This window comes from Macaca thibetana, chromosome 19 (genome assembly GCF_024542745.1).
Source record: "Macaca thibetana thibetana isolate TM-01 chromosome 19, ASM2454274v1, whole genome shotgun sequence".
In the NCBI taxonomy this organism is placed as follows: Eukaryota; Metazoa; Chordata; class Mammalia; order Primates; family Cercopithecidae; genus Macaca; species Macaca thibetana.
Genome location: NC_065596.1, coordinates 4,098,241 through 4,170,329, shown reverse-complemented (window position 1 = coordinate 4,170,329; position 72,089 = coordinate 4,098,241). Strand labels below are relative to the sequence as shown.

General features: G+C 39.3%; 1 protein-coding gene across 1 annotated transcript; it reads left to right on the top strand.

Moving 5' to 3' along the window:
- Window positions 1-22,300: 22,300 nt before the first annotated feature.
- On the top strand, window positions 22,301-49,173 carry LOC126942255 (putative zinc finger protein 66). The gene is given in 5 exon segments (XM_050769627.1): window positions 22,301-22,453; window positions 30,893-31,019; window positions 32,311-32,406; window positions 43,818-45,474; window positions 45,476-49,173. Coding segments are annotated over 5 exon segments (1,998 nt in total). The 5' UTR covers window positions 22,301-22,450; the 3' UTR covers window positions 45,591-49,173.
- Window positions 49,174-72,089: the final 22,916 nt, after the last annotated feature.

The following is a 72,089-nucleotide window of genomic DNA, read 5'->3' as shown; positions in this document are numbered from 1 at the left end:
AATTTTGAAAAAAAAGAGAACACTCCAAGAGACAAAAAAACTGACCCCAGTGTGGTGGCATAAAAACTTACAAAGTGAAATGCACCTGGGGCTCTCACTGGGGCATAGCGCACTATCTCCTGGGAGGGTGGTTACTGAGCATGTAAGTGAACAGGATGGGATAGGTAATTGGATGTGTACCTTGAAAAGATTTGTTCACTTATTTTGACCTTCGGTATTTATTTATTTATTAGACAGTCTCCCTCTGTTGCACAGGCTGTAATTCAATGGCTCGATCTCAGATCACTGCAGCCTCCGCCTCCTGGGTTCAAGTGATTCTCATGCCTCAGCCTCCCAAGTAGCTAGTTCTATAGGTGAGCACCATTGCACCTGGCTAGTTTTTGTATTTTTAGTAGAGATGGACCAGGCTGATCCCAAACTTAGGGTTTTAAGTGATCCACCTGACTTGGCCACCCAAAGTGCTGGGATTACAGGCATGAGCCACTGCACCCAGCTGCATCAATTGTTTTTTTTACTGTTATTTGCATTTTATTAGTAGGGCTTAAAAGGTAAGAAAATATTTACAAAGGACATAAAAGAGATGAGTTTCAAAAAATTGGTATTTAATAATATATTCCATTTGTTAATAATTCTCATTTGCCTTTTTCTTTCCCAGAGTAAGCTTAGGAATTTTTTCAGGTGTGTTTTTTATGGTTGAGTTATTTCAAACAAAATTCCTTAAAGCCTTACCTTTAAGAATGTTAGCTACTGACTGAGCGTGGTGTCTCATGCCTGTAATCCCAGCACTTTGGGAGGATGAGGCGAGCAGATCACGAGGTCAGCAGTTCAAGACCAGCCTGTCCGAGATGGTGAAACCCTGTCTCTACTAAAAATACAAAAATTAGCCAGGCGTGGTGGCAGGCGCCTGTAATCCCATCTACTCTGGAGCCTGAGGCAAAGAATTGCTTGAACCTGGGAGGCAGAGGTTGCAGTGAGCCAAGATCATGCCACTGCACTCCAGCCTGGGTGACAGAGCAAGACTCCATCCTCCATCTCGAAAAAAAAAAAAAAAAAAAAAAAAAAAAAAAAAAAAAGAAAAGAAAAAAAATTTAGAGAAAATCTCTCTTTCATTTTGACTGTGGACAATGAACATATTTCCACAGGAAAATGTGGTAGATAATTTATGGGTTACATAGATTCATCAAAACATCAGTTCCTCTTTTTGCAGGGTAAATTTGTGACAGTGAATATCTTGGTTCTATATCATGTTGTCTTGATTTCTTAGTTTAATGCTAAATTATATGTGATGAAACTTATGTACCTTCTACAAGTGTTCCCATATGACTAATTTTTTACTACATTATTTTTAATAGAAATAATAAAATAATACATATATTTTCTGAAAGAAGTAGACATATTTGCTTTTCTTATGGAGATACAAAATGCAAGCACCTTAGCCATTTTCAGTGGCTCATGCCTACAATCCCGGCACTTTGGGAGGCCAAGGCAGGTTGATCACTTGAGGTCAGGAGTTCGAGACCAGGCTGCCCAACATGGAGAAACCCCGTCTCTACTAGAAATGCAAAAATTAGCCGGGTGCTGTGGCACATGCCTGTAGTCCCAGCTATTTGGGAGGCTGAGGGAAGAGAATGGCTAGAACCTGGGTGGCAGAGGTTGCAGTGAGCTGAGATTGTGCCATTGCACTCCAGCCTGGGTGACAGACTCCATCTCAAAAAAATAAAATAAAATAAAATAAATGTAAGCACCTTAAAATTTCCTTCCCTTATGTAAACACTTTGAGTAATTTCACTGGATTTTTCAAGCAGTTAGTTTCAAAATCAAGTGAGGAACTCTGACATGGAAATTAAAGCTTTAACCTAGTGACTTGAACTTAAGGCTAATATTAAGCCTGCAACAGAAGGTTATTAAAGGCAGAGTTAGATTTTTTTTTTTTTTTTTTTTTGAGACGGAGTCTCACACAGTTGCCTAGGCTGGAGTGCACTGCCAGGATCTTGGCTCACTGCAACCTCTGCCTCCTGGGTTCAAGAGATTATCCTGTCTCAGCCTTTCGAGTAGCTGGGATTACAGGTCCCCGCTACCATGCCTGGCTAATTTTTAGTAGAGACAGGGTTTCACTATGTTACAGGCCAGGCTGGTTGCAAATGCCTGACAACGTGATTCACCCGCCTCAACCTCCCAAAGTGTTGGGATTACAGTCGTGAGCCACTGCGCCCGGCCAAAGGCCCAGTTACTTTTTTCTGGAAAGACTCCCCTGAAGATGTTTCAGCCTGCTCACCCCAGCCATTGAAGGAGCCGTTATTCTGAGAGAAGCTACAGAGCCCTGGAAAGCTGGGGTCCCACAGGCAGATGTGGTTGAGGCTAAGATGAAGGGAAACTGGGAGAGTCTTACTGATCATGAAGTTGTTATTGTTTTGAGGCACTTTCTAGATTTTGTAAAATAAAAACGTTATATTTATGTAAGAAAAATAAATTCCAAAAAATTATTGCAACAGGAGAAAGCAACAACCAACTATAAGATGTTTATGGCTTGCAAAAATGTAGGCAGAAAAGGACTTTTTTCCCTATGGAGGAGCACACAAGATTAGAAAGGAGGTGGGAGGGGAATGGCAAATGGAGGGTGAAAAAGTCAGATTTTAGATCAGAGAATGTCTTACCCTGAAATCAGCATGTTCTTAGGAGGGATGTAAAATAAGTTTCTATGTTGACTCAGGCTGAGGGTAGCTCAAAGTTCAGGAGCCTGAGGGAGTGAGAATACCCTAAGTAAAGTCTGATTTAAAAATATTTTTTTTTAAGCCGGGTGTGGTGGTTCACACCTGTAATCCCACCACTTTGGGTGGCCGAGGCAGGCGGATCACCTGAGGTCAGGAGTTTGAGACCAGCCTGGCCAACATGGTGAAAACCTGTGTCTACTAAAAATACAAAAATTAGCCAGGCATCCTGGTGGGCACCCGTAATTCCAGCTACTTGGGAGGCTAAGGCAGGAAAATTGCTTCAACCTGGGAGAAGGATGTTGCAGTGAGCCGAGACTGTGCCACTGCACTCCAGCCTGGATGACAGAGCGAGACTCCATCTCAAAAAATATATATATTTTGACCAGTGAAGACAAATTCAACTGATTTTTCTTAATGAGAAAATGGAGAAACTGTGCAGACTGTGTGTCTGGCTGTGTGATATGTAAGAAAAAGTCATAACAGAAAGAGTGTTTCTTTCCATAAACTGTTCCTGGAGCACACAAAGGATGGAGAATTTTATTAATCACAAATACTTTCCAGGATTATCTATGTGTTTCATCTTTCCCCATCTCTTTTCTTTGTTTTACACATTTCTTCCATTTGGCTTTTCCTGGGCTGCCTCTTATATATGAAACTGGTAAACATAACTACAGTGTTTGCTCAGTTCTGTGAGTAGCTCTAAGAAATTATTGAACTTCAGGGAGGTTATGAAAGTCCCCAATTTTTAAACAGTAGCTCAGAAGCATAGATGGGCCCATGGAGTTTGTGACTGGCATCTGCAGTGAGAACAATGTTGTGGGACTGAGTCGTGAATCACGGTCTGTGCTGACTTTGGGTGCTGTCAGAATTCAAATGTTTCACACTGAGTTGGTGTTGGAGAATTGTTTGATGTTCAGAAAACTCTACAGAGTTGGAGTCAGAAAAAAAAATATCATGAAGGCCTGGCCTGGAATAAAACTCTGGGTATTTGGGAATGGGAGGCTCTGCTCTCCTGTACACAGGCTGTCACACTGCCCATTGTCTTGTGATTCCAGGTCTTCTCCCAGGGTGACAGAAGACTGAAAACTTAGAGGAAAGAGCTCTGATGACAGACCCCCTTTTCTTGCAGCTGCCACCACAGGATTCCCACCCACTCACAAACACACACACTAGACATTGACGTGTCCACACTCCTCCCAGGACTAGGCACCATTCTCAGAAACTTCACCACGGCATTTTTGATCCAAGTGTTTCTTGCCAAAAACCACAAGTGTCTACAGGTCTCCTTGAATATCCCCATCCCTGGACACCGAATCTGCAGCAGCAACCTGTTTACTCCACCAGCCTAGGGTTCTGGCCCTCCTGTTCATAATCTCATCTGCCTGCATGCACACAGAAATGAATCAGAGTACAGCCCCACCTGGGCTACTATCTGTAGCAAAAAATTATTCCTTTCACCGACATTGCACTCTCTCCCATCCAGGGATTTTTTTTTTTTCTTTTAGCTTTTATTTTTTGTTCACGGTACACATGTGGGCTTGTTAACACAGCTAAAATTATGTCCTGGGGGTTTGGTGAGCAGATTATTTTGTCACTGAGTTACTAAGCATAGCACCAAACAGGTATATTTTCTGATCCTCTGAGTCCTCCCACCCTATTGCAGGATCTGGCCAGCAGTCCACAATGCAACGGGGCTCTCTCTTTGCTCCCAGGTGGATCTGCAGGCCGAGAAATAATAGACACGCACAAGATAGTGAAAACGGCATCCAGGGGGGTCACCGCCTTCTGGTCCCGCGGTGCCAACAATGCACTGGATATGCCAGCATTTATTATTAAGTTTAGTGAGGGCGGGGGTAGGTTAGTGAGGGATTTAGGGCCATTTGATTATGAGGTGAGATGGTCACATGGGAATGAAGTAATTCTTTAACATAACTTCTGTATGCAGAAGTACAGTATACAGAGATAAGAAATGACAATATAGTGTGCATCAGTAATTGCTAACAGAGCTTTAAAAGAGGAACACAGTCTTTCCATAACCTATGATTAGCAAGATATTAATCAGCAGTAACAGTTGCAGCAAAAGCTGGTTACAAACAATTCATAGAAACAGGACGTGAAGTTAGACAACTGGTTAGACCAGAAATTCTCAGAAGGGAGTATGCCTTAACCCTAAAGAGGCCTAGAAGAGCCGCGGCAAGATGAGGGTGTTTATAGCCCTATCTTGTCCATATGGACAGGCGCCCCCCATGCATCCGTTTATAGGCTTTCCACGAGGGTCGTGTTCCATTCCCAGAGCTATGAACATCTGCTCTTCTGGGATAGGAATCTTGGTGATGTGAAACCTCCCTGACTGCACGTCCATTCATAGGCTCTCTGCAGGGGGAAGCACATCACACGCTGTTGGCTTATTCTGGCAGTCCAACCTGGCATTGTCTTTACACAGTCCTGCATGCAATTTTGTATTTACAATAATCAGGAGCATTTCATCTTTTATTCCATAGCCATAGTTTCAGGAGGTCTCCCTACGCCACCCTCCACCCTCAACTAGGCACCTGTCGTTCTCCTCTTTGTGTTCACGTGTTCTTATAACTTAGCTCTTACTTAAAAATAATAACATGCATTTGGTTTTGTTTCTGCAGTAGTTTTCTTTTTTTGTTGTTTTTTTGTTTTGCTTTGTTTTGTTTTTGAGTAGGAGTTTTGCTCTCGTTGCCCAGGCTGGAGTGCAATGGTATGATCTCGGTTCACTGCTACCTTAGTGTTCTGGGTTCAGGCTAGTCCACTGCCTCAACCTCCCAAGTAGCTGGGATTACAGGTGGGCGACACCGTGTGTGGCTAATTTTGTATCTTTAGTAGAGACGGGGTTTCTCCATGTTGATCAGGCTGGTCTCAAACTCCCAACCTCAGGTGATCCACCAACCTCGGCCTCCCAAATTGCTGGGATTACAGGCATTGAGCCACAGCGCCCGGCCTCTGCATTAGTTTTCTAAGCATAATGGTCTCCAGCTTCATCCATATTATTGCAAAGGACATGATCATTTTTTTTTTAATGGCCACAGAGTATTCCATGATGTTTATGTACCACATTTTGTTTTTATTAAATCTTTTATTCTACTTTATTTTTGGAGACAGGCTTATTGCCCAGGCTAGAGTGCTATGGCATGACATTTGCTTACTTTAGTCTCAACTTCCCAGGCTCAAGCAATTCCGTCGTCCTCATCCTTCCAAGTAACTGGGACTACATGTGTGCATTACCATGCCTGGCCAATTTTTCTTTATGTATTTTTCATGGAGACAGAGTTTGCCATGTTGCCCAGGCTGGTCTCAAACTTCTAAGCTCAGGCAATCCACCTGCCTCGGCCTCCCAAAGTGCTGAGATTACAAGCATGAGCCACCGCATCTGACCATACCATATTTTCTTTATCCAGTCTACCATTGATAGGCATTTAGGGCCTGTCCATGTCTTTGCTATTGTGAATAGTGCTGCAATGAACATGCATGTGGATGTGTCTCTATAATATAATAATTTATATTTCTTTGGCTATATACCCAATTATGAGGTTCCAGGTCAAATGATAATTCCATTTTTAGTTCTTTGAGGAATCACCACACTGCTTTTTATAGTTGTTGAACTAATTTACACTCCCACCAGCAGACTATAAGCATTCCCTTATCTCTGCAAATTTGCCAGGATCTGTTATTTTTTGACTTTTAAAAAATAGCCATCCTGATGGGTATGTAGTGTTCTCACAAGTGTGATGTGACATTTCATTGTGGTTTCCCTTTTAATTTCTCTAATGATTAGCGATGAGCATTTTTTTTAATATGCTTATTAGGCACATGTATGTCTTCTTTTGAAGAGCATCTGTTCATATTTTTTCCCTCTTTTTAATGAGATTTTTTTCTTGTAAACTTGTTTAAGTTCTTAATAAATTTTGATTATTAGACCTTTGTCAGAGCCAAAGTTTGCAAACATTTTCTTTTATTCTGTAGGATGTTTACTCTGTTGATAGTTTCCTTTGCTGTAAAGAAGCTCTTTAGTTTAAATAGGTCCCATTTGTCAATTTTTGCTTTTGTGGCAATTACTTTTGGTATCTTCATCATGAAGTCTTTGCCAGTTTCTATGTTTAGACTGGTATTTCCTAGGTTATCTTGCGGGGTTTCTTATAATTTTAAGTTTTTCATTTAAGTCTTTAATTTATCTTGAGTTGATTTGTGTATATGGTTTAATGAAGGGGTCCAGTTTCTGTCTTCTACATAATGCTAAGTAGTTCTTCCAGCCCCACTTATTGAAGAGAGAATTCTTCCCACATTCCTCTTGTCAGCTTTGTCAAAAATCTGATGGGTGTAGGAGGGCGGCATTATTTCTGGGCTCTCTATTCTGTTGCGTTGGTCTTGGGCACTTGTGGATTTTTTATAACATCTTTGTCTCTTCTGCTTTTTCCCCCATAAACATTCTTTCAAGTGCATATAGTGTGCAAAATTCAGATGTTCAAGAGTTCAAAAACTCTTTAAAAAGTTCCAAAATTTTTTTTGCTATTCCCTCTTTTCTTAAGGGAATTAGATTATTTGTAGATGTTTTTCTCTGCTTTTTTGAAATACATGTAAATCATATTAACAGCTGAATAAGCCTTTTGTCATTTTCTCTGACTCCAGATTATGTTTATCTAGTACTTCAGATTTATTGCTTTGTTTTTACTTCCCAAAAAATTTTTTTTTCATTTTTAGTCCTCTAAAGTAGACACAGATTTGTTTAGATAAAAGCTAATTTTAAGAGCACGCAGAAGCTTAGCACAAAAATAGGAATAAATTTAGCAATATAGAATAATAAAGACTAAAAGACACTAAGTATCTTTGACAGAAACCTGATGATCCAAAGCAATTATGCAGTATTTGCAGGCTGAAGTACTTACACTGCAAAAGCAAGAACAGTTCAGTGTATAAACTGAACAGTGGAGTCTGTAGTTATACCTTGCTTTAATGTTTTTTTTTTTTTTTTTTTTTTTTTTTTTTTTTTTTTTGAGACGGAGTCTCGCTCTGTAGCCCGGGCTGGAGTGCAGTGGCCGGATCTCAGCTCACTGCAAGCTCCGCCTCCCAGGTTTACGCCATTCTCCTGCCTCAGCCTCCCGAGTAGCTGGGACTACAGGCGCCCGCCACCTCGCCCGGCTAGGTTTTTTGTATTTTTTTAGTAGAGACGGGGTTTCACGGTGTTAGCCAGGATGGTCTCGATCTCCTGACCTCGTGATCCGCCCGTCTCGGCCTCCCAAAGTGCTGGGATTACAGGCTTGAGCCACCGCGCCCGGCTAATGTTTTTTATTAATAAATAAAACAGACTTTATGTGTCTATGCAGAATATTCTCACTCTGAATGAAAATATTAGTAATTGGAAAACAAATTACCCTGTCTCCACCAAAAATACAAAAATTAGCTTGCTACAACCCAAGACCCAGTCTGCATTATTTTCCTTATTAGGGAATAGGTTACTTTCCTAGTTCCCCCATAATGGACCTCTGGTCTCTCTCTCTCTTACATCCCTTACGAGACTCCCTTTTCTAAAAAATTTGAAGTATTTAGCCAATCGGGACTAGTTTAGACTGTGTGGTCCAACCCTAACCAATAGGGGAAAGACACAGAAGTAGAAGCTGCATCAGAGAAAATAAAAACTCCAGCTTCCTTTGTTCTGTGTGCCCTTGCCATTGCTTAATATATGAGACGCAACATTTTATAGAAGTAAATTTGCCTTGCTGAGTGCTATTTCTTGTGCAGTACCAAAAATCTGTTTGTAACATGTGTTTGAGACTCATAGTCTGGACCAGTGCCTCCAAGATTTTTATTCTGTACAAGTGGCCAATGAGCACATGAAAAGATGCACAACATCTTTACTCATCAGAAAGATGCAAGTCAAAACCACAATGATATATCACTTCATACCTACTGATGCAGGTATATTTCAGAAGACAGATCAGTGTGGGTGAAGATGTGGAAAAATTGAAACCCTCATAGAGTGCTGGTGGAATGGTAGAATTAGGCAGCAGTTTTGGAAAACATTTTGGCAGGTCCTCCTGAGGTTAATATAGAGTTACCACATGTCTTAGCAATTCCACTTCTGAGTATATATTCAACTGAAATCAAAATAGGTCCACACAAAAACATGTATATGCATATCCATAGAAATATTATTCGTTATAGCCAAAAAGTGAAACCAGTGCAAATGCCTATCCATGGAGGACTAGATAGACAAATGGGATATAGTGTACAAGGCAATAGTATACTTCAGCCAGAAAGAGGAATGATGTACTAATATGGGACACAACATGGATACGTATTAAAGACATTATGCTTGATGGAAAAAGCTATACAAAAAGGGTCATGTACTTTATGAATCCATTTGTATAAAATTCCCAAAATAGGCAAATCCTTTGAAACAGAAAGTGGATTAATGGTTGCCAGAGGCTGGTGGGGAAAATAGAAAGTGGCCGCTTGATGGGTGTGGAGTTTCTTTTTTGGGTAATTATACTGTTCTAAAATTACCTAGTGGTAATGATTGTAAAGCATTGTGAATACACAAAAAGATACTGAAGTGCAAACCTGAAGATAATTAATACGTTGCATTTGATGTTATGTGAATTTTACCTCAATAAACATAATTTTATAAGCAAACTTCAAGCCACTGTTGCCAATGATAAAGACTAGATAATATGCTATAAATGCAGCAGAAAAACATAGAAACACTGAGTTAGCTGAAAGGAAAATTGAAAATAAAATGAAAACAGAGTCAACAAAGTTCTGCTGAAGCTTTAGTCAACTAGATATTAAAAAAAAACACACTCAAGTTCAACTGTGTAATCCTCTGTCATAGAAGTTTGGATGCTTTTGATAGATAAATCCACTGGGCATATCAGTGTGACATAAAAAGTGCTTAAAACATAATTTTTTTAAAAAATTATAAATTTGTGACACTTATAAAGACAGGAACACATATTAAAATATGTATTTAACATCTGAGGAATCCACCAATATGATAACCAGTACAAAAAAGAGTCAAATGGCCAGGCGCGGTGGCTCACGCCTGTAATCCCAAAACTTTGGGAGGCCAAGGTGGGCAGATCACGAGGTCAGGAGTTCGAGACCACCCTGACCAATATGATGAAACCCGGTCTCTACTAAAAATACAAAAATTAGCTGAGCGTGGTGGTGCACGCCTGTAATCCCAGCTACGCAGGAGACTGAGCCAGGAGAATCACTTGAAGTCAGGAGGCAAAAGTTGGAGTGAGCTGAGCTTGTGCCACATCACTCCAGTCTGGGTGACAGAGTGAGACTCTGTCTAAAAACACACAAACAAAGCAAAAAAAAAAAAGCCTGTAGCGGTGACTCACACCTGTAATCTCAACACTCTGGGAGGCCAAGGGAGGCCGAGGCTGGTGGATCACCTGAGGTTCAGAGTTCGAGACCAGCCTACCCAGTTACTTGGGCAGCTAAGGCAGGAGAATCAGTTGAACCTGGGAGGTGGATGTTGTGGTAAGGCGAGATCGTGCCATTGCACTCCAGCCGGGGCAGCAAGAGTGAATTAAAAAAAAAAAAACAAAAAGAGGCCAGGCGGGGTGGCTCATGTCTCTAATCCAAACACTTGGGAGGCTAAGGCGGATGGGTCACCAGGTCAGGATATTGAGACCAGCCTGGCCAACATGGTGAAACCCCGTCTATACTAAAAATACAAAAAAATTAGCTGGGCGTGGTGGTGCACGCTTGTAGTCCCAGCTGCTTGGGAGGCTTAGGCAGGAGAATCACTAGAACCCGAGAGATGGAGCCAAGATAGCGCTACTGCACTCCAGCCTGGGCAACAGAGCGAGACTGCTTCTAAAAAAAAAAGCAGATTTCACCTTCTTAGCAAGAGCAGAGCTGCAGTTCTGCATGATATGTTTGGACACCTCTTGTGGGGGATCTGCTGTGCCCAGTGTCTGGACTCTTCCATGGTTATGTTTCTTGCTGCCACTCTTGAGTACCTGATACCCCATATTCTGGAACTGGTGAGCAATGAAGCTCGTAATAGCCACAGAAGGTACCATCTATATATTATTACCATCTATATTACATATGATTACACATGTATGTATTTTATATATACATATATTCTATATATTATATAAAATGTATATATATGTTTTGGACAAAGATGTATTCAAACAACAGTTAATAGTTTTTAAATATTCAGAATCAAAATTCTTTATAAATATATTTTATTACAAACACAATATTCATCTTATTTATAGCCAAAACACCTGATCTGTCTAATAAGCACATATTTCACAGAGCTACATAGAGTTATCAATGGCTAAATACATTTTTTAGGGAAAAGTATACTCTATAGAAATTCTGCCTTAATTGATGAACTCAAAGCCCCAAATGTTATAAGCACTTTTTATGGCTCCATTAAGTTAAAAGTAAGTGTTCCATCAAGTGTTGGGTCAATCTAACTCCTTCCTCCTGAGTATCAACATTTGAAGTTTTCACCTATTCGCCAGAGGCTCACATGGCACCCTCTGGTATCTCTGGACTTTTCATAGACAGATGGTAAGAAGCTGCCCAGCTCATTTGAAATTGAGGGTCAGATGGTTTGTTCTAGAAGTTCCAGTTTACCATGTACCAACCATGTGATTCTGTATATTCATTTATTCTCTCTAAGCAGTAGTCTCCACCTGTGTGAAATCAGGATGATGAGTTTCTCTATCTTTGGGTTATCCCAAAGAATAAGCCAATTTGAGCTTAAGTTCAAGCTTAATGCGATGTTTGGCACCACAGGGCATGGCACAGGATGCTAAATTGGGCACGTGTATTTTAGAAAACTATAAAACTTTGAGTTTCTTCCCTCTCCTGCATTTTCACATGTATTTACTTTAATCTCTAAAACTGTTCAAGTTGAATAGATGTGTAGACAGGGATTGAGATTAATAATCTCATTTACAAAAGCATCAAAGAGAAGAAAATACATAGAAATAAATTTATTCAAAGAGGTAAAATATCTATACCCTAAAAACTCTAAAACATTAATTAAATAAATTGAAGGCACTAAAAAATTGAAAGATACACCATGCTTATGAATTGAAAGAATTAACATTGTGAAAATGTCCATACTACCCAAAGTGATCTACAGATTTAATGCAATCCTTATAAAAATTCCAAATATATTTTTCTCAGAATTTAAAAAGTAATTATCAAATCTTTATCAATTCATGAAAGACCCAGAATAGCCTAAGCAATATTGAGGAAAAACAACAAAGCTGGAGGCATCATACTACCTGGTTTCTGAATATATTACAAAGCTACAACAAGGCCAGGTGCAGCGGCTCACACCTGTGATCCCAGCACTTTGAGAGGCCAGGGTGGGTTGCTTGAGCCCAGGAGTTCTAGATCAGCCTGGGCAAGATAGCAAAACACCATCTCTACAAAAAATACAAAAATTAGCACGGTGTAATAGCACAAACCCATAGTCTCAGCTACTTGAGATGCGGAGGTAGGAGGATTCCTAGATCCTGTGAAGTTGAGGCTACAGTGTGAGTCACGATGAAGCCTCTGCACTCCACCCTGGGCAACAGACTGAAACCTGTCTCAAAAAAAAAAAAGCTACAGTAAGCAAATAGCATGGTACTGGATAAAAATGAACACACACTAATGAAGCATAATAGCAAGTCAATAAATAAATGTATCTACTTCATTTCTGTTAATGAATGAACAACGTTTTCACCAGTAGGCTGCACCTTTCAGTGTTCTATCAATGAATATTTATTGGTAGATTATTTTTAATCTAACTTCAAGCATTCTGTAGAAGGCCAAATGAGGGCAGGTCAGATGAATATTAACATGAAATTTTTGTGGATTTATAGTTAATCAGTAACCATTTATGAAAGACTTACCTTATATTTCTGCAGTTGATTTTTTCCAATTGGTCTGGTGGTGAGCACAGGCAATAAGAAACAGATAAATAAATAAATGTATAATGAGAAATTAAATCAGTTGCCTGAAGAAAAAGTAGAGTTCCATTTAAAACAATAAAGAAAGAGTGAGAATGCTTACTGATCTTTTTTTAAAATCTGTGATGAAGAATCAATCAATATTTCTCTCAGAAGGAAAAAAAAAAAAAACGGTGGCTAGGAGACAGGATTAACTTGTATCTCCCACTTGGATGGATAGAACAGCATGTGGAGACTCTCATCTCGAACTTTTGCTCATCTCATCTCGAACTACCATAGGAACATACCAGGAAAACCAAAAGAATACACAGACTCTTTGAAAGAAGTGACTTGCCACTGCAACCTCTGCGAGACTATGGAAAAATAGCAAGTGTCAAAAGTGTAAGAGAAGGAACATTCACCTCTAAACACACATACTCAAAGCCTGAAAATCCAGATCACCAGGGAAGGATTTAGCCTTACCTAGGGCTGAAATGAACTTAGAGAGCCAAGCAAAATATAAAAGCTGAAGAGGCCGGGCGCGGTGGCTCAAGCCTGTAATCCCAGAACTTTGGGAGGCCGAGGCAGGTGGATCACGAGGTCAGGAGATCGAGACTATCCTGGCTAACATGGTGAAACCCCGTCTCTACTAAAAATACAAAAAACTAGCCGGGCGTGGTGGCGGGCGCCTGTAGTCTCAGCTACTTGGGAGGCTGAGGCGGGAGAATGGCGTGAACCCGGGAGGCGGAGCTTGCAGTGAGCCGAGATCACGCCACTGCACTCCAGCCTGGGAGACACAGCGAGACTCCGTCTCAAAAAAAAAAAAAAAAAAAAAAAAAAAAAAAAAAGCAGAAGAAGCAGTGGGAAGAGCCCCACAGGCATTCTTGGTTCTCAGGGAAGCCATTTCTGACTTTATCTCACAGGGGTCCTTGGGAAGGTCTGTCAGTGGAACTGGGGAAGGGCCACAGGGAGAAGGAAACTTCCGGCTAAACTCTGTAATAATTTTGACCTAGTACGAATGTTCCTTGGCAGAATCGGTGAGGGGACAGTGAATGAGAAGCACAGATATGGGCACAGAAGCCATGGCAGGTGGTGAGGGGTGGGGCCTGAAAGCCCAGGTTGCTTTCTCAATGGGGAGGTTTATAGCCTGGGGCAAGATCTCAATACTGCTCACTGATTGGATATAAACTTGGTGCCGTTGGTGGGGTATGAGTGAGTGAAACTGGCCTTGCTGGCTTCATGGGAGCTGAGTGAGGCCTGTCACTGCTGGCTTTCCTTCACTTCCTTCCTGACCTGTATGATATGAGCCATAATCTCCCTGGGAACATAACTCCATCAACCTGAGAACCATACTCCCAACCCCACAGCAGCTGCAGCAAGCCCCACCCAAGGAGGGTCTGAGCTCAGACATGTCTAACCCTGCACTCACCTGATGGCCTTACTCTACCCATGCTGGTAGCTGAAGACAAAAGACATACTCTCTTGGGAGCTCTATGTTCCCACCCATTGCCTGAGAAACCTGAATACTTATCCACGTGACCCGATGGCAAGCTTGCATACCCCCTGTACTACCACAGCTGATGCTCTATTGAAAATCCTACCTCCAGGTTGGAGGTCAACCAACTCAAGCCATTACATCAACTCATCAAAGAACAACCCCAGCCAGGTGGTGTGGCTAACACCTGTAATCCCAGCATTTTGGGAGGCTGAGGCAGGTGGATCACCTGGAGTCAGGAGTTCCAGACCCCCCTTAACCAACACAGAGAAACCACATCCAGTTTCTACTAAAAATACAAAATTAGCCAGGCGTGGTGGTGCACGCCTGAAATCCCAGCTACTTGGGAGGTTGAGGCAGGAGAATCCCTTGAACCTGGGAGGCAGAGGTTGCGGTGAGCCGAGATCACACCATTGCACTCCAGCCTGGACAACAAGAGCAAAACTCTGTCTCAAAAACAAACAAACAAACAAACAAATTTAAAAAAAAAAAAAAACCCACTCCAATAAAGGAGAAAACAACAGCTAATTCCATCACCTGTAACATCCTGGCTAACCAGAAATCCTGTCTTTCATGTGACAACTTCACTGCTAGAACAACCAGCATTCAAAACAAAAACAAAAACAAAAACAAAAAAAAAGTGCACTAAACAGAACTACAACCAACCACCTTCACAGAGTCTACTTTACTCCCCTGCTACCTCTACCAGAGCAGGTGGTAGTATCCATGGCTGAGAAACCTGAAGACAGATCACGTCACAGGACTCTTTGCAGACACTCCCCAGTACCAGCCCAGAGCCAAGTAGCTCCACTGGGTGGTTAAACCCAGAAAAGCAATAACAATCCCTGCAGTCTGGCTCTCAGAAAGCCCCATCCCAAGGGAAAAGGGGAGACCATCACGTCAAGGGATCACCCCATGAAACAAAATAATCTGAACAGCAGCCTAGAGCCTCAGCTCTTTCCTCTGACATAGAAAACCCAAATGAGAAGGAACCAAAAAAACAATTCTGGTAACATAACAAAGGAAAAATTGTTTAACACCTTTGAAAGACTACACTAGCTCCCTAGCAATCCCTAGCAATGGATGCAAACCAAGAAGAAGTCTCTGAAATGCCAGAAAAAGAATTCATAAGGTCCAACATCAAGCCACTTACAGAGGCACCAGACAAAGATAAATACTCACTAAAAGAATTTTTTAAAAAAATACAGGATATGGATGAAAAAAATTACCAGAGAAATAGATAGCATAAATAAAAAAAAAAATCACAACTTCTGCAAATGAAAGGCACACTTAGAGAATGCAAAATACAGTGGAAAATTACAACCATAGATCCAAACAAGTAAAAGAAAGAACTCCAGAGCTGAAAGACAGGCTTTTGAATTAACCCAATCTAACAAAGACAAATAAAAAAGAATTTTAAAAATGAACCAAACCTCCAAGAAGCTTGGAATTACATAAACAACCAAACTTAAGAATAACTGGTGTCCTCAGGGAAGAAGTGAAATCTAAAAGTTTGGAAAACTTATTTGAGGAAATAATTGAGAAAACCTTTCCTGGCCTTGCTAGAGATCTAGACATCCAAATACAAAAAGCTCAAAGAACACCAAGGAAATTCATCACAAGAAGATCATCACCCAGGCACATAGTCATCAGATTATCTGAAGTCAATATAAAGGAAAGATTTTTAAGAACTGTGAGACAAAAGCATCAAGTAACCTATAAAGAAAAACGTATCCGATTACCAGCAGATTTCTCAACAGAAACTCTACAAGCTAGAAGGGATTGGGGTCCTATGTTTAGCCTCCTTAAACAAAACAAGTGTCAGCCCAAATTTTGTATCCAGTGAAACTAAGCTTTATAAATGAAGGAAAGATACAGTCTTTTCCAGACCAACAAATGCTTAGAGAATTCACCACTACCAAGCCACCACTACAAGAACGGCTAAAAAGTGTTCCAAATCTTGAAACAAAACCTCAAAATACACTGAAATAGAACCTCCTTAAGGCATAAACCTCACAAGGCCTATAAAACAATAACACAGTATAAAAGGTATTCAGGAAACTACTGGCACAATGAATAAAATAGTCCTTCACACTTCAATACTAACGTTGAATGTAAATGGCCTAAATGCTCCACTTAAAACATATACAATAGCAGAATGGGTAAGAGTTTACCAATAAAATATCTGCTGTCTTCAAGAGACTTACCCAACACTTAAGGACTAACATAAACTTAAGGTAAAGGGTTGGAAAAATATATTCCATGCAAGTGTACCCCAAAAGCAAGCAGTAGTAGCCATTCTTACATCAGAAAAAACAGGCTTTAAAGCAAAAACAGGTAAAAAATAAAAAACACAAAGAGGGACATTATATAATGATAAAAGGACTAGTCCAACAGGAAAATATCATAATCCTAAATATGTATGCACCTAACATTGGCACTCCCAAATTCATAAAACAATCACTACTAGACCTAAGAAACGAGATAAATGGCAACACAATAATAATGGGGAATTTCAATACTACTGACAGCACTAGACAAGTCATCAAGATAGAAAGTCAACAATAACAACAAAAAACACAATGGATTTAAACTATATCCTAGAACAAATGGACTTGACAAATACTTACAGAACATTCTACCCAACAACTGCAGAATATACATTTTATTCATCAGCACATGGAACAGTCTCCAAGATAGACATATGATAGGCCACAAAACAAGTTGCAATAAATTTAAGACAGTCAAAATTATATCAACTACTCTCTCAGACTGCAGTGGAATAAAATTGAAAATTAACTCTAAATGAACCACGAAAACCATGCAAATACATGGAAATTAAATAAATTTTAGAAATTAAATAAATACATGGAAATTAAATAAATAACTAAATTTAAGATCAACCTGGTTCTGAATGCTAGTTGGATGAAATAAGATTGAAATTTAAAAATTCTTTGAACTGAACAATAATAATGGCACAACCTATCAAAACGTCTGGGATACAGCAGATGTGATGCTAAAAGGAAAGTTCATAGCATCAAGTTCCTCTATCAAAATGTCTGAAAGAGCATAAGTTGACAGTGTAAGATAACAACTCAAGGAACTAGAGAAACAAGAACAAGCCAAACCCAAACCCAGCAGAGGAAAAGAAATAACAAAGATCAGAGCAGAATTAAATGAAACAAACAACAACAACCAAAAAATCCAAACGATAAATGAAATGAAAACCTGGCTCTTAGAAAAGATAAACAAAATGGATAGACCATTAACAGCATTAACCAAGAAGAGAGAAGATCCAAATAAGCTCAATTAGAAATGAAACAGAAGATATTGCAACTGATGCCACAGAAATACAAAAGATCATTCAGGGTGACTGTGAACACCTCCATGTGCACAAATTAGAAAACCTAAAGGAGATGAATAAATTCCTGAAAATGTACAACCCTCCTAGATTAAAAAACAACAACTCTTAACAGACTAATAACAAGAAGTGAGATTGAAATAATAATTTTTAAAAATTGCCAACCAAAACAAAAATGTTCAGAACCATGTGGATTCACAGCTGAATTCTGTTAGACTTTCAAATAAAAATTGGTGGGGGCAAGGACAAGATTGCTGACGAGAAGCAGCATCCCATAAAAAAGAACAATAATAGTGTGTGTATCCTGCACCACAACCTGAGGTATCCAGGTTCTCTCATCAGAACTGACTAGGTGGCTGGTGTGACCCATGAAGAGGAAGGAAGAGCAGTGTGGTGCCACAGCCCACCTGACACCCACATGGGCCTGGGGAGCCCCCACCCCCACCCAGCTATCAATTATACCACCATACATTGTAATGCCTCTCATTGCAAGGCTTAAACATACTGTAATCCATTTACCCGCATTCAAGATCGCAGTTATGTTGGAAATTTCTGCCTGTTGATCTTCCTGCTGATTAAATAGTCTGTTAAGAGAAAGCAGAAATGTGTGAGCATCAGCATGGAAAACAGGGTCAGGCACAGTGGCTCATGCCTGTAATCCCAGCACTTTGGGAGGCTGAGGTGGGCAGATCACGAAGTCAAGAGAATGGGACCATCCTGGCCAACATGGTGAAACCCGGTCTCTAAACTTAAAAAATTAACTGAGCGTGGTGGCTCACGCCTCCAATCCCAGCACTTTGGGAGGCTGTGGCGTGCTGATCACGAGGTCAAGAGATGGAGATCATCCTGTCCAACATGGTGAAACCTCATCTCTACAAAAAGTACAAAAATTAGCTGGGCATCGTGGTGTGTGCCTTACATAGTTCCAGCTACTCGGGAGGCTAAGGCAGGAGAATTGCTTGAACCTGGGGCATGGAGGTTGTGGTGAGCCTAGATTGTGCCACTGCACTCCAGCCTAATGGAAGAGTGAAACTATACCTAAAATAAATACATAAAAATAAAAAATATATATAAAATGAGCTGGGTGTGGCTGACCGTGCCTGTAATCCCAGCTACTTGGGAGGCAGAGGCAGGAGAATCACTTGAACCCTGGAAGCGGAGGTTGCAGTGAGCAGAGATTGTACCGCTACACTTCAGTTTGGTGACAGGGCTAGATTCCATCTCAAAAACAAACAACAACAACAAAAAATACATGGAACACAGTGATGATGGTAGTGTGCACCAGGATTCAGATACCTTACCAGTACAGTTTTCCCCAAACCTCTTTATTCCCCTTTAACCATTTGTTTCATTGCCATTGGGGCACCCAGGTGGTAAGACCATTTGCTACTGACAAAGAGTTCGTATAAAAGTGACAAATTCCTCTGGCCTCCTCCTGAACATCGCAGAGGAACGACTACTAGTTCAGCTAACTGGCTGCCCCCACCCCTTCCTTCATCAGAAATGTTTATGTTTTTAACAGGATTATAAGCCACGGCCTTCCAGCATTGGGTCCCACCAATGTATTTCATGGATCCATCAGTAAACCAAGCATGTTTCTGATCCTCTGGGCTTAGTTATTTAAAGGATTTGTCCCATTTGGTGTGTGGGGGAGGTTTCCTTCCCTATCTGCAGGACTCACTTGGTGGTTTCCTGAGCTAGCAAGTTTTGCACATCCTCATGTAAAAGTGGTACCCCCTTTGGTTTTGGCTTAGCCTGGTTTTGTATGTCCCATTTCCATTTTATGATGCTACTTTCTGGGGCGTGCCCTACGTGGTGGGTTTTGGGGGAACTCATGACCCAAGTCATAATAGAAATTTCAGGCCTCGGCCGGGCGCGGTGGCTCAAGCCTGTAATCCCAGCACTTTGGGAGGCCGAGACGGGCGGATCACGAGGTCAGGAGATCGAGACCATCCTGGCTAACACGGTGAAACCCCATCTCTACTAAAAAATACAAAAAACTAGCCGGGCGAGGTGGCGGACGCCTGTAGTCCCAGCTACTCGGGAGGCTGAGGCAGGAGAATGGCGAAAACCCAGGAGGCGGAGCTTGCAGTGAGCTGAGATCCGGCCACTGCACTCCAGCCTGGGCGATAGAGCCAGACTCTGTCTCAAAAAAAAAAAAAAAAAAAAAAAAAAAAAAGAAATTTCAGGCCTCATAAAGACATCATGGTTGAAGCAGAAGTATTCCATTTCCAGCAAAGCCCAATAGCAAGCTAACAATTGCTTCTTGAAAGGGGTATAAGCTTTTCCGGCCTCTGGCAGCTTCTGGGTCCAAAACATAAAAAGTACCCTCTTCCCATCTTGTTTCTGCCTCAGGCTCCAATTAGCATGTTGATCTAGGACTGTTACTCACAGTTTGTCTGGCCTATCCCGTATGGACCATAGATCCAGGGCCAGTTGCACTGCTTGTTTAGCTTGTTCAAAAGCCATGCTCTCTTTCTCTCCCCATTGAAAGTCATACCTATTTCTAGTGACTGCATGCAAAGGTTGTAAAATGTTACCCAAGTAAGGAATATGATGTATTCAGAATCTAAACAAGACAATACGTTTCTGGGCCTCCTTCTTAGTAATGGGGGTTGCAAATTATAGTATTTTAGCCTTAGCCTTTGGTAAAGTGGACTATTTCTTTGCATTCCATAGGATGCCAAATAATTTTACATTTTTGTGCAGGTCCTTGAATTTTACTAGGGTTAATTTCCCATTTTTGAGATAGGAGCTGGGTTTTTATCTGCTCCAAGCCCCGACTGACTAGTTCTTCAGTTTTACCCTGACCAGGTCACCTGGACAGCTGCTTTTTTCAGCAATAGGCTGATAGCTTTGAGCCTGATCAGTCAAGACATTGACTGGCATTGGGCCAGGGCCAGTCTGGAAGTCAGATGAGCATTTTCCTTTTCCAGCTTACATTTCTCTTGTAGCAACCAGCCCCTATCTTGATACATTAACTTATAAGCAGCAATTAAACACCATCCACTTTGAGAGATCCCTCAGCATCTCCTTTGGTGACCGGAATCCCCTGCAGCACTTCACACACAGTCAACGGTTTAAATTGTACTAATTTAGATTCCCAATTCCCTCAAAGGCCAGTTCCCCTGGACCATTCAATCACAAAGAGGGAGAACTGGGAGAGATCTCATCCCAGGATATGGGAAGTCTCGGAGCCTCCAGCCCTGTCCTTCTGGTCAAAAAGGGGCACAGTTTTGTTTTCGAATCCTGTTTGTGACGCCAAAAATGTTCTGTGTGGGAAATGTGAGAGGGGAGAAGAAAAGACAGACACACAAAACCTTTAAGGGTGAACAACCTTTAGCCCACATCAATAGCAATGCAGACATAATAAACTAATGATATAATAACCAAATGGTATAATAAGCAAATAAATATCATAAGCAGATTGATATAATAAGCAAACTGCAGTAAGAAGAGGAGACGGGAAAAGATATATATATACACATACATATATATATGTATGTATGTGTGTGTGTGTATATATATATTTACCCTCATCAGACTATGGAGGATTACCAACTGAGTGGGAAGCAACAGTCTGGGCTCCAGAGTTGGCCAGACAAGGTGAAGTCTCATGAAGCTTCAGGGTGGTCTGGGACCCTAGCTCTTTTGTAAGAGTTGTTTTGTAAGAGTTGTGTGGCATAAGGCCCAGTGAAGAGGGCCATTCGTGACTTGCCTCAAGGAACACAAAAAGGTGAACTTGTTTTTGTGATTGTCTATTGCTTTTCAACAAATAATGTATAGCAATAGATTGAAATAGATATTTCTTTGATACAGGGCTGGATGAACACCTCAGGGGCTCACGGGGCCTGTTCTGGGACTTGGTGGCAATTGTTTGTGTCCACGTTCAATTGAGTTCAAGTTTAACATTTAACTTTTCCTCCACAAATTTCCCTGTCTTGCTGAATCGGCTCTGTCTAGGCAAAGGGCAAAATGAATCCCTTGGGCCATTACACAACCTCCGCCTCATGGGTTCAAGTGATTCTCCTGCCTCAGCCTTCAGAGTAGCTGGGACTACAGATGTGCACCACCACACCCAGCTAACTTTTTATATTATGAGTAGAGATGGGGTTTCACCATATTGGCCAGGCTGGTCTTGAACTCCTGACCTCAAGTGATCTTAGCCTCCCAAAGTGTTGAGATTACTGGCATGAGCTACCTGTGCCTGCCCCTAAATGATTTCTTTCTACCGCCTATAGCAGTTTGAAATTACTTAAAGGTTGTTTCAAATTGAAAAAATAAAAAGAATGTGGATAAAAATAAAATATAAATAGATTAAAAAATTACAAGGATTACAAAATATATATGTAAATCTGGAGTGGTCAAAAATGACATATTTGATTTATTTATAAGATTTTATTAAAATTAGCTTTAATAGTTAATACACTATTACCAAAGTAAAAGTTGATTTTTTCTTGAACAAAAATTTTATGTATTATTAATATGATAGCAAAAATACTTCTGTTCATCTTTGAATACATTCAACGAGAGAGGGTAAAGAAGAGATAGGATTTTCCCATACTCTGGGGTGAGCCTGGCTCAGCTCAGGAGGGAAGCCCTGCCTGAAAAGGCTGCAGCTTAGACTGTCACTCTTTCTTCACTCCGCCCAGCATCTGATCACATCTTCTGTCACTCAGGGCCTGAGGGGGCGGGGCCTTAAGCATTATCCAATCAGGGACGCTGGGCTGGAAACCGACCAATAGGGCACGCAGCTGGAATGAACAGGACGGCTTCCGGATTTGGCGGGGTCCTTGTCTCTTGCTGCAGCTGGAGCTCCAGGTTTGGTCTTCACTGCTCTGTGTCCTCTGCTCCTAGAGGCCCAGCTTGTGTGGCCCTGTATCCTGCAGGTATTGGGAGATCCACAGCTAAGACGCCGGGACCCCCTGGAAGCCTAGAAATGGTGAGAGTGCCGGTCCAGCGTCCGGATAGAGGGGAAGAGGCTATTGGCGGTACTCAGGCCTCCCCGCAGTCAGCTCCACAATCTGCACCCCGAATTCTTCTTACCCAGCTCCACCTCAGTCCTGTTCAGCCATAAGATGGCGGTACGCTGACAACCTGGCCCCGGGCGTCATGTCGCTTCCCCGCGCAGTGATTGTGCCCCTGGCCTGGAGCGCTCTGTGGGCAGCTCTGCACCCGCAGTGCTGCGTCTCTCCCGGATTGTGCAAGGACCACCGGAGGGTGTCAGGGAAGAATCCTGACTCTCGGTGCGGGTTCGTGAATGGGAAGAACTTTGATCTGTGGGGTTCACAGTTTCTCTTTTCTGCTTACAATTGTATGGGGCCGGGCTTGGTCAAAGTGCGGCCGAGGCGGGCGGATCAGTTGAGGTCAGGAGTTGAAGACCAAGACTGACCCAAAATGGGGAAACCCCTTGTCCACTGAAAGTACAGAAATTAGTTGGGTGTGATGGCGAATGTCTGTAGTCCCAGCTTCTCGGGAGGCAGAAGTGAGAGAATCGCTTGAACCTGGGAGGCGGAGGTTGCAGTGAGCTGTGATTTCTTTCACTCCAGCCTGGGCGACGGAGCAAGACTCTGTCTAAAATAAAAAAAAAATTATGGGAGTCACTGCAAAAATATCAAACAATTTAATCAGAGTGAGTCAAGAATTGTAGAGCACCCAGCTACAGTTTGTAGTTTGTAGTCCATGGAGGGGCTTGAAGAAGAGACATTTGTGAAATGCATGAGGAAGAAAACCAAATTCAGTAATTTATTAGGTTTAGTAATGTAGTTTCTTAAGTTGTACAATCAAGGTGGAAATTTCCTGGTTATGTAATTGAGCTTAACTGGCAGTTTATAGTTGCTTAAGCCTGAATTTTGTTTCCCCTAATGTAGTAATTTACCAAAAAATGCACTTGAGCTTAGATTTTTTTTTTTTTTTTTTTTTTTTTTTTTTTTTTAAGAAATAGAAATCCGAGGACTGGGGCCTCTTCAGTCTAATTGCCTGCCACTCAATTATTTTCACATCCCACAGGGGACTGATTTTCCCTGGCACTTTTCACATGTGTCCCAAGCAGGGCCTCAGGTGTACCCCATGTTCCTCAATTAATTATTATTATTATTATTTTTTGAGACAGAGTCTTGCTCTGTCGCCAGGTTAGAGTGCAGTGTCAGATCTCGGCTCACTGCAACCTCCACCTCTTGGGTTCAAGCCATTCCCCTGCTTCAACCTCTGGAGTTGTTGGGACTACAGGCACGCGCCACCACTCCCAGCTAATTTTTGTATTTTTAGTAGAGATGAGGTTTCACCATGTTTCCCAGGAATCCTAGTTACCAAGGAAAAAAATAGGGAAAATCTCTCTTCCATTTTGGCTGTGGACAATGAATGTATTTCCACAGGAAAATGTGGTAGATAGTTGATGAGTTACATAGATTCATCAACACATTAGTTCCTCTTTTTGCAGGGTAAATTTGTGACAGTGAATATCTCAGTTCTATATCCTTTTTTCTTGAGTTCTGAGTTAAATGCTAAATTATAAGTGATGAAACATGGTACCTTCTAGAAGTGTTCCCATATGACTAATTTTTTACTACATTATTTTATTTATTTACTTATTTTTTTGAAACAGAATCTCACTCTGTCACCAGGTTGGAGTGCAGTGGCGTGATCTTGGCTCACACAATCTCTGCCTCCCAGGTTCAAGCAGTTCTCCTGCCTCAGCCTCCCAAGTAGCTGGGATTACAGGTGTGCACCACCACACCCAGCCAATTTTTTTGTATTTTTAGTAAAGACAGGGTTTCACCATGTTGGCCAAAATGTTCTCAATCTTCTGACCTTGTGATCCACCCACCTTGGCCTTCCAAAGTGTTGGGATTACAGGCATGAGCCACCGTGCCCGGCCTACTTCATTATTTTTAAGATAAATAATAAAATAATACATATATTGTCTGAAAGAAGTAGATATATATGTTTTTCTTATGGAGGTATAAAATGCAAGCATCTTAGCCAGGTGCAGTGGCTCATGCCTGTAATCTCAGCACTTTGGGAGGCCTAGGCAGGTTCATTACTTGAGGTCAGGAGTTTGAGACCAGCCTGCCAACATGGTGAAACCCCATCTCTACTAAATACAAAAATTAGCCAGGTATGGTGGCATATGCCTGTATTTCCAGCTACTTGGGAGGCTGAGGCACAAGAATGTCTTGAACCCAGGAGATGGAGGTTGCAGTGAGCTGAGATCTTTCTAGCCTGGGCCACGGAGCAAGACTGTATCTCAAAAAAAAAAAAAAAGAACGTAAGAACCTTAAAATTTCCTTCCCTTATGTAAACCCTGCGTTTGAGTAATTTCCCTGGATTTTTCAAACACTTAGTTTCAAAAACCAAGTGACTAATTCTGATATGGAAATTAAAGCTTGAACCTAGTGACTCCAAGCTAAGGCTAATACTAAGCCTGCAACTGGATGTTATTACATACTCAGTTTTTTCTGGGGAACCTCCCCTGCAGATGTCCCAGCCTAATCACTCCAGCCATAGAAGGAGCCTTTATCCTGAGAGAAGCTATAGAGCCCTGGAAAGCTGGGGATCCAAAGGCAGATGCATTTGAGGTTAAGATGAAAGGAAACTGAGAGGGTCTTAGTGATGATGAAGTCGTTACGTTTTGCGGCACTTTCTATACTTTGTAAAATAAAAACATTAGATTTATTTTAAAAAAATGAATTCCAAAAAATTATTGCAACAGGAGAAGGTACCAACTAAGTATAAGATCTTTATAGCTTGCAAAGATTTCGGCAGAAAAGGGCTTTCTTTTTTAGGGAGGAGTGAACATGGTTAGAAAGGTGGGAGGTGAATGGCAAATGGAGAGTGAAAAAGTCAGATTTTAGATGAGGATGTCTTACCCTGAAATCAGCATGTTCTTAGGAGGGATGCAAAATGGGGTTGTATGTTGACTCAGACTGAGGGTAGCTCAAAGTTCAGGGAGGGAAATAAACTTAAGTAAAGTTTGATTAAGAAATATTTTAGTCCAGGCCCAGTGGCTCATGCCTGTGATCTCAACACTTTGGGAGGCTGAGGCAGGTGGATCACCTGAGGTCAGGTGTTTGAGACCAGCCTGGCCAACATGGTGAAATCTTGTCTCTACCACAAATACAAAAATTACTGGGAGGCTGAGGCGGGCGGATCACCTGAGGTTGGGAGTTTGAGACCAGCCTGACCAACATGGAGAAACCCCATCACTACTTAAAAAGAAAAAAAAAAAATTCATCAGATATGGTGGTGCATGCCTGTAATCCCAGCTACTCGGGAGGCTGAGGCAGGAGAATCACTTGAACTCGGGAGGTAAAGGTTGTGGTGAGCCGAGATTGTGCCAGCACTCCAGCCTGGGCAACAAGAGTGAAACTCCATCTCAAAAAAACCAAAAAAACAAAAATTCGCCAGGTGTGGTGATGGGCACCTGTAATCCCAGCTACTTCAGAGGCAGAGGCAGGAGAATTGCTTGAACTCAGGAGGTGGAGGTTGCTGTTCGCCAAGATTGCATCACTGCACTCTAACTTGGGTGACAATGTGAAGAAATGTTTTATTTTGACCACTGAAGACAAATTCAGCTGATTTTTTTTTAAATGAGAAAAAGGAGAAAATGTGCAGAGTGTGTGTCTTGCTGTGTGATACGTAAGAAAAGAGAGCACTATCTTAGTCATAACGGGAATAGTGTTTCTTTCCATAAATTGTTCCTGGAGCACACAAAGGATGGAGAATTTTATTAATCACAAATATTTCCCAGGATTATCTATGTGTTTCATCCATCTCCATTTCTTTTGTTTGTTCTATGCATTTCTTCCATTTGGCTTTTCCTGGGCTGCATCTCACATATTAAACTGGTAAACATAACTAGTGTTTTGCTGAGTTCTGTGAGTAGCTCTACCAAATTATTAAAATTCAGAGAGGTTATGGGAGTCCCAAGTTTTTAAACAGTAGCTCAGAAGCATGGATGGACCCATGGGTTTTTTGACTGGCATCTGCAGTGAGGACAGTGTGGTGGGACTGAGCCCTGAATCAGGGTCTGTGTTGACTCTGGGTGGCGTCAGAATTCAAATGTTAGACAATAAGGTCAGGAGTTCCAGACCAGCCTGGCCAATGTGGTGAAATGCCGTCTCTATTAGTAATACAAAAATTAGCCGGGCATGGTGGTGTGCACCTGTAGTTTCAGCTACTAGGGAGGCTGAGGCAGAAGAATCACCTGAACCCAGGAGGCAGAGGTTGTAGCGAGCTGAGATGGCACCACTGCACTCCAGCCTGTGCAACAGAGTGAGACTCCCATCTCAAAAAAAAAAAAAAAAAAATTCCTTAGAAAACCTTAAATGATTTGTTTAAATTGCATATTAGTATGTAGCATAAAGTTGACAGGGCAGTGGCTAGAAAATATTAAAATTACAGAAACTCTGGGATTTAAGGTTTTTTTTTTAGGTAACCTTTGAAAAAACAAAACTGGTGGTACTACAGGGGCATAGAGAGCAGAATTCTACATAGTGACCCCACCCTGCCCCAGACCTGTTCAGATTCACCCTTTTTGGAGGCCTTATTTTGGTCTGACCGTACCTTGGAGTCTTGCCTCAGAGAACTGATTATAAGACATCAGAGTTTTGGCTGTGAATCCTGCTGTCTTTCTAGAGCTGGTGCTCACAATTTCCTGAAACCCAAAAGCAGGTAAGTGGGATAAATAAAGTATGTACTTTAGGGTCTTAGATTTTAAATGTTCTATTAAACCCAGTGCTTGCAGAGACATTGTATTTAGAATCTTGTTTTCTATTCCTGCGGATCCAGTAGTTGCTCCATAAGTCACAGAAAAGTAAATATAAAGAGAGGCCGGGCGCGGTGGCTCACGCCTGTAATCCCAGCACTTTAGGAGGCCGAGGCGGGCGGATCACAAGGTCAGGAGATCGAGACCACGGTGAAACCCCGTCTCTACTAAAAATACAAAAAATTAGCCGGGCGTGGTTGTGGGCGCCTGTAGTCCCAGCTACTCGGGAGGCTGAGGCAGGAGAATGGCGTGAACCCGGGAGGCGGAGCTTGCAGTGAGCCGAGATCGCGCCACTGCACTCCAGCCTGGGCGACAGAGCGAGACTCTGTCTCAAAAAAAAAAAAAAAAAAAAAAAAAAAGTAAATATAAAGAGAATAAAATTTTGCCTAAACTACATTAACTTTTCTTCCTGTATCTCTTTCATCTGTCTATATTTAGCTTTTATTCTGAACAATTTTTAAAAAAATTGATGACAGAGGAACAGAAGAAGACATAAAGATGCTGGGCCCTTTTTCTAAATCCTGGAAATTATTAAACCCTTAGTACCAACTCCCAGGGTGTTATGAGAATTAATCACATAATGTATTATGTCCAGCACAGTGCTGTGTATCATACTCTTGAGCACATAGTACCTGCTTAATAAACATTGCATTAGTACATGTGTACATGGTGTTTTTAAAATACCGACCTACTCAGACATTGCTGCCTTCTGTTTCCTCTGTAAACTTTAAAGAGCCAGCAAAGAATATAAAACTTCAGGATGGAGATGGGTTGTCCTTGTTTGTACCAGAAGTATTTGGTTGTGACAAGAGTGCTAAGCCTAAGGGATCCTGTGCTGTGCTGGGTTTAATAATTTCCAGGATTTAGAAAAAGGGCCCAGCATCTTTATGTCTTCTTCTGTTCCTCTGTCATCAATTTTTTTTAAAATTGTTCAGAATAAAAGCTAAATATAGACAGATGAAAGAGATACAGGAAGAAAAGTTAATGTAGTTTAGACAAAATTTTATTCTCTTTATATTTACTTTTTTGTGACTTATGGAGCAACTGCTGGATCTGCAGGAATGGAAAACAAGATTCTAAATACAATGTCTCTGCAAGCACTGGGTTTAATAGAACATTTAAACTCTAATGTTAATAATGCACTAAGGGGAAGCAACATGAGCATTGACGGGGGCTTGTTTAAAACACCCATTCATGGACCCTTTTCAAACCTGCAGAATTATATTACATAAAGTGGAGCCAAAATTATCAAGTGATTTATAAGCTCATTAAAGCTTGAGAGGCAATGCTTAGCTTATTGATTATCAGCCCAGGCCTCTTATTAGGATCACATGGTCAATTTGCAGAAATGTGTTGTGCCCTCCCCACAGGTTCTGTTTATTGTTCTGGGTGGAAGCATCCACGCTGTTTTAATGAAGGGCCTCCTGTGACTCTAAGATGAGGCCAGAATCAAGGATGAAGGCTTCAGAATACATTCATGAGAGTTAAGTTCCACCTTTGCACTAAAGGGCGGTCATAGGGCCTATTCTGTTTGGATTTGGAAGGGACTGGTAGTTCATGCATATTTCCATTACTGTAGCAGAAATTGCTGGTGTCTGTGGCAGGGGAGGGCACCTGAGGACAGGAAAGGAGAAACTTATGTTTTCATCTTCATGGAGCAGCTCATTGTTCCTGAATCTCTTCTGTTTTAAAGGACAGAAATGGGTGGATATTTTTGTTATTCTGCCAGTTGATGTCATGCTAGCAGGTAAACATGTGGTACTGACACCTTTAAAGGCATATTCTCAAGACGCAGTTGTAATTTGTCCAGAGAATCTCGTCTGAGAAGGAATTCTATAGAAGGAGGAGATAGGAAAAAAAAAAAAAGGATTTTCTTCAGGTAAACATGCCTCAGCTGAAAGCTGTGTCCACTCTGCCTCCTGGAATGCCATGCATTTAGTACTTGAAAACCTTTACTTCTCTACTTGTGTTTTTCCTCCCTAAGGAGTTTGGTTTAAGTACTTCTTAAAATTCTTATGATAGTCAAGGGTCTCTGAAAAGTATTTCTTTCCTGTATCCCAGAGCCTTCTCTACATTCTGTACAGAATAACTTCTTATATGCCATGCAGATTTATCAACAAGAATTTATGATCTGCAATATTAAAAATGTTCCCTTTGTGGCTATTGAACATGGAAAGATGTGGATACTCAGCATTTCTATTGGGGAAAACTGTGGTCCTTAGTAAAAGGTGGAGAAAATATAATGTTGAGGCTGCATTCGTGTATTCTGTTAGCTGTATGCCGAACAGGATTAAGAAATTGCTTATTTAGGTCGGGTGCGGTGGCTCACGCCTGTAATCCCAGTCCAGGCGGGCAGATCACCTGAAGTCAGGAGTTCGATACCAACCTGGCCAACATGGTGGAACCCCATCTCTACTAAAAATACAAAAGTTAGCCTGGTGTGATGGCAGGTGCCTGTAATCCCAGCTACTTGGGAGGCTGAGGCAGGAGAACTACTTGAACCAAGGAGGTGAGGTTGCAGTGAACTGAGATCATGCCATTGCACTCCAGTCTAGGGGACAAGAGTGAGACTTCGTCTCAAAAAAAAAAAAAAAAAAATTGCTCATTTAAATGTGATGGCATTTATTATGAGAAATTCTGAAAAAAATTGTTAGGAGATATCTTCTCTAGGGTGCTAAATGAAGCCTACTTAAAATTACTACTAGAAACTACAGAACATAGATGGTGTCTGCATTTTGAGGTTTGCGTAAAACTGATGATTCTTTTTGATTAAATTCAGATTTTATTTGCTTTTTTAAAGAAGAAATATTTCAACAGTGATACTGTGTTCTTTTGTGTGCATTAGGACATCATGAAAATTTCTCCTAGTGCAGTTAATGGTTAATGATTCACTTGCTTAAATAGCTCTCTGACGATTTTTTTTTTTTTTTACTATATAGCTAATTATTTTTCTCTTCATTATTAAGTTTCATTATGCAGCTGATGTGCATAAACAATCATATTTAATCTGGCAGCTGTTCTTTTTTCTTTTTTTTCTTCGTATTTTTCATTGGAAAATGAAGGCTCTTATCTTTGTTTACAGGCCAGAAAAACTGGAAAAAACCCAGACTCTTCCGCTTACTGGATATCTGACAAAATATCCTTCTTGGGCCAAAAACATTGACATTATTGGTGAGCTTGTTAGAAATTCAAAAAAAATCAGACTTTATTCCAGATCTTCTGGAAAAAAAGGGTCTTCACCTTATTATACATACTAAAATTTGAGAGGTGCCTTCTAACTCAACATGTATTTCTCATCTGAAAAATATTCACAACTCATTCCATATGATATAAATATGCATTCAAAAATGTACATGTTTGTGTTCATGCCCTTAATTTTATACTTTATTATCTATAAAAATACATGAACTGATGTGGATCTTATGCTCCTCTTTTTTCTCAGAGTTGCAGAATACTTTAGAGAATATTTCTATGTTGAAAATTATTTTATTGGATAATTTTAATCAATCCTGTAAGTCAGAACCAGTTGTATTCACTCTCTCATTTCACCTTAAGTCAAATTAAAAATTCTACCCATAATCACTCGGTGAAAATGTGTGCATGTGTGTGTTTCAGGGGCCATTGCAATTTAGAGATGTGGCCATAGAATTCTCTCTGGAGGAGTGGCATTGCCTGGACACTGCACAGCGGAATTTATATAGGGATGTGATGTTAGAGAACTACAGAAACCTGGTCTTTCTTGGTGAGAAAAACTTTAATACATAATTCATAATATACACAAAATGTTTTATTTCTCTTTTTTGTGGAATGTTTTTTAGTAATTTATTCTTTTTATGAAAGAGTTTCAGATCCAGTTTTTCAAGAAAATCTTCAGAATTTGTTCATTTAGAAAAGAATTACTTCAGTGCCTCATGCCTGTAATCCCAGCAATTTGGGAGGGTGAGGCTGGGGGATTACCTGAGGGCAGGAGTTCGAGACCAGCCTGGCCCACATGGTGAAACACCGTCTCTCTAATAAAAGTACAAAAAATTAGTTGTGGGCTGTGGCACGCACCTGTAATCCCAGCTACTCAGGAGGGTGAGGCAGGAGAATCGCTTGAACTTAGGAGATGAAGGTTGCAGTGAGTCGAGATCATGCCATTGCACTGCAGCCTGGTGACAGAGCAAGATTCTGTCTTGAGGAAGAAAAAGAAAAAGAAAGAAAATAAAAAAATTTCTTCAAGATATTTCATCTTAATACAAACTTTCCACATTTCTGAATTAAGTTTTTTTTTTTTTTTGAGACAGAGTCTCGCTCTGTCACCCAAGCTGGAATGCAGTGGTGCAATCTGGGCTTACTGCAACATCCACCTCCCAGGTTCAAGCAATTCTTCAGCCTTAGCCCCCTGAGTACCTGGGACTACAGGCACACATCACCATGCTCGTCTAATTTTTGTATTTTTAGTAGAGATGGGGTTTCACCATGCTGGCCAGGCTGATCTTGAACTCCTGACCTCATGATCCGCCCGCCTCGGCCTCCCAAGATGCTGGGATTACAGGCGTGAGCCACCGCACCAGGCGAATTGAAAGTATTTTCTAAATATTTAGAAATTTCTTGGCCGGGCGCGGTGGCTCACGCCTGTAATCCCAGCACTTTGGGAGGCCGAGACGGGCGGATCACGAGGTCAGGAGATCGAGACCATCCTGGCTAACACCGTGAAACCCCGTCTCTACTAAAAATACAAAAAACTAGCCGGGCGAGGTGGCGGGCGCCTGTAGTCCCAGCTACTCCGGAGGCTGAGGCAGGAGAATGGCGTAAACCCGGGAGGCGGAGCTTGCAGTGAGCTGAGATCCGGCCACTGCACTCCAGCCCGGGCTACAGAGCAAGACTCCGTCTCAAAAAAAAAAAAAAAAAAAAAGAAATTTCTGTTACAAATTTGTATTTTGGTATTAATTTACTAAAATATTTTATCACATCATCTTTCCTGAGCACATTACTAGCTTGTAATTGGAGAATATGCGCAAGATTCATGTTATTTATTTTTAATAAAACAGGTATTATTGTCTCAAAGCCAGACCTCATCACCCGTCTGGAGCAAGGAAAAAAACCTTTGACTATGAAGAGACATGAGATGGTAGGCAAGCCCCCAGGTAGGTGCGAGTGAAAGTGAATACAACAGACAACACGGATAAGAGGCCCAAGGTCAAAGAGAAAGCCAGTTCTTAAGGTGTGATTCGGGAAGCTGTGTTCCAAAGGAACTTCCTGGACAGCTGGTTTTTTTTGTTTTTTTTCTTTTTTTTCTTTTTTAAATTTTGCTCTCACAAAGGGGCATATTGTCTTATGCTTTTAAATTCTCTAAAAATTCTCCTTTTCTTTTGGTAAGCCTCCTTCTTGTTCACAGTGAGAGCCAAAGTCGTCTTCATGGCATATAAGAGACTGCACAATCTGGCTGATTTTTCATTGTTTTGGGGACACACAAATATCTGACTTATTTTGAGAAACTAAAACTATTTTTTAGTTCTATTTTTGCGTCAGGTCTGAAATGCGTGAGAGTAGTAGTTTCTGTTGCATTTTTTTGTCCATTTTTGTGCATGGTCCATTCTATTTTTATTACTATACAGTCTTAAAATATAGTTTGAAATTATAAGTATGATATCCTGCTTTGTTCTTTTTCCTTAAAATTGCTTTGACTATTTGAAATTTATTTTAGTTTCATGTAAACTTTAGAATTGTATTTTCCATTACTTAAAAAAAAAAAAAAACACTGCAATTTTGATAGGAAGACTATTGAATCTATAGATCACTTTGGATAATATGACACTTTAATAACATTTATTCTTTCAATCCATAGACATAAAATATTTTAAAATTAATTTTGATTTTCTAACTTTTTTATTGTAAACTTTTTTTACCTCCTTAGTTAATTTTTTCTCAGAAATTTATTTAATGCTACATTAAATAAGATTTTTTCTTCCTCATCAGATACTTTAAGTGTAAGAAACCATACATATACTTGTGTGCTTAATTTTATATTTTGCTAATTTACTGAGTGTATTTATTAGTTTAGACAGGTTTTAATGTACTGTTTATGGTTTTTTAAATATAAGATTGTGTGATCGACAAACAGCAACTTTTGACTTATTTTTCTTCAATTTCAATGGATTTTTTTATTTCTTTTTTTTTTCTTTTGAGAGGGGATTTCACTCTTTTTGCCCAGGCTAAAGTGCAGTGGTGTGACTTTGACTCACTGCAACCTTCGCCTCCTGGGTTCAAGCGGTTCTCCTGCCTTAGCCTCCTGAGTAGCTGGGATTACAGGTACTCACTATAACACCCAAGTAATTTTTTGTATTTTTTTGGTAGAGATGGGGTTTCACGCTGTTGGCAAGGCTGGTCTCCAACCCCTGACCTCAGATGATATGCCCGCCTCTGCCTCCCAAAATCTTGGGATTACAGCCATGAGCCACTGCACCTGGCTGGATTTTTTTATTTCTGTGAATAATTCTTCTGCCACATACTTCCAGTACTACATTCAAGGAGAAGCACTGACCGTGGGCACAATATAGTTTTGTATTGGTGTCTGAATTTGATGGAGCAAACACCTCTTCGAGTTTTCATAAACTGATTTTAGAAGCATTTCCTCAGGGAACGGTGTGGGTTTCTTTTTTGTTTTGTTTTGTTTTCTTTTCTTTTTGAGATGTAGTTTTGCTCCTGTTGCCCAAGATGGAGTGCAATGGTGCGATCTCGTCTCACCACAACCTCTGCCTCCTGGGTTCCAGTGATTCTCCTGCCTCAGCCTCCCAAGTAGCTGCAAATACAGGCATGCACAACCACACCTGGTAATTTTGTATTTTTAGTAGAGAAGGGGTTTCTCCATTTTGGTCACACTGGTCTTGAACTCCTGATCTCAGGCTATCCACCCACCTCAGTCCTCCAAAGTGCTGGAATTACAGGCACCACACCCTGCCCACCCAATTGCGTGGATTTCTCTGTGGGCAGAACTGACCATAAACTGTGGCTCAGGTAACTGAAACTGTCATAGAACTGCTTCAGGGACCTCAGTAAAGGCCTCTGCAGGCCTGCCTACATTGTTGTAAATGGGTGCCTTCCTCCAGGTCTCTGGAATGGCAGGACCTCTACCAGACCGTGGCTGGGAAGAGTTTGGGTTGGTTACAGAGTAAGTTCAGAATTCTCAGTGGGACCAAGTTGGGTGAACCCTATCCTGGTGCATAGCCATGAATGGGGGTCCTGTAGTTTTTCACCTGACTAAGGGCCTACCTTCTGAATAGAACACTTCTCAATCTTAAGCTTTAGCAAGATTTCACAACTCCCTCCCTGGATCTCAAATCTCCCTTAGAGGTGCTTATTTTGCAGATGGTGTCTTGCTACATAACCCAGGCTATTCTCAAACTCCTGGCCTGAAGCAGTTCTCCAACCTTAATGTACCATGTAGCTGTCATTACAGATGTGAGCTATAATGCCTGGTTCTCTCATAAAAGCATTTTTGTCAGAGAGGGCTGACTTTTTTTGCTGTAAGGGAATATGAAAATAGGGAATTTTAATCTTTTCCTCTTACTGATGTCACTTTCCCTATACATTTTTACTTTCTATTTTCTCTTTCAGATTTGTCTGTAAATTTTGATTCAGATATTTGAGACAATATGTTAGAATTTGCATGGTGTGCCTGAAGTAAATTAGATAATTCATAGGGACTCATATTTACTAAAATATTTACTTATAAATTTAAGTTTGCTGCAGGCAAAAAGGAATTAAAGGATTTTCGTCTACTTTTTTAGCCTATATATAAATAATAATGTAGTTTATTTCTCAATATTTGTTTTACGTATCAGAGGGCCTAACCCTATTCTGCAAATTATATATTTTTTTATTTAACAATGTAAGGCTACTCTTTGCTTCTAAAGTTGGATTACAGCAGTTTCATTTTGTGTAAGAGTACCATATATTTAAAACATTAAAAGTAACTCTAGTTTCTTTTAAATGCTAATTTTTAAAGTTTCTCATTAGAATCTTCTATTTATACCGCATATTCTCCAAAATTTTACTGCCACACAGTGCATGCCAATGATTCAAAATACCTGCAGTTCGTGAGTACACACTAGCAATTAAATATTTCAGTTATCTAGAAACTATTTTTTTTTGAGATGGAGTCATGCTCTGTCACCCAGCCTGTGGGGTGCAGTGGTGTGATCGTGGCACACTGTAACTTCCGCCTTCTGGGTTCAAGCAATTCTCATGCCTCAGTCTCTCAGGTGCTGGAGTTACAGGCATGTGTCACCACTCCTGGCTAATTTTTGTATTTTTAGTAGAGATGGGGCTTTTCCAAGTTGGCCAAACTGGTCTAGTTGTGAGCCACCGCACACAGCCTGATAATTTTTTTAATGATACATTAATGTTGCATACTAGGTTTTATGAGTAAACATTTCTTTTATTATTGTTTTGAAGTTTTATATTAGTGTGCTTTTTCAGTGTAGGGTTTTATTCTTTTTTTTTTTTTTTTTTTTCTTTTGAGACAGAGTCTTGCTCTGTCACCCAGGCTGGAGTGCAATGGTGTGATCTTGGCTCACTGCAACCTCTTCCTCGAGGGCTCAAGGTATTCTTCTGCCTTGACCTCCTGAGTAGCTGGGACTACTAGTGTGTGCCACCACGCCTGGCTAATTTTTGCATTTTTAGCAGAGACGGGGTTTCACGATATTGGCCAGTCTGGTCTGGAACTGCTGACCTCGTGATTTGCGTGTCTCAGCCTCCCAAAGTGCTGGGATTACAGTTGTGATCCACTGTGCCTGTCCTCAGTGTAGGTTTATTACATTAGTTTATTGGGTGTTTTGGTTTTACTTAATGTATTATAATTTTAGATAATTTGCAATTCTGCTTGTACATTTTAAGTCAATTTGAGGTTTAAGAGATAAATTATGCATGTCTATCACAATTAGATTACATATGTATGTCTGTTTATCTATAAATATGACCCAAATTTTAGTTATGGCTTATCTTATATTCTTTCTTAGCTTATTTTCCATGGTAGTTTTATCTTGTCGAAGTGAGTACTCATGGAGATAGTCTTATTTTTACCATGTGTTTAATTATTAACATATATTTACTTTTGTGAGAGAAACACTTTTGTGATTTGAAGGTAATTTTCAAAACAATATGTAATTCTGGTTTTTTCTCAGTTTTTCTTTAAAAAAATTGTCTTAAAAACACATAACATAAAATTCACCATCTTAAATCTATTGAAGTTTACATTTCAGGGCCAGGCGTGGTGGTGGCTCGGATCTGTAATCCTAGGATTTTGGGAGGCCAAGACAGGAGGATCCCTGGAGCTCAAACAGCCTGGGGAGCATATGGAGACTCTCCACTATAAAAAAAATGTAATAATAGCCAGGCATGGTGGTTTGCAGCTGTGGTTCCAACTACTTGGGAGATTGAGGGGGAGTCAAAATTGTGCCACTACACTTTAGCTTGGGTGACAGAGTGAGACCCTGTCTCAAAAAAAGCTGTTCATTTCAGGTATGTTAATTATATTCGCCTTGTTATGCAAAATACTTCTAGAAACTTTACATCTTGTAAAACTAAAACTCAATGCCCATTAAGTACCAACTGCTCATTTTAGCCTCTCTCCAGCCCTTGACAGACAAACCTTCCATTTTCTGATTTCATGATTTTGACTACTTAAGATATCTCACATAATTGGAATCATACAATATCCATAATTTTGTTACTGGATTAATTCAGGTGACATAATATTCTCAATGTTCATCTTAAAATGTGATAAGATTGTTCTTTTTAAAGTGGAATAATATTCCATTGTATGTATGTGTTACATTTTTTTATGTGTTTATAAATCACGAGATATCTGGGTGGTTCAGCCTTTTGGCTTTTTTGAATACTGGTACAAAATACATGGATTTTCAATTATCTTCCAGGTCCTGTGTTGCATATTTTTTGTGTGTGATTTGTTTCCTTCCTTCCTTCCTTCCTTCCTTCCTTCCTTCCTTCCTTCCGTGGGTGGATCACAAGTTCAGCAGATTGAGACCATCCTGGTTAACATGGTGAAACCCCATCTCTACTAAAAATCCAAAAAATTAGCCGGGCGTGGTGGCAGGAGCCTATAGTCCCAGCTACTCAGGAGGCTGAGGCAGGAGAATGGCGTGAACCCGGGAGGTGGAGCTTGCAGTGAGCAGAGATCACGCCACTGCACTCCAGCCTGGGCAACAGAGTGAACCTCCATCTCAAAATAATAATAATAAAAATAAAAATAATTTTTTTTGTCCCCTGAGCAAGAATATGTTGAAGAGTGTGATCCATATTCACATTATTTGTGAATTTGCCCATTTGGCTTTTGCTTTTAATTCCTAGTTTCATTCAGTTTTTGTTAGAAAACACACAGTATATAATTTTAGTGTTTTTAAAGTGATTGGTTGTTGTTGTTATTGAGACAAGATCTTATCATCACCCAGGCTGCAGTGCAGTGGCATAATTGTGGCTCACTGTAGCCTCAGCCTCCTGGGCTCAAGTGATTATTATTTCACCTCAGTTTTTTGAGTAGCTAGGACTGTAGACATGTACTACCACGTCTGGCTAATTGGTTGCTTGTTTTTAGTGTTAGGACCTCACTGTTTTGCCCAGGCCGGTCTCAAACTTTTGACCTCAGTGGATCTCCCAAAGTTTTAGAATTATAGGCAAGAGCCATGACACCCAGTAGGTATTTTTAAATTTAATAAAGCTTGGTATGTGTCCTAACAGAATATAACAGATGCAAATAAGAATATTGTGTATTATCTTGGTTTTGACGGGAGAGTTTTTTATGTGTCTGTGAAGCCTAGTTGGTCTATAATATGGTTTGGATGTCCCTGTTGTCCAAACATCAAGCTGCAATATAAATCCTCAGTGTTGGATATGGGACCTGGTGGGACATGTTTGGGTCATGGGGGTGAATTTCTCATGAATGGCTTGGTACGTACCGTTGGTAACCAAAAAGATTAGACTCTATCAATTCAAATAAGAGCTGGTTCATTAAAAGAACATGGCTTCTTCACCTCACACTTGCTGTGTCTTATCATATAATATATCCAGTTACTTGTTACTTTCCGCCATGATTTTAAGCTTCTTGAAATCCTCATTAGAAGCAGATGCTGACACGTGCTTCTTGCACAGTCTGATGAGCTGTGAGCCAAATAAACCTTTTTTCTTTATAAATTATGCACTCTCAAGTATTCCTCTAATGCAAAATAATTAATATGGTCTATAATATTGTCTCAGTTTTCTCTTATTTTTTGTCTGAATTTTCTGTTTATTATTGCAAATGGGTTTTTGATGTCTACAATTATTATGTTGCTATGTGTCCCCCTTCACTTTTGTCAATATTTGCTTATATATTTTGGAGTCTTGATGCTATATACCCGTATACATATAGATAGATAAATATTTTAGATTCCTGCGAAATCAATTTACTTTATCATAATATAATATCAATTATTGTCCCATGGTAGTACTTGACTTAAAGCATATTCTGTCTAATATAATTATGATTATCTTAATTGTTGTTACTGTTTTAATGGAATATAACTTTTTTTCATTCTGTTACTTTCAGCCTATTTGACTCAATGCTAAAATGAGTCTCTTGTAGGGAGCATAGTATATGCTTTTTGAAAAAAACCACTCAGGCATTCTATATCTTTTTTTAATACAATATTATTTACTTATTTATTTATTTATTTATTTTATTTTATTTTTTGAGATAGCGTTTCACTCTTGTTACCCAAGCTGGAGTACAATGGTGCAATCTCAACTCACTGCAACCTTCACCTCCTGGGTTCAAGTGATTCTTCTGCCTCAGCCTCCCAAGTAGCTGGGATTACAGGCGCATGCCACCACACCTGGATAATTTCTTGTATTTTTAGTAGAGATGGGGTTTTCCCATGATGGCCAGGCTCATCTTGTACTCCTGACCTCAGGTAATCTGCCTGCATTGGCCTCCCAAAGTGTTGGGATTAGAGGTGTCAGCCACTGTGCCTGGCCTCATGTATTTTTTTTTTTTTTTTTTTTTTTTTTTTGAGACGGAGTCTCACGCTGTTGCCCAGGCTGGAGTGCAGTGGCGCGATCTCGGCTCACTGCAAGCTCCGCCTCCCGGGTTCCCGCCATTCTCCTGCCTCAGCCTCCTGAGTAGCTGGGACTACAGGCGCCCGCCACCGCGCCCGGCTAATTTTTTGTATTTTTAGTAGAGACGGGGTTTCACTGTGGTCTCGATCTCCTGACCTTGTGATCCGCCCGCCTCGGCCTCCCAAAGTGCTGGGATTACAGGCTTGAGCCACCGCGCCCGGCCAGCCTCATGTATTTTTGAGATAGGGTCTCACTCTGTCAACCAGGCGTACTTGCATGGCTCATGGCTGCTCGAACCTCCCAAAATCAGATGATCCTCTTAAGTAGCTGGATTACATGAATGTGCCAGCACACCCAGCTAGCTTTTTTTGTATTTTTTGTAGAGACAGAGCTTTGCCATGTTGCCCAGGCTGATCTTGAACTTGTGGGATCAAGTAATTGGCCCACCTTGGCCGTCCAAAGTCCTAAGGTTACATTTCATTTCATTAAATAGCTTAATGAGAGATCTGTATTTTTGTATCTACTGAATGATTTGGTGACAGAAATTTGCATTGCTTTTACCTATTACCTTTCAGTAACAATGCTGCAATAATTATGCAAAAGTTAATGAATGTGCTGCCTTCTGTTTCATTAGTCTACTTTTTCAACTTTTTACTCATAACAAATTATTTTAATTCTGTAGCTTTTTGATGTGTTTTGAAATCAGAAATGGTAATGCCTCCAACATTGTTCCTTTTTTTGTAGATTGTTGGGTAGTTTATTGTCTCTTTAGATTCCATATACTTTTGGATTTGTTGTTTGTATTTCTTCAACAATGCAATGAGACATTTGAAAAACATTGCATTAAATCTGTAGATTAAACTGAGCAGTACAGACATCTTCACAATATTATTTCTTTTTCAATTGTTTGTTTTTGAGATGGAGTTAAATTCACCCACGTCGGCCTCCCAAAGTGCTGGGATTACAGGTGTGAGCCACTGCACACAGCTCAGTTTTTTGAACAAGTGCATGCTCAAGAGCGTGTTTTATCATTTCTATATATTTGTAAATTTATCAATTATTTATATTATTGTTTTACACTGTAATTCCATTTTTGTCATAGAAAGTAGTCTATAAAATTTCAGTTTTAAAAAATGTGTTAAGGCTTCATTTTTGGTCTAAGAGGTGGTCTCTATAGGAGAATTCTCTATGAGCTATTGAGAAGGCTGTGTATCCTGATGTTGTTGAGGAGTGTTCTCTTTATCTTCATTAGAAATAATGGTTTTTTACTGCCTTCTAGTCCTCTGTTCCCTTATTAATATTCTGTCTTGTTTTATTATTATTACAGAAAATGAAGGATTGAAATATCCTACTATAGTTATATTGCTGTGTGTATTCAATTTTGTATTTGCTTTATATATTTGAAACTCTAATATAAGATGCATACATGCAAATACACACATGTATAAACAAATTTGTCATAGATTCCCAGTGAAAGAATGCATATGTTGTTTAATGCCTTCTTTGTCTTCTTGAAGTTTTGACTTAAAGTACATTTTATAAAATATGACAGTTTCTTAGTTAAGATGTAGCTTGCATAATATTATTTTGAGCCCTTCTGCTCTCATTTGGTTAATATTTACATGAAATTTCTACTTCCGTCTTGCCACTTTCAGGCTTTTTTTTATCATTAGATGTCAACTGACTCTTGTAAAAAGGCAAGTTGAATCTTGATTTTTAAAAATTTTTAATAATCCTTTTTATTTAAAGTGTGTCTCTTAATTGGAGAGATAATTATATATATATTTAAATAGTTTTCTGCAAAAGAAAAACTTAAGTTATTTTATTGTTTTATTTGATTCTTGTGTCTTTGTCTCTCATTTTCTTTTTCTTGTTTTTTTTTATTTTTGTATTGACATGCTTTCAGTTTCTTTCTTATTTTCTTTTGTGTATCTGTACAGACATTTTCTAAGTGATACCTTCTGAGTTTACATAAAACCTCTAAAAGATCCAACAATATATTTAAATGTGGTAAAAAATCAACTTAAGTTTCATACAAAATATTTTCATCATTACATCTGCCTTCACTTTGTTATTGATTTGGCTAATTATATTTTTTATGTTTGTATATTCATTAACAGATGTTTGTAATAATTTCTATTTTTTTAATTAATAATTAAAAATGTTTTCTGCACCATTATGGTAATGTTAAGTAAGAAATTCCATTTTTGTGTATGTGCATATCTTTCCCAGAAAGTTACATGTTTTCATATGATTATGTGTTGTTTTCTTGCATTATGTTGTTTTCAGTGGAAGAAACTCCTTTCAGTATCTTTGATATATAGGGCATATGCAGTGCCAATGTAGGTTCTCAGGATTTGGTTATTTTGGAAGTACTTATTCTTATTTGGTAGTACAATTGTGGTGATGGTATTATTCTGACTTGACAGCTTTTTATTATTATTATTATTATTTTAACTTTAACAATAGCAGTTTCCTTCTCACCTGCAAAAAATATTTTTCTAAATTGACTTGTTATCTCATGAGACTATGCTTATAAATGACACATCATTTTTATCTTACAGCTCCCAAAATTCTCTAATCCGTGATTTTTGAAATTTTGCTTATATGTATGTTTGTTATAAATATCTTTGTGTGTATCCTAGTTTGTTTGTTCAGCTTCCTCATGTTTACCTCATTTTTACAGAAATTTTCCAGTTTTTAAATATTTTTTATATCTACAGTTTTTGTTTTTTGCTATTTAAATGTTTCTGGTTGTTATTCTCATTTTTCTGATCTTTGGTAGTTGTCTGTGTTCCTACTTAACTTGCTGAATATTCAACTTATTTTATTTACTTATTTATTTATTTTTCTGAGATGGAGTCTCTCTCTGTCGCCTCGGCTGGAGTGCAGTTGTGCAATCTTTGTTCACTGCAACCTCCATGTTCCAGGTTCAAGCAATTCTCTTGCTTCAGCCTCTCAAGTAGCTGGGATTATAGGTGCCTGCAAACACACTCGGCTAATTTTATGTATTTTTAGTACATACAAGGTTTCACCATGTTGGCCAGGCTAATCTTGAACTCCTGACCTCAAATGATCCACTCACCTCAGCCTCTCAAAGTGCTGGGATTACAGGCATGAGCCACCATGCTGGCCCTATTTTATTATATTTTTCAGACAGTCTTCCTCTGTTGCCCAGGCTGGAGTGCAGAGGTATAATCTTCACTCACTGATGGGGCCATGTTGCTCTAATATTTTGTATTCACTGTAATCTTTGATTGAGATTTGGACATTAACAAAAAGCTACCTGTTAGAATCTTTAAAATATAACTATCCTGACATAGTCTGAAATCAGTTGTCATGGCTAGAGATTTTGGGAATTTCTCAAACATGTTTTTAGGATGTGTCTTGTCTAAAATTTTGTTTATTGTTTAGTTAAATTGGCTTATTCATATTTCCTCTTAATAGTCAGTAATTACTTGCGATACCTATTCCCTGTTTGGGGTAGGGCCGTATCTCTGCTTCTGTAACATTTATCTTTAGACGCAGCAGACTCAAACTGTTAATCCAACTTATATCACCATTTCCTTCAGCATTTTATGTCATGGGAGACATTTACCAGTGTCTAGAAAAACCCCTAAAAGCCAAAAATAAAGATGTATGTGCCAATATTTTTCTTGTTTTTTAAAAAAGAAACCAGGATTTGGCAATTTACATTTGTGTGTGTGTGTGTGTGTGTGAGAGAGAGAGAGAGAGAGAGAGAGAGAGAAAGAGAGAGAGAGAGAGGGAGACAGAGTCTCACCCTGTTACCTATGCTGGAATTCAGAGGCATGATCTTGGTCACTACAATATCTACCATTAGAGACTCTCACTCTGTCACCCAGGTTGGAGTGCAGTGGCATGATGTCGGCTCACTGCAACCTCTGCCTCCTGAGTTCAAACAATATTCTGCCTCACCCCCCTGAGTAGCTGAGATTACAAGTGCCTGCCACCACACCTGTCTACTTTTTTGTAGTTTTAGTAGAGACAGGGTCTCACCATCTTGGCCAGGCTCCCTTTGAACTCCTGACCTCATGATCAACCCATGTCAACCTCCCAATATGCTGAAATTACTGGCATGAGCCATCATTCCTGACCAACAATTTACTTTTAAAGGCACAATGTTATACTGGAGAGCAGGTAGAGCTCTGTTGGGTATAAGTAACAGGCTTTTCTTTTTATTCTATGTGGCTCTTTGCATTGTGCTCACCTGGGGCCCTTCACACACTTAATTATAAATTTTTTACAAATGTATTTTGGGCAGTATGTTTGGTTAAATTTATATGTCCAGGAAAAAATTACAGCTTGTGATATTTTATTATGTCATCTTGCTTATGTAGTATGTATACTTGTATAGGTTTGATTCATTAAGTATATTTATCTGAGTCTAGCAATTGAATTAATATGTTTTTATTGTTTCTTTCAGTTTTGTATTCTCATTTTACCCAAGACCTTTGGCCAGAGCAGAGCATAAAAAATTCTTTCCAAAAACTGATACTGAGAAGATATGAAAAATATGGACATGACAATTTACAGTTTAAAAAAGGCTGTGAAGGTGTGGATGAGTGTAAGGTGCACAAAAGAGGTTATAGTGGACTTAACCAACGTTTGACAACTACCCAGAGCAAAATATTTCAATGTGATAAATATGGGAAAGTCTGTCATCAATTTTCAAATTCAAACAGACATAAGACAAGACATGCTGGAAAAAAAGCTTTCAAATGTATAGAATGTGGCAAAGCTTTTAACCAGTCCTCAACCCTTACTACACATAAGAAAATTCATACTGGAGAGAAACCCTACAAATGTGAAGAATGTGGCAAAGCCTTCAACTGGTCCTCACACCTTACTACACATAAGATAATTCATACTGGAGAGAAATGGTACAAATGTGAAGACTGTGGCAAAGCCTTTAACCGCTCCTCTAACCTTACTACACATAAGCAAATTCACACTGGAGAGAAACCCTACAAATGTGAAGAATGTGGCAAGGCCTTTCAGCGTTCCTCTATCCTTACTACACATAAGAGAATTCATACTGGGGAGAAACCCTATGAATGTGAAGAATGTGGCAAAACCTTTAAGTACCTTTCTTCCCTTTCTACACATAAAATAATTCATACTGGAGAGAAACTCTACAAATGTGAAGAATGTGGCAAAGCCTTTAACAACTCATCTACCGTTACTAAACATAAGAAAATTCATAATGGAGAGAAACCCTACAAATGTGATGAATGTGGGGAAGCCTTTAAGTACTCCTGTTCCCTTACTGCACATAAGATAATTCATACTGGAAAGAAGCCTTACGAATGTGAAGAATGTGGCAAAGTGTTTAAGCGCTCCTCTCCCCTTTCTAAACATAAGAGAATTCATACTGGAGAGAAACCCTACAAATGTGAAGAATGCGGCAAAGCCTTCAGTCGGTCCTCTATTCTTACTACACATAAGATAATTCATACTGGAGAGAAGCCCTACAAATGTGAAGACTGTGGCAAAGCCTTTAACCGCTCCTCTAACCTTACTACACATAAGCAAATTCACACTGGAGAGAAACCCTACAAATGTGAAGAATGTGGCAAGGCCTTTAAGCGTTCCTCTATCCTTACTACACATAAGAGAATTCATACTGGGGAGAAACCCTATGAATGTGAAGAATGTGGCAAAACCTTTAAGTACCTTTCTTCCCTTTCTACACATAAAATAATTCATACTGGAGAGAAACCCTACAAATGTGAAGAATGTGGCAAAGCCTTCAACTGGTCCTCACACCTTACTACACATAAGAGAATTCATAGTGGAGAGAAACCCTACAAATGTGAAGAATGTGGCAAAGGCTTTAAGTACTCCTCTACCCTTACTAGACATAAGAGAATTCATACTGGGGAGAAACCTTACAAATGTGAAGAATGTGGCAAAGCTTTTAACCATCCCGCAACCCTTTTTTCACATAAGAAAATTCATATTGGAGGGAAACCATACAAGTGCAATAAATGTGGCAAAGCCTTTATTTCATCCTCAAACCTTAGAAGACATGAGATAATTCATATGGGAGAGAATCCCTACAAATGTGAAAATGTGGCAAAGCCTTAAACACTCCTCTACCCTTACTAGACATAAGATAATTCATACTGGAGAGAAACCCTATGAGTTTGATGAATGTGGGAAAGTTTTTAACCAGCTATCCACTTTTACTAAATAAGAGAATTTATATGGAACATAAACCCTACAAATATAAAGAATGTGACAAAGAGGGAGTTCTCAACCCTTATTACACATAATTCATATTGGACAGAAACCTTAAAGAATGTGGCCCCTGAAGAATGTGGCAAAGCCTATAACAAGTTTTCAATCAATTTTTTTTTTTTTTTTTTTTTGAGATGAAGTTTCATGCTTGTCACCCAAGCTGGAATACAATGCCACGATCTTGGCTCACTACAACCTCCGCCTCCTGAATTCAAGTCATTCTTCTGCCTCAGCTTTTCTAGTAGCTGAGATTACAAGTGCCTACCACCATGCCCAGCCAATTTTTATATTTTTAGTAGAGATGCAATATTACCATGTTTGCCTGGGTGGTATCGAACTCCTGACCTCAGGTGATCCACTCACTTTGGCCTCCTAAAGTGCTGGGATTACAGGCATGAACCATGATGCCTGGCCACCATTTCTGAATTCTTAAAAGAGACTTGGTAATAATTCATGCTGAAGAGGAACTCCACAAACCTAAAAAAAGTGACAGTGCTTTTACCAACCCCTCCAACTTCTCTATACGTAACAATAATTATTCTGGTGTGAAACCCCAGAAATATATAAAATGTGACAGAGCCTTTATATGGTGGCCACACTTGATTGTGGGTAAGATAACTCATACTGGCAAAACTCCTACAAGCGTGAAGAATGTGGCAAAACTTTTAATCAGTACTTACACCTTATTTCACAAGAAAGCTATTATCCTTGAGAAAAATTGTACAAATATAAGGAATATGGAAAACCCATTAACTCCTACTCATATCTTAACATAAAAAGGTTCCTTTTAATAAAAGCATTAAGACATTAAGAGTGTAATTACTGTCAAAAAATATTTCAGAAAGTATAAGCCTTTAAACTGAAGAAATAAGAAGACTCCTTTCTTTTTTTTTTTTTTTTTTTTTTTTTTTTTTTTTTTTTTTTTTGAGACCGAGTCTGGCTCTGTCGCCCAGGCTGGAGTGCAGTGGCCGGATCTCAGCTCACTGCAAGCTCTGCCTCCCGGGTTTACACCATTCTCCTGCCTCAGCCTCCGGAGTAGCTGGGACTACAGGCGCCTGCCACCACACCCGGCTAGTTTTTTGTATTTTTTTAGTAGAGATGGGGTTTCACCGTGTTAGCCAGTATGGTCTCGATCTCCTGACCTTGTGATCCACCTGTCTCGGCCTCCCAAAGTGCTGGGATTACAGGCTTGAGCCACCGTGCCCGGCCTGAAGACAACTATTACAACTATAAAGGGGGTTATAGCACATTTACTTATATCAGAGATCTTATTGCACACATTTTGTACTAGAGGAAAACCCTGAAGCAGTTGCTCAAGCTTTGTTCAACATCAGGAAATTTATATTGGAGATGAGTCCTGTAAATGTAATACGTTTAGAAACACTTTTTTTTTTTTTCCAGAAACTACATCTTAGAAAACACCAGAGAGTTTATACTAAAATATAGTTTTGCAGATGCAGTAAATATAAAAACATTTAATTCAAAATAGAATGTATATAAATATCAGAGAATCTACAGTAGAATAACTAAGGCACTGACACTTGAGTATAGAAACTAATCCACAACTACAGTTTTTAGATAAATGATTTGTATGTAACTTTAAAAAGAGATTTTTGGAAGCATTGTAATTACATTGAAAGTATACTTGTTTAAAATTTTTTGAAAACTGAATAGTGATGTAATACAGCTTTCAAATTATGCTGTTATTCCTATTTTGTTCACATGTGAAAGCAAGTGATCAATTATACATCAGAAATATTAGAGATATTTAAAAATTACTTGGACAGTATGACCTTTTCTATAAAAGAGTAAGGACATTAAAATGTAAGATGCATAATGAAAATATAAGTGGAGAGGTTCTTTGTAGTAAACCTCTATTAAGTAATGTATAAAGTAGATGTTCAGAGCAATACTTTTCTACATTATCGTGTCACAAAGAAATAGTTAAAAGTATGTTAAAATAGTATATTGTTTTACTAATTGTACTTTTATGTAATAAAATACAGTACATTTAAAAATTGTTAGGGCTGGGCTCGATGCCTGAAATCCCAGCACATTGGGAGGTCGAGGTGGGTGGATCACCTGAGGTGGTGAATTCGAGACCAGCCTGACCAACATGGAGAAACCCCGTCTCTATTAAAATTACAAAAATTAGCCAGCCATGGTGGTGCATGCCTGTAATCCCAGCTACTCAGGAGGCTGAGGCAGGAGAATTGCTTTAACCAGGGAGATGGGGGTTGTGGTGAGCCGAGATCATGCCATTGCACTCCAGACTGGGCAACAAGAACAAAACTCTGTGCTCCCACCCCCGCAAAAAAAAAAAAAAAAAAAAAAAAAAATTGTGTGTGAAGTTAATTTTATTATTTTTTAACCATGTTAAGACTATTGTGCATTTAATGAAGCATTATCATGCCACTAACTTTAAACTATCCCACCTTACTCAAGGGTGCAGCTACAAGATGGTAGCAATATATGATTTGTTGTATAGTGGAATAACATCTCTAGTAATCACTTTGCCAGTGGCTTTAAACTGCAAATGAGTTAAAGAATATTGTTTCCAGGCCAGGCGCATTGGCTCACGCCTGTAATCCCAGCACTTTGGGAGGCCGAGGCGGGTGGGTCATCTGAGGTCGGGAGTTCAAGACCAGCCTGACCAACATGGAGAAACCCCGTCTCTACTAAAAATACAAAATTAGCTGAGCCTGGTGGCACATGCCTATAATCCCAGCTACTAGGGAGGCTGAGGCAGGAGAATTGCTTGAACCTGGGAGGCGGAGGTTGCGGTGAGCCGAGATCGTGCCATTGCACTCCAGCCTGGGCAACAAGAGTAAAACTCTGCCTCAAAAAAAAAAAAAAAAAATATTGTTTCCACAGATTAAATTTTTACTCTTTTTTCTTATTGAAATTTGTTATTTATATTTGTGGCTATATAGTATGTGTACATATTTATGCCTTATATGGCATCTTTTGACTCAGGCCTACAATATGTAGTAATTACATTAGGGTAAATATGGTATCCATAACCTCTAGCATTTATCTTTTGTATTACCAACAGTGTAATTATATGCTTTTATTTATTTTAAAATGTAAAATTAAATTGTTACTACAGGTTTTTTTATGGTCACAATAATTATACAAAAATATAAATAAAATACGTCCACGTGCAATGGCTCACTCCTGTAATTCCACCACTTTGGGAGGCCAAGGCAGGTGGAATGCTTGAGGCTAGGAGTTCAAGACCAGCCTGGCCAACATGGTGAAACCCCGTCTCTACTAAAAATACAAAAATTAGCCAGGCATGGTGGTGCAGGCCTGGAAGCTGAGGCAGGAGAACTGTTCAAACCTGGGAGGTGGAGGTTGCAGTGAGTCGAGGTCACACCACTGCACTCCAGCATGGGTGACAGAGTGAGACTCCATCTCAAAAAAAAAACAAAAACAAAAACAAAACAAAAAAAACAGAAGAAGAAATAGAAACAAAGTCCATATATTTCTGAGTCCTGAAAATTTATTAATAAATTTGTTATATAGCTTTCTTTGAATGTGTGGTCTCTCTGCCTGCAAGCATATAGACTTTTAGTTTTAATTTACATAGAGTTAAATATACTCATATTACTCTGAAGATAAACCGTAGGTGTATGAAAATTATGAAGTGAGTGTTTTTGTGTGAGTACAAGTTTGCACATATTTTCAGAAGATCAATTATTGCCACAAAACTAATTAGGTGACTAACAAAACTAAACACTTTGAAAATCCTGAAAGCAAATTTATACTTACTGCTTTGTATTCAATTTATTAATGTAAAATATTACACCTTATGATTTGGATTCTCCCTGGAATCTCCCTATTAAAGCACAGGCAACTTTGTCTCCAGAAACAACACTCTTGAGTACAACCCCTCTTCAAACAGAAAAAAAAAAAAAAAAAAAAAGATTTTTAACACTTATTTTCATGAATATTCAACCAAAATTGAATAATTGGATATGTTTTTATTGTTCTATGTGTATGTGAATGTATAAAATGGTGCATACAGGAAAAATGAGCGAGAAAAACAGATGTTAGTTAAGATTTGTAGTGAATAAAACTGGAAAGTACTTAATTATTATATCCAGTTGATATCTTTGTTTATGTAGATAACAAAAGCAGCAGAAAGACTTTTTATTTTTTCAAGATGGAATCTTGCTTTGTCACCCAGGCTGAGTGCAGTGGTGTGATCTAGGTTCACTGCAACCTCCACCTCCTGGGTTCAAGCAATTCTCATGCCTCAGCCATTTTAGTAGCTGAGATTACAGGTGTGTGTCACCACGCCTGACTAATTTTTGTATTTTTAGTAGAGACAGGATTTCATCATGTTGGCCAGACTGATCTCAAACTCCTGACCTCATGATCTACCTGCCTCAGCCTCCCACAGTGCTGGTATTACAGGCATGAGCCACTGTGACTGGCGAAAGACTATTTTAAAAGTTTATTTAGGTGGGTAGACAACGTTCTAAGATAATACCCTGGATTCCCAGTCTCTTGCACACCTGCTGTGTAATACTTTCCTCTTGAGTGTAGAAACGTGTGACTGTGCTGGGAAATCACTCATGAAATTAGGTTACTCATGTGTTGACTTTGTCTTTATCAAAATGGAGATTATCCTGATTGTGCTAAACTTAATCAGATGTGCTTTTAAGAGAAAGAGACACACCATAGAAAAACACCCCTGCTGGCCTAAAAGTAAGTGACTTCTTGGTGGAACATGTAAGCTGCTTATGGTGGCCACGTAACAGGAAACATGTTCCTATATTGTCTTCATCCTGCCTCCTACATGTTGGTTTCAGTAAGGAGCATAAGAGGATCTTATGGCAGAGGGTAAAAAAGGGACTGTCATTCATGTAAGAAATAATCACCTCTCATCTGGGATAGCTTAAGAGAAACAGGAGACCACAACAGGACCACATTAATGGGAGGAAAAGGGTAACCTGGGTAAAAGTGCTCACTGGCATTATGGAACAATATTTAGCAAGCTGTAGTGAATGATCAGCCTCTGGGATACTGCTAGTCTACCAACAATGCTGAACTTAATTCTATTTCTTTTTTTTTTTTTTTTTTTTTTTTGAGACGGAGTCTCGCTCTGTCGCCCAGGCTGGAGTGCAGTGGTGCGATCTCGGCTCACTGCAAGCTCCGCCTCCCGGGTTCACGCCATTCTCCTGCCTCAGCCTCCCGAGTAGCTGGGACTACAGGCGCCCACAACCGCGCCCGGCTAATTTTTTGTATTTTTAGTAGAGACGGGGTTTCACCGTGGTCTCGATCTCCTGACCTTGTGATCCGCCCGCCTCGGCCTCCCAAAGTGCTGGGATTACAGGCGTGAGCCACCGCGCCCGGCCTTAATTCTATTTCAATCAGCATGTCTGCACCATTCTGGTGACCCAGGTTTACACTATTCATTACAGAAATACCATGAAGACCAGTGGGTAATGTCCTGGAATTGAACTTACTTCAAAAAGCATACTTAATTGTTTTCACATTTGAAAAACCTTAAAAACGATGAATTTATAATTAACATAGAGTATTCTACTATACTGTAATACAAGATTAAACTGTAAACACCTTAATACGAATTTTTTTGAATGCATGATTAGTTATGTAGATAGTTTCTTTCAGAGTCACAGGACCAAAGTAACAACTAGAGAAAACATTTGAAATGGGATAAAATTAACCAAAACCACATCTTTTCAATGGCTTGGTGTAATTGCCATACTTATGGAAATGGCCAGATGACTAACAAGAAACAGAAAGATTTTGGCTTTTCTCAGTGATTGTTTTTGACCTTTTGAAATAAGAAATCCTGGCTAAACTTTTTTTTTTTTTTTTTTTTTTTTTTTTTTTTTTTTTTTTGAGACGGAGTCTCGCTCTGTCACCCAGGCTGGAGTGCAGTGGCCGGATCTCAGCTCACTGCAAGCTCCGCCTCCCGGGTTCACGCCATTCTCCTGCCTCAGCCTCCCGAGTAGCTGGGACTACAGGCGCCCGCCACCGCGCCCGGCTAGTTTTTTTTGTATTTCTTAATAGAGACGGGGTTTCACCGTGTTAGCCAGGATGGTCTCGATCTCCTGACCTTGTGATCCGCCCGTCTCGGCCTCCCAAAGTGCTGGGATTACAGGCTTGAGCCACCGCGCCCGGCCGGCTAAACTATTTAAAGGGAATATTTTATAGGTGGCTTCCCAGGGTTTCCAAGTAAATGAAGGATGGATTCTCTCTCTGTAACCCAGGCTGCAGTGCAATGGTGTGTTCTCAGCTCACTGCTAACCCTGCCTCCCTGGTTCAAGCGATGAGTATCCGGGATAACAGGCACCCACCATTATGCCTGGATAATTTTTGTATCTTTGGTAGAGACGGGATTTTACCATGTTACCCAGGCTCATCTTGAACTGCTGACCTCAGAGTGTTTGGATTAAAGGCTTGAACCACTGTGCCCAGCTGGAAGAATTTTGATAGGCAGAAAATGCACCTCATATACACACATTGCTCTACTCTGATTTACTTCACCACTGAAAAATTGAAGGTTGTAAATGTAGTCTCAATTTAGAGTGAATTAACAAAAGATTTGTTTTTCAAACAAGCATATCTATAAAATGAATGGGTAACAGATTCCATTAGCTGATAAAAAATAGTATGACTAAATTTAGTAAGTATCTAGCTATGCAAATAGCAGTCCAATTAAGTTAAGACCCTAATAGCTGCATGTGGAAAGCATTGCTGTGCAGTGTGGTGCACCTCCACTCAGCATTTTCTTCTGCCTCTTTACAGAGATACCAATTCTTTCTGAGTTACTCAGGGTCCATACTGCTGTTAGAAATGCTTGTTCTCTGGAGCCATAAAGAAACGGCACTTGAACATAAATTTAATTTTCTTAGCAAGGCCATTTTTACTTTTTTCAGAAACGGTACACTCGCCAGCAGTTTTGCCACAAGAATACACCGAAAAAAGGAGACAGGGTCATTTATAACCTGATGCATCCTTTCTACTGATGCGTCCGGTTTTCATTGGCTGAAACAGGACCTCACATTCTGTATTTCTCCCGATTGTTTAGCAACTTAGAACTCTTTTTAAAAAGCAAAGGCAGAGGAGAACAAAGGAAGGAGGAAGTAACTTGTGGAATGCTGAGAAAGGTAAAAGCACCTTCAAATAAGGAAGAGTAACATGCTATGACCTAATGCTTGCTTGGACCAGTTTAAGCATGCCAGGGCAAATATTTAGGCTAAATTGTGGGGGCTAAGAACATAAAGTACATTGATTTATTTTTATTTTTATTTTTTAAGTCTTTTTAAAATTTCTTATTTATTTTTTATTTTACTTTAAGTTCTAGGGTACATGTGCACAACGTGCAGGTTTGTTACATATGTACACATGTGCCATGCTGGTGTGCTGCACCCACTAACTCGTCATTTACATTAGGTATATCTCCTAATGCTATCCCTCCCCCGTCCCCCAACCCATGACAGGCCCCGGTGTGTGATGTTACCCACCCTGTGTCCAAGTGTTCTCATTGTTCAATCCCCAACTATGAGTGAGAACATGCAGTGTTTGGTTTTCTGTTCTTGCAATAGTTTTGCTGAGAATGACGGTTTCCAGCTGCATCCTACAAAGGACATGAACTCGTCCTTTTTTATGGCTGCATAGTATTCCATGGTGTATATGTGCCACATTTTCTTAATCCAGTCTGTCATTGATGGACATTTGGGTTGGTTCCAAGTCTTTGCTGTTGTGAATAGTGCCACAATAAATATACGTGTGCATGTGTTTCTATAGCAGCATGATTTATAATTCTTTGGGTATATACCCAGTAATGGGATGGCTGGGTCAAATGGTATTTCTAGTTCTAGATCCTTGAGGAATTGCCACACTGTTTTCCACAATGGTTGAACTAGTTTACAGTCCCACCAACAGTGTAAAAGTGTTCCTATTTCTCCACATCCTCTCCAGCACCTGTTGTTTCCTAACTTTTTAATGATTGCCACTCTAACTGGTGTGAGATGGTATCTCGTTGTGGTTCTGATTTGCATTTCTCTGATGGTAAGTGATGATGAGCATTTTTTCATGTGTCTGTTGGCTGCATAAATGTCTTCTTTTAAGAAGTGTCTGTTCATATCCTTTGCCCACTTTTTGATGGGGTTGTTTGATTTTTTCTTGTAAATTTGTTTGAGTTCTTCATAGGTTCTGGATATTAGCCCTCTGTCAGATAAGTAGATTGCAAAAATTTTCTCCCATTCTATAGGTTGCCTGTTCACTCTGATGGTAGTTTCTTTTGCTGTTCAGAAGCTCTTTAGTTTAATTAGATCCCATTTGTCAATTTTGGCTTTTGTTGCCATTGCTTTTGGTGTTTTAGACATGAAGTCCTTGCCCATGCCTATGCCCTGAATGACATTTCCTAGGTTTTCTTCTAGGGTTTTTATGGTTTTAGGTCTAACATTTAAATCTCTAATCCATCTTGAATTAATTTGCATATAAGGTGTAAGGAAGGGATCCAGTTTCAGCTTTCTATGTATGGCTAGCCAGTTTTCCCAATACCATTTATTAAATAGGGAATCCTTTCCCCATTTCTTGTTTTTTTCAAGTTTGTCAAAGATCAGATGGTTGTAGATTTGTGGTATTATTTCTGAGGGCTCTGTTCTGTTCCATTGGTCTATATCTCTGTTTTGGTACCAGTACCATGCTGTTTTGGTTACTGTAGCCTTGTAGTATAGTTTGAAGTCAGGTAACATGATACCTCCAGCTTTGTTCTTCTGGCTTGGGATTGTCTTGGCAGTGTGGGCTCTTTTTTGGTTCCATATGAACTTTAAAGTAGTTTTTTCCAATTCTGTGAAGAAAGTCATTGGTAACTTGATGGGGATGGCATTGAATCTGTAAATTACCTTGGGCAATATGGCCATTTTCATGATATTGAATCTTCTTATCCATGAGCATGGTATGTTCTTCCATTTGTTTGTGTCCTCTTGTATTTCAATGAGCAGTGGTTCGTAGTTCTCCTTGAAGAGGTCCTTCACATCCTTTGTAAGTTGGATTCCTAGGTATTTTATTCTCTTTGAAGCAATTGTGAATGGGAGTTCATTCATGATTTGGCTCTCTGTTTGTCTGTTATTGGTGTATAAGAATGCTCTGATTTTTGCACATTGATTTTATATCCTGAGACTTTGCTGAAGTTGCTTATCAGCTTAAGGAGATTTTGGGCTGAGACAAGAGGGTTTTCTAAATATACAATCATGTCATCTGCAAACAGGGACAATTTGACTTCCTCATTTCCTAATTGAGTACCTTTTATTTCTTTCTCCTGCCTTGTTGCCCTGGCCAGAACTTCCAACACTATGTTGAATAGGAGTGGTGAGAGAGGACATCCGTGTCTTGTGCCAGTTTTCAAAGGGAATGCTTCTGGTTTTTGCCCATTCAGTATGATATTGGCTGTGGGTTTGTCATAAGTAGCTCTTATTATTTTGAGATACTTTCCATCAATACGGAATTTATTGAGTTTTTAGCATGAGGGCTGTTAAATTTTGTCAAAGACATTTTCTGCATCTATTGAGATAATCATGTGGGTTTTGTCTTTGGTTCTGCTTATGTGCTGGATTACATTTATTGATTTGCGTATGTTGAACCAGGCTTGCATCCCAGGGATGAAGCCCACTTGATCATGGTGGATAAGCTTTTTGATGTGCTGCTGGATTTGGTTTGCCAGTATTTTATTGAGGATTTTTGCATCGATGTCCATCAGGGATATTGGTCTAAAATTCTCTTTTTTTGTTGTATCTCTGTCAGGCTTTGGTATCAGGATGATGTTGGCCTCATAAAATGAGTTAGGGAGGATTCCCTCTTTTTCTATTGATTGGAATAGTTTCAGAAGGAATAGTACCAACTCTGCCTTGTACCTCTGGTAGAATTCGGCTGTGAATCCGTCTGGACCTGGACTTTTTTTGGTTGGTAGACTATTAATTATTGCTTCAATTTCAGAGCCTGTTATTGGTCTGTTCAGGGATTCAACTTTTTCTTGGTTTAGTCTTGGGATAGTGTATGTGTCCAGGAATTTATCCATTTCTTCTAGGTTTTCTAGTTTATTTACATAGAGGTGTTTATAGTATTCTCTGATGGTAGTTTGTATTTCTGTGGGGTCCGTGATGATATCCCCTTTATCATTTTTTATTGCATCTATTTGATTCTTCTCTCTTGTCTTCTTTATTTGTCTTGCTAGTGGTATATCAATTTTGTTGATCTTTTCGAAAAGAGCTCCTGGATTCATTTGATTTTTTGAAGGGTTTTTTGTATCTCTATCTCCTTCAGTTCTGCTCTCATCTTAGTTATTTCTTGCCTCTGCTAGTTTTTGAATGTGTTTGCTCTTGCTTCTCTAGTTCTTTTAATTGTGATGTTAAGGTGTCAATTTTAGATCTTTCCTGCTTTCTCTTGCGGGCATTTAGTGCTATAAATTTCCCACTACATGCGGCTTTAAATGTGTCCCAGAGATTCTGGTATGTTGTATCTTTGTTCTCATTGGTTTCAAAGAACATCTTTATTTCTGCCTTCATTTCATTATGTACCCAGCAGTCATTCAGGAGCAGGTTGTTCAGTTTCCATGTAGTTGAGTGGTTTTGATTGAGTTTCTTAATCCTGAGTTCTAATTTGATTGCACTGTGGTCTGAGAGACAGTTTGTTATAATTTCTGTTCTTTTACATTTGCTGAGGAGTGCTTTACTTCCAACTGTGTGGTCAATTTTGGAATAAGTGTGATGTGGTGCTGAGAAGAATGTATATTCTGTTGATTTGGGGTGGAGAGTTCTGTAAATGGCTATTAGGTCTGCTTGGTGCAGAGCTGAGTTCAATTCCTGGATATCCTTGTTAACTTTCTGTCTCGTTGATCTGTCTAATGTTGACAGTGGGGTGTCAAAGTCTCCCATTATTAACAGTGGGGTGTTAAAGTCTCCCATTATTATTGTGTGGGAGTCTAAGTCTTTTTGTAGGTCCCTAGGGACTTGCTTTATGAATCTGGATGCTCCTGTATTCGGTGCATATCTATTTAAGTTAGTTAGCTCTTCTTATTGAATTAATCCCTTACCCATTATGTAATGGCCTTCTTTGTCTCTTTTGATCTTTGTTGGTTTAAAGTCTGTTTTATCAGAGACTAGGATTGCAACCCCTGCCTTTTTTTTGTTTTCCATTTGCTTGGTAGATCTTCCTCCATCCCTTGATTTTGAGCCTATGTGTGTCTCTGCACATGAGATGTGTCTCCTGAATACAGCACACTGATGGGTCTTGACTCTTTTTCCAGTTTGCCAGTCTGTGTCTTTCAATTGGAGCATTTAGCCCATTTATATTTAAGGTTAATATTGTTATGTGTGAGCTTGATCCTGTCATTATGATGTTAGCTGGTCATTTTGCTTGTTAGTTGATGCAGTTTCTTCCTAGCATCGATGGTCTTAACATTTTGGCGTGTTTTTGCAGTGGTTGGTACCGGTTGTTCCTTTCCATGTTTAGTGCTTCCTTCAGGAGCTCTTGTAGGGCAGGCCTGGTGGTGACAAAATCTCTCAGCATTTGCTTGTCTGTAAAGGATTTTATTTCTCCTTCATTTATGAAACTTAGTTTGGCTGGATATGAAATTCTGGATTGAAAATTCTTTTCTTTAAGAATGTTGAGTATTGGTCCCCACTCTCTTCTGGCTTGTAGTGTTTCTGCCGAGAGATCCGCTGGTAGTCTGATGGGCTTCCCTTTGTGGGTAACCCGACCTTTCTCTCTGGCTGCCCTTAACATTTTTTCCTTCATTTCAACTTTGGTGAATCTGATAATTACGTGTTTTGGAGTTGCTCTTCTCAAGGAGTATCTTTGTGGTGTTCTCTGTATTTCCTGAATTTGAATGTTGGCCTGCCTTGCTAGATTGGGGAATTCTCCTGGATAATATCCTGAAGAGTGTTTTCCAACTTGGTTCCATTCTCCCCATCACTTTCAGGTACACCAATCAGATGTAGATTTGGTCTTTTCACATAATCCCATGTTTCTTGGAGGCTTTGTTCATTTCTGTTTACTCTTTTTTTCTCTGAACTTCTCACTTCATTTCATTCATTTGATCTTCAATCACTGATACCCTTTCTTCCAGTTGATCGAATCAGTTACTGAAGCTTGTGCATTTGTCACATAGTTCTTGTGCCATGGTTTTCAGCTCTATCAGGTCATTTAAGGACTTCTCTATATTGGTTATTCTAGTTAGCCATTCATCTAATCTTTTCTCAAGGTTTTTAGCTTCTTTGCGATGGGTTCGAACTTCCTCCTTTATCTCGGAGAAGTTTGGTCATCTGAAGCCTTCCTCCCTCAAGTCGTCAAAGTCATTCTCCATCCAGCTTTGTTCCAGTGCTGTTGAGGAGCTGCATTCTGTTGGAGGGGGAGAGGAGCTCTGATTTTTAGAGTTTTTAGCTTTTCTGCTCTGTTTTTTCTCATCTTTGTGGTTTTATCTACCTTTGGTCTTTAATGATGGTGACGTACAGATGGGGTTTTGGTGTGGATGTCCTTTCTGCTCATTAGTTTTCCTTCTAGCAGTCAGGACCCTCAGCTGCAGGTCTATTGGAGTTTGCTGGAGGTCCACTCGAGACCTTGTGTGCCTGGGTATCAGCAGAGGAGGCTGCAGAAGTGTGAATATTGCTGAACAGTAAATGTTGTTGCCTGATCATTCCTCTGGAAGCTTCGTCTTAGAGGGGCATCTGGCTGTGTGAGGTGTCAGTCTGCCCCTACTGGGGTGTGCCTCCCAGTTAGGCTACTTGGGGTTCAGGGACCCACTTGAGGAGGCAGTCAGTCCATTCTCAGATCTCAAACTCCATGCTGGGAGAACCACTACTCTCTTCAAAGCTGTCAGACAGGGACATTTAAATCTGCAGAGGTTTCTGCTGCCTTTTGTTTGGCTATGCCCTGTTCCCAGAGGTGGAGTCTACAGAAGCAGGTAGGCCTCCTTGAGCTGTGGTGGGCTCCACCCAGTTTGAGCTTCCCAGCGCTTTGTTTACCTCCTCAAGCCTCAGCAATGGCGGGTGGCCCTCCCCCAGCCTCGCTGCCACTGTGCAGTTAAATCTCAGGCTGCTGTGCTAGCAATGAGGGAGGCCCCATGTGCGTGTGACCCTCCGAGCCAGGCGTGGGATATAATCTACTGGTGTGCCATTTGCTAAGACCCCTGGAAAAGTGTAGTATTAGGGTGGGAGTGACCCAATTTTCCAGATGCTGGGTGTCACGGTTTCCCTTAGCTAGGAAAGGGAATTCCCTTCCCCCTTGCACTTCCTGTGTGAAGTGATGCCTTGCCCTGCTTTGGCTCTCACTTGGTGGGCTGTACCCGCTGTCCCGCACCCACTGTCTGACATGCCCCAGTGAGATGAACCCAGTACCTCAGTTGGAAATGCAGAAATCACCTGTCTTCTGTGTTGCTCATGCTGGGAGGTGTAGCCTGGAGCTGTTCTTATTTGGCCATCTTGGAATGACCTCTGTTTTTTTTTTTTTCATTATGGCTAGCAGATATTTAGGAATGTTAGCACAGGACTTTGAATAAACTTTGCTTCTAAGAGAAGTTACTATTCCTAATTAGATGGGGAGGAAACTCTTTGAAGAGGAACCTCTGCTTTACTTTTTACCCTGGGAACTGAGAATGCTGTGTTCAGAGTGATTGCTGAAAACATGGCTAATACACATCTTCCATATGATAATAAAATGTCATAAATATTACTCTGCCTCAGAAAAGCTTTTACTAAAAGATTATCTATAGTAACCAATTTGAGTTCATGGAAAATTTCAATATTCCAGATAATTCAGACAGTTAAATGTCAATAAAATCTCAAAACATTTGAATAAGATAAAGTCTTCTTAGTGAAGAATTTTGTATTACTGGTAAATTTAGAAAAAAAAAAATAGAAAACCAGGATGACTGCAGTGGCTCATGCCTGTAATCTCTGCACATTGGGAGGCTGAGGCAGGTGGATCACCTGTGGTCTGGAGTCCAAAATCAGCCTGGCTAACATGGTGAGACCCCATCTCTACTAAAAGTACAAAAAATTAGCCAGGCGTGGTGGCAGGCACCTGTGATCCCAGCTACTGGGGAGGCTGAGGTAGAAGAATTGCTGGAACCTTAGGGGCAGAGGTTACAGTGAGCCAAGATTGTGCCATTGCACTCCAGCCTGGGCAACAAGAGCAAAACTCTGTCTCAAAAAAATAAAAATAAAAAAAATAAATAAAAACCAGTACCTCAAGCCAAATAACATCGTTTCACACATGAGTAGCAACCAAACAAGTGCTATTCATGATTACATAATCAGTTTTTTGTTTGTTTGTTTGTTTGTGTCTCATGTCACCCAGGCTGGAGTGCAGTGACGTGATCTTGGCTTACTGCAACCTCTAACTTTCAGGTTTAAGCAATTCTCCTGACTCAGCCTCCCTAGTAGCTGGGAGTACAGGCACCCAACACCACACCCAGCTAATTTTTTTTTTTTTTAGAGGAGTCTCAGTCTGTCACCTTGGCTGGAGTGCAGTGGCACAATCATGGCTCACTGCAACCTTGGCCTCTCAGGTTCCAGCAATTCTCCTGACAGCCTCTTGAGTAGCTGCGATTACAGGCACCTGCCACCACACCTGGCTAATTTTTTGTATTTTTGGTAGAGACCAGATTTCACTATGTTGCCCAGGCTGGTCTCAAACTGCTGACCTCAAGCAATCCACTGCCCTCTGCCTCCCAAACTTCTGGGATTATAGGCATGAACGATTGTGCTCCTCAATTTTTGTATTTCTAGTAGAGGTGGGGTTTCACTATATTGGTCAGGCTGGCCTCGAACTCCTGACCTTGTGATCCACCCACTTCAGCCTCTCACAGTGCTGGCAATACAGGAGTGAACCACCATGCTCGACCTGATCATTGTTAAAGTAGCAGTAGCACCATGTGCTTTCCTAGGACTTGCTGGCCTGTTTTTCACTGATACAAAGTGAAGAAGGCATTGAAATATTGCTGAGAAGTGGCTGTCCTGCCAGAAAATTGCTCTTCTCAGCTGTACCCACATTGACTAATAGTGAGTGGAAGTGAAGTGGATAAAAGGCAAATGTGTCTTCTCTGTATCTTTTTTCATCCATTGGCTAAAGAACAGGAGAATGCAGAAAATAAAAAATAATAATAATCCCTGAAAGGTCATGAAGAAACTCTCTTTACCAGACAAAAAACGTCATAGGGAATTTTTTGTTTGTTTGTTTCATTATTGTACTGTCTGCTTCTATGATTTTAAATTTTTTGTTTACACTTTACATAGAAATAGGATTATGTGGGTCGGACACAATGGCTCATGCCTGTAATCCCAACACTTTGAGAGGCCGAGGTGGGTGGATCACTTGAGGTCAGGAGTTTGAGACTAGCCTGGCCAACATGGGGAAACCCCATCTCTACTGAAAATATAAAACTTTGCTGGATGTGGTGGCATGTACCTCTAGTCCCAGGTACTGAGGAAGCTGAGGCAAGAGGATCACTTGAACCTGGGAGGTGGAGGTTGCAGTGAGTGGAGATGTTGCCACTGCACTCCAACTTGGGTGACAAGAGCAAAACTCCATCTCAAAAAAAAAAAAAAAAATTAGGATTATGTTTTCCGCTTTTTTCTGTGTTGACTTATTTTACTTAGCATAATATCTTTCAGGTTCATGAATGTTGTTGCAAATAACAAGACTATCTTATTTTTAAGGGCTGAATAGCATTTCATTGTGTACATATTTTATTTTTCCATTCACCTATTGATGGACATTTAGGTTGATTTCATACATTAGTTATTGTGATAATGCACTTCCTTCCTTCTATTTTGTTTTTGTTTTTGTTTTGTTTTGTTTTGTTTTGTTTTGTTTGAGACAGAGTCTCATTCTGTCGCCCATGCTGGAGTGCAGTGGCGTGATCTCTGCTCACTGAAAACTTTGCCTCCCTCGTTCAAGTAATTCTCATGCCTAAGCCTCCTGAGTAGCTGAGATTTCAGGTGTGCGTCACCACACCAGGCTAATTTTTGTAATTTTAGTAGTGGTAGGCTTTCACCATGTTCACCAGGCTGCCTTTTATTTGTTTGTATATTTCTTTCTCCCTTTCCTTTATTTCCAGAAGTATTTTAATTTTAATATATAAATTATGACTGTTAAAAACCTTCATTTCTCTGTCTTTGCATACTATTATGGCTGATTAAAAAATAAGTTTTTTGAAATTTCCTGTATAAAGTTTATTACTTCATTATTAACATAACTTGAGACAATATAGAAATGAAAATCAACATTTGTTAGTAAAATGGAAGTTATCTAGCTACTGGTAGTCATTTAGTCTCTCACCCAACATGAATGCTACATCTTGGTGTCATCCCTCCCAGTTGTATGAAAGAGGCTACTGATCAAATTGGTCAGAATAAAGTTTTGCGAAGTTTAACATATTTGTTCTGAAAATTAAGCTGATCTATTACCAGAAAAGTAGATTTTTTGATGTGTATAATTTTACTCTATTTAAATTCTTCAGAAAAATAAAACAGACAACATTTATGTAAAAGATTTTTGGAAATTAAAAATGTTTAAGAAACATTTATAGAAACTAAAAGTAAAAATAGTTTTAGATTCTTAGAGAGCATCTTTAAAATACTTCAAGTTATCATCCTCTGATGGTATATATATATTTTTTTTTTTTTTTTTTTTTTTAGACAGAGTTTCACTCTTGCTCAGGTTGGAGTGCAATGGCCCAATCTCGGCTCATTGCAACCTCCACCTTCCGGGTTCAAGTGATTCTCCTGCCTCAGCCTCCCCAGTACCTGGGATTACAGGTGCCCACCACCACACCTGGATAATTTTTGTATTTTTTTACTATAAATGGGATTTCACCATGTTGGCCACACTGGTCTCGAGCTCCTGACATCAAGTGATCCCCCTGCCTCAGCCTCCCAAAGTGCTGGGATTACAGGCATGAGCCACTGGCCCGGCCAAGTGTTAAACTTTTCTGAATAAATTATCTCAGCTCGATAATTTAAATCAACCAATTAGCTTACCTCAGGGGATTCCAAGCAGCCTATTAGCACACTCCAGGAGAATCCAATCAGCAAATTAGCCTATCCCAGCTGATTAGCCCAGGTAATTTCTAACAGCCAGCTAGCTTATTCCAGGTGATAGTAATCAGTCAGTTAGCTCAGCTGATGTGAATCTTATATGCCAATTACTTTAGCACAGGTGATTTTAAACCACCAAGCCTCTCAGCCCAGGTGATTTCAATCAGCCAATTAATCAATCCAGGTGAATTTGATTAGCCAGTTAGTTCAGTACAGGTGATTCCAATCAACCAGTTATCTAAATAGCAGCTACCGATTCATTAAGGTATGCCCAAAATGGTAAATGTAAATAGCCCATGCACAGCAAGAAGAAATGCAGGGCCCTCTATGCTAACCTGGACAGTATGTACCACACAGCTTTACTGTCAGCTTATTTACTAGGCCTGAAACCTGAAGCTGAAGCTTTATGTTTACATAAACAACATTGTATGGCTATGTTTTATTCTGATATGCTATTGAGCAAAACAGAAGTCAATTAATTCTACATCTGCATTCTTAGTATAGGCTCTATATTTTAAAAAGTGGGAAAATATTGTCTGTATACATTAATATTTACATATACACATTAATATGTTTGTGAGTGTTTATCTACCATGTGTGTGCATATATTCATATATTTACCTGAGTATATATAAATATATATATCTCTCTGAAGCTGTAACAAACTTTGTATTTATATTCAAACAGAATAAAGATGTTGAAAGTGAAAGTATTGATAGTTATTGCTACAAACAGTAACACAAAAGCTTCCATACATGTATAAAAATATTTTCCCTATAGAATACTATATCTAGAATAGTACAGAAATAGAGGAATGCTCTGATATACATTCTGCTGCACTTAGTATATTCAAAGGAAGCACTGGGCTTTGTTGTGCACTTCTGGAAGATGAAAATTTACTAAGGCCACTGGAGTTATTTACTCTATGTCAGGGTTGACTTTTCTTTTATTGTTGTACGTAGGGTCGAGATAATCCAGCCCCAGTCCAAAAGTTCTAACCTAAATATGAGAATACTTATTCTTTCTTTTTAGAACTTCCATCAAGACAAGAACTGTATGTATTTCCAAGAGTGTGTGATGTAAAATCACACTCCTGTCTTTTTGTCTTTGTGGCAGAAGTCGGGTACTTACGGTAACAAAAAAATTAGTCTAGGTCTCTTTTTAGAAGACAGATGTTGATGATGGAAGCAAATATGGTACATGGTAGTTGGCCACATTTCAAATGGGTGATAGTGAACAATCACTGAAGTGCCATAGGTGGCTCTTACTTACCGGTTAAAATCTTCTTTGTGAGGAAGGCTCAGCCCACTGATGTCAAGCATTTCTGGCAGTTCCTAGATAGATGAAAAGAACCTCAATGGGCTAGTTTAATGAGACCAGAATTAAAAACACCCAGATGCCAGGTTATTAAAGACACTTTTACATTTCTTTTAAAAAATATGATGTGGTGTGTGGCTTGGTTTGAATAAATCTTCAGAGCTCAGTAGCTGATTGAATTTACCTAACCTGTAGGGAAAGAAAATGGAAATAACCTCTCATCAAGTTTATTTTATAGGCTTCTTTCTGTACATACAGATATAAAATAGGTGGCTAGATAAATATATACACAGAAAATGAGTCACATGGGTATGTCTATGAAATGTTTATTTCTGCATACAACGTTCAAAAAAAAAAAAAAGCCACAGAAATAAAGTAGGTGAGAGGACATCTCTGTATGCTACCCCTGAAGCCGAGATCAATTAAATAAGCAAATTAGCAGAAACCAGGTGATTGCAATCAGCCAATTTGCACAGCCCGGGTGATCCCAACCAGACAGGTAGCTTAGCCCAGGTGGATCCAATCATCCAATTATCTAAATGGTGACTGTGGCTTTGTCAAGACAGGCACCAAATGGTGCATGAGAACAGAACATGTACAGACATGCAGGGCGCTGAGATACTGTCCTGGACAGATGTGTTACATGACTTTCCTTTCAGCTTATTTCTGTGGCTTTGCCCTTGAAGATAGAGCTTTGTTGATATTTACATAAACAACATTGTATAACTATGTTCCATTCTGACATGCTATTTAGCAAAAGAAGAAAAAAGTAATTCTACATCAGCATCTTTAGAGCATGCTAAAAGATTAAAAATGTCTCTTGGGGAACATGTTTTGTATATACAAATATTTAGATAGAAATATTTATATAATTCTCCATGTGAGCATTGGTCTTGCTATGTATATTTATATCTAGATGTGTCAATCTTTGTATTGATATGAAAGTCTGTGAATAGTAAGTTAAAAAGTAACTTCTGGCCGGACACTGTGGCTCACACCTGAAAGCCCAGCACTTTGAAAGGCTGAGGTGGGTGGATCACCTGAATTCAGGAGTTCAAGAACAGCCTGGCCAACATGGTGAAACCTTATCTCTACTAAAAAATACAAAAAAATTATCCAGACTTGGTGGGAGGCATCTGTAATCCCAGCTACTTGGGATACTGAGGCAGGAGAATTGTTGAACCTGGGATGCAGAGGTTGCAGTGAGCCAAGATTTCACCACTATCCTCTATCCTAATCAATAGAGCAAGATTCAATCTCAAAAAAAAAAAAATGGTACATAAAACCGTTAAAGTACTTTTATAGAATATGTAACTCTGCGTAAATTTGTTAATAGATACACCATATAAAATAATTTTAATATCAATAACAAAAATATAGAAGCATAGTTTTGTATTCAGTTGAAGTTATGAGAATTATATTGCTTTAACTTTAAGATGGTTGTAATCTCCAGCTATCAAGATGATTACAAAGATAATATTTATAGAAAGTATGCAAAAGGAAATCAAAAACAATCAAAGCATGCCAGTACAAAATTAAATTAAATTTAAGAAAGTAAAAAAGGAATTGAGAAAAATATACTACTAAAAACACATAAAACAAGAACAGTATAACTGGCAATAACAACTTCATTTCTTTAAGCAATCATTTTGAATATAACTTAATTAAACTACTTAATAAAATGAAATGTAATCTTAGGACTTTGTAAGGCCAAGGTAGGCTGATCAGTTGACCCCAGGAATTCAAGAACAGAATGGGCAATATGGCAAAACTCTGTCTCAACAAAGAATACAAAGAAGGTAGCTGGGTGTGATGGCACATACTTGTAATCCAGCTACTTGAGAGGCTGAAATGAGAGGATCATCTGAGTTTGGGAGGTTCGGGCAGCAAATCATCCTGGTTGACAGACTAAGACCCTATCTCCAAAATACACAAGGCTGGGTGTGGTGGCTCATGCCTGTAATCCCAGCACTTTAAGATGCTGAGGCAGGCCAACCACCTGAGGTCAGGAGTTCAAGAGCAGCCTGGCCATTATGATGAAACCCGGCCTCTACTAAAAATAGAAAAAAATTAGCCAGGCATGGTGGCAGGTGCCTGTAATCCCAGGTACCAGGGAGGCTGAGGCAGGAAAATTGCTTGAACCTGGGAGGCAGAGGTTGCAGTGAGCTGAGATTGCACCATTGCACTCCAGTCTGGGCAGCAAAAGCAAAACTCCATCTGGAAAAAGAAAAGAATATATAAATAAATACAGTTATATGAAGAAAAAAATAGAATGCCTGATTGGTTTTTTTATAAAGCAAACAATATGCTCCCTACAAGAGACTCATTTCAGCATTGAGGTTAAAAGTAATATAACAAAAAAAGTATATTCCATGAAAATACTGCCACAATTGAGAAAGGTGGTCATAATTATATTAGATATAATATGCTTTAAGTATGGCCATGAGACAATGACTGATATTATATTATGATAAAGTGAGTTGATTTAGCAGGAATCTATAACAATAATATTTATCTATCTGCATATGTGTATATAACATCAGGACTTTAAAATATATGAAGCAAATATTGCCAAAAGTGAAGCAAGACATACATAGCAACATAATAATTGCAGACATCAAGACCCCATTTGCAGTAATAAAGAGAAAATTCAGATAAAAAATAAGAAACAGAAAACTAAGACATTATAGACTTTATTAACTATTTTGCATATAGAGGAATACTTGAGAGTGCATAATTTATAAAGAAAAAAGGTTTATTTGGCTCACAGTTTGTCAGACTGTATAAGTGTGTGCCAGCATCTGCTTCTGGTGAGGATTTCAGGAAACTTAAAATCATGGTGGAAGGTAAAGAGTAACCACACATACTATATGAGAAGAGACAGAGCAGGTGTAAGGTGAAGGAGCTGAGTTCTTTTAATGAACCAGTTATCATTTGAATTAATAGAGTGTAAACTTTTTGGTTACCAAGGGGTTGTACCAAGCCATTCATGAGAAATTTGCCCCCATGACACGAACATGTCCCACCAGGTCCCATATCCAACACTGAGGATTTATATTGCAGCTCGATGTTTGGACAACAGGGACATCCAAACCATATTCTAGACCAACTAGGCTTCACAGACACAAAAAAAAACTCTCCAGTGAAAACCAAGATAATACACAATATTCCTATTTGCATCTGGTGTATTCTGTTAGGACACATAGCAAGTTTTATTAAATTTAAAAATACTGACTGTGTGCAGTGGCTCTTGCCTATAATCCTAACACTTTGGGAGACCAAGGTAAGAGGATCCATTGGTGCAAAATGTTTGAGACCAGCCTGGACAACATTGTGAGATCCTAACACTACAAACAAGCAAACAATTAGCCAGACATGGTAGTGTATATCTGTAGTCTTAGCTACTCAGAAAACTGAGTTGAAAGGATCACTTGAGCCCATGAGGCTGAAGCTACAGTGAGCCAAAATTATGCCACTGCACTGCAGCCTGGGATGCAAGATCTTGTCTCAAAACAACAACAAATACGTTTAGAAGATTAAAATTATACACTGTGTGTTTTCTAACAAAAATTCAATGAAACTAGGAATTAAAAGCAAAAGTCAAACTGGCAACTTCAAAACTATGTGAATATGAAGCACATTCTTCAACACATTCTTGCTGTGGTGTCAAAAAAATGTCATTTTTCAAAGATGTCAATACAACCTACCATTAAAAGCTACAGAACATAAACAGTGTGATACTGACACAAAGATTAACAAATGAAAGAACAAAATAGAGAGCTCAGAAATGAGCCCTTCTGTATATGATCAAACGATCTTCCACAAGGTTGCCATGAGCACAAAATAGAGAAAAATAATCTTTTCAAAAAATGATGTTGAAAACCGAATATCAAAACTGATAAAAAAGTTGGATTATTTCCTTGAATAAAAATATATTTTAAATAAAATACTTAGACATAAAAGACTAGAAAATCTTTTAGAAAAACTACAGGAAAAAGACATGACATTGGTCTTGGCATCATTTTCTTAGATACAAAATGAAATGCATGAGCAGCACATGAAATAACAGAAAACTTTAACTACACTAGACTTCAAAATTTCTGCATATCAAAAAAAAAAATTCAAGAGTAACAACGTCCCTTAGAAAATGGATGAAAACATTTGCAAATTACATGTGAAATAAGTTAATATTCAAAATATACAAACAACTCTAAAAACTAAACAATAAAGTTGAATAACTTGATTTAGATATGGACAAACAAAATTTTCATTTAAAAAGTACACAAATGTGAAAAAGCATTTGAAAAGACACAAAAAATTACTAACTTGTAAAGAAATGAAAAATAATAATTAAAAAAACACTGACAAACAAAATCACCTCGCACCCATCAGAATGGCCACTATCTATTTTTTAAAAACAGCAAATCTGTTGATGATGCAATAAAAATGAAACCAATGTTAAATGTGGGTGGAAAACAAGGATGCAACCATTATTTTAAAAAGTTATAAATGTTCCTCATTTATAAATCTATATCCAAAATATGTAACAAAGGCCAGGCACAGTGGCTCAAACCCATAATCCTAGCAATTTGGGAGGCCAAGGGGGCAGATCACCTGAGGTCAGGAGTTTGAGACCAACCTGACCCCATGTCTACTAAAAACACAAAACATTAGCTGGGCATGGTGGTGTGCACCTGTAACCCCAGCTACTCAAAAGGCTGAAGTAGGAGAATTGCTTGAACCTAGGAGGCAGAGGTTGCAGTTTACTGAGATCGCAACACTGCTCTACAGCCTGGGTGACAGAGCAAGACTCCATCTGAAAAAAACAAAAAAACAAAAACCACAGGACATGGGAGGCATATTTGAAAATCCATGTCTATTGCAGCAGTATTCACAAAAGCCAAAGGGGCGAAGCCATTCAGATGTCTCTTGATTTATAAACATATCAAAAAAGGTAACATATACATACAATAGATTATTATTCCACCTTAAAAAAACCTTGTTCTATTTTAAGATGAACATTGAGAATATTATATCACCTGAATTCATCTAGTAACAAAATTATGGATACTGTATGATTACACCTATACTAGATATCCTAAGTAGTCAAAATGATAAAAACAGAAAATGGAAGGTTTGTCTGTCAAAAGCTGGAGAGAGTTGGTAAAATGAGATGTTGTTACTTAATGAGTATTGAGTTTTAGTTTTGCAAGATGTAAAGTTTCTAGAAGTATTTTGCATAACAATGTAAATATACTTAATATGCCTGAAATGAAAAGCTTTTTTTTTTGAGACAGGGTCTCACTCTGTCACCTGAGCTGGAGTGTAGTGGCACAATTTTGACTCCCCCTCAATCTCCCATGTAGCTGGGACCACAGCTGCACACTGCCATACCTGGCTATTATTAATTTATATATATATATAGAGAGAGAGAGAGGGGTCTCCCTATGTTGCCCAGGCTGGTCTCAAACTTTTGGGCTCCAGGGATCCTCCTGTCTTGGCCTCCCAAAATCTTGGGATTACAGATGAGAGCCACAACCATGCCTGGCCCTGAAGTATACACATCAATAAATTTAAGATAGTAAATTTTATGTTATGTGTTTTTAAAGCAATGTTTATAGAGAAAAACTTTTTTAAAATCCAGAATTATAAATCTTTTTGAAAATTGACTTTGAATCACAAAAGTGTTTCTCTCACAAAAAGAAATATATATTAATCACTAAACACATGATGAAAGTAAGACTATCTCCATGACTACTCACTTAGACAAGATAAAACTACCATCGAAAATTAGCTAATAGAGACTATGAAATAAGCCATAACTAAAATTTGGGTCATATTTATAGATTAGCACACATACACATGTAATCTGATTGTGATAGACATGCATAATTTATTTCTTAGTTAAAACTAAATTGACTTAAAGTATACAAACAGAATTGCAAATTGTCTAAAATTATATTACATAAGTAAAACCAATAGACACAATAAACTGATGTTAGGAAACCTACACCAAGGCTGGACTCGGTGGCTCATGACTGTAATCCCAGCACTTTGGGAGGTTGAGGCAGACATATCATGAGGTCAGGAGTTTGAGACCAGCCTGGCCAATATGGTGAAACACTGTCCCTAATAATAATACAAAAATTATCTGGGCTTGGGGGTGCGTCCGTAGTCCCAGCTACTCAAGAGGCTGAAGCAGAAGAATGGCTTAAATTCGGAAGGTAGAAGTTGCCATGAGCTGAGATTGTGCCACTGAACTTTAGTCTGGGTGACAGAGACAGACTCCCTCTCAAAAAAAAAAAATAATAATAATAATAAATAAATCTACAGTGAAGAAACTCGCCAACGCAGAATTTCAAAACAATAATAAGAGAAATGTTTACTCATAAAATCTGGTATACTACATTGACGTATCATCAAAAAAAATTTGTCAGGCAGGGCGTAGTGGCTCACGCCTATAATCTCAGCACTTTGGGAGGCCAAGGGGGACAGATCATCTGAGGTCAAGAGTTTAAGACCACCCTGGCTAAACTGGTGAAACCCCATCTCTACTAAAAATACAAAAATTAGCTGGGCGTGGTGGCACATACCTGTAATACCAGCTACTTGGGAGGCTGAGGCATGAGAATTGCTTAAACCCAGGAGATGAATGTTGTAGTGAGCCAAGATCACACGACTGCAATCCAGCCTGGGTGAGAAAGTGTAACTCTTCTCAAAAAGAAGAAAAGAAAAGAAAAAAATTATCTACGTAACTGCAGTATTTAACTGTTACCATGTACTCATCATATACAAACATTTTAAATCATTGGCATGCGCTCTGTGGCAGTAAAATTTCAGAGAATATGTAGTATCATTATAAATAGAAGATTCTAATGAGAAAGTTAATAAATTAGCCTTTTAAAGAAACTAGAGTTGCTTTTTATGTTTTAAATATATGCTATTGTTACACAAAATGAAACTACTGTAATCCAACTTTAGAAGCAAAGAATAGCCTTACATTGTTAAATATAGGAAAAGATATATATTTTGCAGAATATGGTTAGACTCTCTGATATGTAAAACAAATATTAAGAAATAAACTGTTATTATTTAGACATAGACTAAAACAAGTAAATGAAAATCCTATAATTCCTTTTTGCCTGCATCAGACTTAAACATATATGTAACTATTTTAGTAAATATGAGGTGCCTACTAATTATCTCATTTACTTCTGGCATACCATGCAAATTCTAGCATATTGTCCTAAATATCTGAATCTAAAATTAGAGACAAATTTGAAATAGAAAGTAAAAATGTATAAGGAGAGTGACATCAGCAAGACAAAAAGATTAAAAGTACCCTATTTTCATATTCCCTTACAACAAAAAAAAAATGTCAGCCATCCCTGACAAAAATGCCTTTATGAGAGAACAGGGCATTATTGCTCACATCTGTAATGACAGCTACGTGGTACATTAAGGTTGGAGAACTGCTTCAGGCCAGGATTTCGAGACCAGCCTGGGTTATGTAGCAAGATGTCATCTCAAAAATAAGCGCCTCTAAGAGAGATTTGAGATCCAGGGCTGCAGTTGTGAAATGCTGTTAAAGCTTAAGTTTGAGAAGTGTTCTATTCAGAAGGCAGGCTTTCATTCACTTCGGATACTACAGAACCCCTGTTTTGGTTACAGACCAGGATAGGGTTCACCCAGCTTGGTTCCTCTGAGAATTCTGAACTTACTCTGTAACCACCACAAACTCCTCCCAGCCACAGTCTGGCAGAGGTCCTGCTATTCCAGAGACCTGGAAGAAGGTGCCCATTTACAGCCATGCAGGCAGGCCTGCAGACCTTGGCCTTTACTAGGGTCACTGAAGCGGTTCAATGACTCAGTTTCAGTTACCTGAGCCACAGTTTATGGCCAGTTCTGCCTATATAGAAATTCACACAGTTACCTGAAGAAATGCTCTCTGGTACTCACTGAAAACCGTACTCATCCACATCCTGATACAAGGCCCACCATATGCAGGCCCAGCTGCAAAAACTTGCCCTAGTGTCTGCCCTATGGAGCAAAGTCCT